Source organism: Pipistrellus hanaki (assembly GCF_964339955.1).
Source record: "Pipistrellus hanaki genome assembly, chromosome: 1".
In the NCBI taxonomy this organism is placed as follows: domain Eukaryota; kingdom Metazoa; phylum Chordata; class Mammalia; order Chiroptera; family Vespertilionidae; genus Pipistrellus; species Pipistrellus hanaki.
Genome location: NC_140503.1, coordinates 149,926,207 through 149,998,295, shown reverse-complemented (window position 1 = coordinate 149,998,295; position 72,089 = coordinate 149,926,207). Strand labels below are relative to the sequence as shown.

Here is a 72,089-nt window from a genome sequence, read left to right as displayed (position 1 = left end):
AAATTTCAAAATTTCTTTCATCAGCAAGATCCATTTGGTATTATATTGGTGTGATTTTTTCCCCCTCAAATTACATGTGGATCCCTATTTTATCTTCCTTAATTTATTATTGCCTTCTGTTCATATTAGCAATGCCTTGCTCCTCACTGTTTTACTGAAACTTGAAAAATCAGCAATGCTCTTTTGTTAGGCATTACATTCCAGTTGCAATCCAAGAAGCTAGCCCATTGTCGTTGTTCTTTTAATGCAACCTTCTCTTTTGAAGCATTATCTTCTGAGTCTCTATCTAAGTAGTAATCTGTGCATGCATATGGTAGGTCTCCTTAAATATGAACAAGGAACTTTCCAAAAAAGGAGAGTTACTGGGAAGCTATAACCTGAATAATGCCCAGGACCCGGAGAAGTTTAAGTTCAGACAAGCAAAGTGTAGAGCATTTGGTAGAATGCAGAAGGGTTATGTCTCAGTAATAGGAATAGTAACTTTAGAGTGAAAGTTGTTCTAATAAAAAATGGGGCTTCAAAAATCCTCCAAAAATATCCACAAGTAAATTACTGATCCACAAGTAAATTAGCTCCTTGCCAGATTAATCCTAAACACTCTTTGCAGAAAAATAATATCAAAGTACTAAATAATGTAATAATCTCAATGCTTAGTACCAAGACAAAAATTATTATGCATGTGAATAAGCAAGAAAATGTAATGTATGACATGGAAAAAATATCATCTCATAGAAATGAACCTATAAATGTCTAAGCTGATGAATCTGCCATTCAAGGACTTTTAAGAGAGATTAAAAATATAAACTTCAAGATTAAAAAAAATTAAAGAAATCATAATCAAATTAAACACAAAGATACTGCAAAAGAAATAACTAGTGACACTGAAGAGAAGGCAATAAAAATTATTCAAGTCACAAAGAAAAACAAAAAGATGATAAAAAATAATAATTCCAGTGATGTTTAGAGCAATATCTAATGTCTATCATATGCTAAACTGTAATCTCAGGTAGGAAAACAGAATAGAGAAGCAGAAAAGATTTAAATAAGTAATAGCTGAAAATTTTTAATTTTCATAAAGTATAAAATTAAGGTCCAAGAAGTTTAACAATTCTGAAGCAAGATGAGCATAAGACATCACTAAAGTTCACAAAAAGAATTACCCTATCTAATAAAAGAGTAATATGCAGATTGACCATCACTGCAATACACAAGATGGCTTCCTCCATGTGGTCAAAGAGGGCTGCCCCCATGTGGATACAAAATGGCCACTGCAAGATGGCCAGAAGGGAAGGGAAGTTGGGAGGGACCAGGCCTGCAAGGAAGGGCAATTGGGGATAATCAAGCCTGCAGGGGAAAGCAGTTAGGGGGGACCAGGCCTGCAGGGGATGGCAGTTAGGGGCAAACAGGCTGGCAGGGGAGCAGTTAGGCATCAATCAGGCTGGAAGGGGAGTGGTTGGGGGGTGATCAGGCTGGCAGGCAGAAGCAGTTAGGGGCAATCAGGAAGGCAGGCAGGCGAGCAGTTGGGAGCCAGCAGTCCTGGATTGTGAGAGGGATATCCGACTGCCTGTCAGTCAGACATTCCTCAAAAGGTACCAGATCAGAGAGGTGCAGGCTGGGCTGAGGGACACACCCCCCCCACCTAGTGCATGAATTTTGTGCACCAGGCCTCTAGTAGTTAAATAAAAAGAAGTAATATAATGTGATAGTGAGTGGAGTTTAAAAGGAGGAGTTAGTTAAGAAAATTAAGTACAGGGTGACTTTTTTTAAATGTAGTGGGATATACCCTGAGTACTCCCAGACTGTGAAAGGGTACAGGCTTGGCTGGAGCACCCCTCCCCTGTGCACAAATTTTGTGCACCAGTTTTCTAGTAAACAATATAAAAGAGAATCATCCTATCGATCAGAGGGAAAAGGGCATGTCTTATACATCAGTTCAAGAATAAACCATCAACTTCGGAACAGAAGCAATGCAACCCAAAGATAAGGGAATTGCATTCTTCACAGTGTCAAAATGAGATTTCCTATGCTGACTGCAAAGGAAACAGACTGCAAAGGAGCATTAGGGATTGGCACGAAGGAAATGTTATATATCTTGATTAGAATGGTGTTTATTTTATGTGAGTTTTACAGTTTGCTAATTTTTATTCCAAAAATTAGCAAACTGTATGTATAAAATGTTTTTCATTATGTATCAACACACACACATATATATAATAATTTTGAAATTATAAAGATAACCTGAAAACTATAATTTGATCAATTAAGAAATGCATTTCTATTCAATACAAAATGACATTCTAGGAAAGTATAAATATTAAGTTAAAGATATGAGCTTCTTCTCCCACTAATTATACTTATCTATCCTATTGCTAATCTACAACTAAAAAGGCATTTCAAAGTGTGAGACAACAACCCCTTATTGAGATCAAGGTGAATAGCTATTTGGGAATCACTGATTCAGGCAGAAGCCCAAATATTGTTCCACCTAGGAGACAAAGACAAGGGGAGGGGAACAAGTATTCAATAAAAGGAAGGCATTTGTATTGGGGCAGATGACATAGTGATGTTAATTCTAAATAATGTTTTTAATTCTCAGTCCAGTAGTCATTAGCCTAGGAGTCATAACTCCTTTCTTGTTATTTTTTTGCAAACAGTTCCTGGGTAAACAAGGTTGGGTAGGCTCAGGAAAAGGTTATTTTGCCATTTTAACATTCCAAAGACATTGAAAGCTTTTCCTCTGGCATAGTAGCTCCTGGTCTGTTTTAAAGCGGCTCCATCTATATTGGTGTTTACACTATGAATAGGCTTTTTAAAATCCCTAACATGCACTGTTCTGATTCTCTATGTGATTATCTACATTTCTAAATTCTATAAGAAAATATGTTCAGTAAAATGGGTAGTAACAAAAATTCAAACAATTCTTGAACTTTGTTAAATATACATTTGTTTTCACTATTACAATGGGTACTTAAATGTATATCTTCTCTGTGAAAATTAAATTTCTTTTCTTATCCATTGTTTAAATACCATTAATTTTTGTCAGATCGACAAAAATATATATGTATTTTTTGCTGTGCTGCAGAATTGGTTTATGTATGCCATGAGATTTAAAAAGTTGAAAATCGCTGGTCTAGGGCTTTCATGTACCACTTGAAATATAGTTGTCTGGAAACAAAATTAATGCATAAAGAAGAAACTCCATTTGGCATAAATATATGGAAAGAAATTTGTCAATTTTTCTACTTATTAAAGAGAGGGACTGATTGCTTATATCTAAGCAATGCATTTGTGGAGAAAAGCATATAAGTCTATAGAGTCAATTTTCCTAGCTAACGTATCTTCTGCTTCAACTCTGATAACTCAGTTTTAATATAGTAATAAAATATAAAACTTATAGGATTTTTAAAAGTCATATAATATTAATCACTAATAAATGTACAATTTGTTACGGCCAGATAATTATACAAGACTACATTTTGCCTGGTATGTTTAGCTTTTTTTATTTAGGTTATTATAGTAGATGGCAAAATTCCAATGAGAGATAATCTCTTGCCTAGATTTATGTGATAATCAAAATTATAGATGATTTACTACAGCCACCATGTCTTGATATCATGAAAACTGAAAATTAACATAGCTTTTAAAATTCCTCCAACATATTAAAGGCTATAAAATGCACACGTAATACCTGGCAAGAACTCTCTCCTCGTCCAAATTAGAATTGTATTCCTCTTCTTTTTCACTAGGCCCCAACTTTGTGATTAGCCCCCTTACTATAGTTTTATCAAGAAATCTGCTGAATCAATTTAGTTATATTCCCCACTCTTGGCATATTACTGATATGGATAACTGATCAAATTCCTCATCCACCACCTTCCATATCTTACCACCTAGATCTGCCTTCAGCAGGAATCCTGTTGAGTCAGTCTAGGAAGAATCCCCCTAGCCTTGATGTATCATCCTAGCAATTCCCCATTCTGTTCCTTGGCTATAAATCTCCACTTACCCTTGTTGTACCTAGAATTGAGCTCAATCTCTCTCCACTATTGCAAAACCCTATTGTACTAGTCCTTCTTGAATGAAGTCTTCTTTACTATAATATCTTTAACAAGAATAAAGAATGCTCACTACAGACTGATTCATTTGCCTCTCAGCACAACCATTATGGCTTGTTGCAGTTTAGGTTCTTACAAGGGTATTTCTTGGATCACATGATCTCACACATCTAGAGGAAATAATGAACAACATAAACAGACCCAGAGAAAGAGAAACCAGAGTTCAGACCCTCAAGCCTCAGAGGGAAGATGGGGGTAAGGGGAAGAGATCAACCAAAGGACTTGTGTGCTTACATATGGGCTTAGCCAGTGGCCATGGACAACGGGGGGTGGGGGGGCATATCTAGGGAGGGGTTTGGGATGGGAATGGGGGAATAAGGACAATTATGTGAGACCATAATCAATAAAAAAAATAAAAATAAAAAACAAAAGAAAAGAATACACAGAGGATAAAGGAGACATAGTGCCTAATCTCTACTTAAATCTTTCTAAAAGTTATGATGGGGAGTGAAATAATGTGCTAGATAGCAAGTTTTGTCCAGTAAGAATCATTTATATACAGCATATAGTTCAGTATTCAGCAAAAAGATAGTCATACCATAAATACTGCAAGGCCTAGATCTAGGTAAACTGGTAAATGGTAGAGGTAAGGTGTTGAGGAAATGAAAGCTATAGCTGGCTCTATAAATGGCCTGTGATTGTGTTTTGTTGTTTTTTCTATAATGCAGTGTTTTTCAAAGGGTAGTCTAAAGGGTGCTTCTCAAATTTTAATGGGCAAACAATACCTAAGACTATTGTTAAAGATTCAGGTTCTGGTTCAGTGCCCTAGGAAGAGGTTGGAGAGTCTGTATTTCTAACAAACTCCCAAATGATGCTAATTCTTCTAATCCTTGGACAAGACTTGGAGAAACACAGTTGCAAATCATCTAGGTTTTTTTCTCGAAAGGGTAACATGAGTCAAACAAACCATGCCAGATTCTCATTCAACAGATCCAAGGGGAGGCATAGCAACCGACATTTTAAAAATATATATATATTTCATTGATTTTTTTCAGAGAGGAAGGAAGAGGGATAGAGAGCTAGAAACATTGATGAGAAAGGAACATTGACCAGCTGCCTCCCCTGCACACCCCCTACTGTGGATATGCCTGCAACCAAGGTACATGCCCTTGACTGGAATCGAACCTGGGACCTTTCAGTCTGCAGGCTGACGCTTTATCCACTGAGCCAAACCGGTTTTGGCGGAACCAACATTTTTAATGTTCTCCTCCCGGTGATCCTCTATGATTCCTAACATTTGTAAAGTACTCACTTATTAAAAAAAAAAAAAAAAAAAAAAGTGCTGAAGAAGGTTTTGGGAATGGGTTTGCCACATATTAAAAAAATGTGTCTTCTGTACACATAGCTCCAGGCACTTTGCACTTCAACATTGTCTCTGCTGCTAACTTTCACAGGATTTCATCTGAATAAAAATGTTAAGCAATGATATTACAAAATGATTTGCTCAGGGCCTTCCACCCCTGTGGGGAAGGCCCTAAACTATTAAAAACAACTTATGTGGTAGAAATTGAGTGGAAATAAATTCCAAATCCTTAGGAAGCAAAAAGGTTAATTAGCAGGGTTAGTGTAGGATCCAGAACTGTGTCTCCTCTTTAATACTTTTGTTAATGATCTGGAAAGAAGGTGAAGTTTTAAAATTTGAAGAAAAACATACATTTTAATTTTCTTGAGATTAGGTTAATTGGTTGAATTCCAAGAGACCTAATAATACAAGGTAATTAAGAAACACAAAGGTTGGTAAAAACCCATTTAAAATATGTACAGACAAAGCACATTTGAAAAATAAATTCAAATTACTCATACACATTGATGAGTTCTGAACTAAATGTAATTTTCTCAGAATAAGATTTATGTATCTTTTGTGCAATTCAATGAAGACATTTGTTCACTACCTAGAGGCAATAAAAATGGAATGAGATATTAAACCATATTAAAAGAGGCTAGAAATAGGACATACATATTATAATGCCTCATTCTATGAATCAATAATATCTCTTTATCTTAACTATAGTACTATAGTAGTCATCTTAGTAATATCTTTAGGGGGCTATATGACAAAAAATAGAGAACCAGAAAGCAATGAAACCTATTATACTTAGAAGGCAAATGAGGAGCTCTTTATGATAAAATATTAAACAGTACATTTAATTGAGAAAGGGAAAATTAAAATGATATGTAACAGTATATAAAATAATGAATATTAATAGCAAAACCAATTGGGGCTCTAATTTACCAATATTTATAAAGACCATTTGCTAGTAATAAAAAGTATAATCTAATTATATTAAGAGGTAGACAAATATGACAGATAAATGGTATGCTGATTCTGAACAATGTCTTTCTATGAAAAATCCATTATAAAGGGTATTGTACTATCTGAGTAAATAAAATGACAAAATAAGATTAGCAGACATTGATTAAAATAATGGCATGTAGCTATATGTGGTGATAATGAGCAATATATTAAATAAAGTGAAGTAGAGATGTAATTTTTTTCCTTTATTTTCCTACTTTGCAGTGTAGTAAAGTAAAAGAAAATAAAGGGGGGAAAGGTTGTATTCAACCAATCAAGCAAGGTGGGTCTAATTAAGTCCATTTAATATTTCTAAAAAGCACAACTTTTAAAAATTCATTACCAATTCTTATTATAAAAAGTAGATTTAAAATTAAATACATATTATTTTAAAAGCCTAAATCAAGAGATCATAATCATTCTTTCATTTACTGTGTGCCAGGAATTATACTAGACACTAAAAATAAACTGATGAACAGAAAGAACATTGTCCTTGACTTCATCAGGCCAAACCCACAGGCGGTTATATTTCAGTGTGAGAAGTGGTACAACAGAGCAAGTTATATGAGCATCTGATGATATAGGACATATAAAAGAGACATGTCTAAATTTAGGGCATTGAATAAAGCTTGCTAGAATACCTGATTCCTAATATAGGGCTTAAAAGATATTAGTCAAATGAAGGGCAGCAGGGCTAATTTTCTTCAATAGAATCGATTATATTGTATAATCTAGCAAATGAAACTAGGTGTGTTTGCCCAAACTAAAAATGAGAAGGGAAAATCGGCTGGGGAGATAAAGCAAGCCCCGGCCATGCATCCCATGAGGGTTCGGGCTTTATTCTGAAATAAATGAGGACTCTGAAGCGGTTTTAAAGCATTAGAAACACACAATTAAAATTTCATTTTGGAAAGTACTCTGGAGGCATGGAGTGGGGAGAAAGGCTGAAGGCTGGGAGTTTCTATCCAGCAGGTAATTATGCTAGGGTATTGATATTGAGAATGAATTAAAAGCAAACAAATTAGAAAAATGCTTACTTGGTAGAATTGATAAGTTTCTAATCGATTGAGTGAGGGTTCATCAGAGAAGGAAAAGGACACATAACTCCCAGGTTCAAGCCTAGGTACCATATGCTCCAGTAGGAAAACCAGCATGTAGAATATAAGCAGCAGGGGGAGAAGAAGGTGCAGAGATTTATTGAGGGAGAGTCACCTATCAGTTTCCCAAGAAAGATTTCAGGAAGCACTTAACTAAGCAGTGCTAGACATCTGGGCAGGGAGTCCATCAGTAGGAATGTTTAGCTGTATTAAGAATGGATGGCAGCATAAAAACAAAACATGCCATTTTGGTATAAGGAAACATTTAAGAGAAAAGAAAGTGAGAAGGAGCAGATCCAAGAAAAATTTCCTGTACTTTCCCTGTTTGTCTGAACGCAGGACATATATGTTCAAAGGTGTCTCTCCTCCCATCTCTGCCAGAAAGTCCTTTAGACCCCTTTACCCTGCCCTTAGCCCCAGAGGAATTTACGTAACAAATGTTACTAACTAGCCTTGAGCCACCCTTAGTTTTCTCCCATGTATTTGCCCTCCATGTTTTGCCATCCTCGAAAACCTAAAATTGCCTTCCTTTGTGTTGCCATTTCCCCACAAAGTTATTGTTCTTTGCTGATACTGGTGTATAAATCTGAGTTCTAAGACACTGCTTCAAGTTAGTTTATTTTTCCCTCGTCATGATAGTAAAATTATCTTTGTTTTTCTCTAGTTGATAAGTCTTTTACTATAGGGGCCCCAGAGAAGAAATAAAAAGGGTAGAGAGAACATTATTTTTTCTTCCCCTACAATGTGAATCTGGGTAGACCATCTTTGGGGAAATGTCTGAAATGAGTAAAGTACCTAGAAGAGAGCTCTGGGAGTATGGGATGGAAAAGAGACTAAGAAAAAAATAGCCAGATACTTAGGAGTAAAATTAGCAAAGTGTGACGTTGACATTTTGTGTGTGTGGGGGGAGGGGGGGGGTAAGGGCGGAGGGAGTGTCCACATTACAGAGATAAATGAATGTCTACTAGAATGCCAGCTCCACTGGGCAGTTACCTGGTCTGTTTTATTCACCGCTACATCCACAATGCCTAGAACTGAGCCAAAGAGTACAAGCATTTATTGATGATTAAAGAATAAACACCTCATCATTATTTAATGGTCCTTAATTCATTTAGTGTCCACACTTTATTTTACCTTGAAATTTTATTACAACGATAGTGAAACTTCTACAAAGAAAATGATTTATGCATTTGTTTAGAATTTGAGAACACTTTCTTATTTCTAAATAGAAAAGCTATATTTCTCAAATTCTGATTATATTAAAAGAAACACTGGTTATATTAGAGAATCTTAAGATATTTTTATTTATGTCTGAGATTGTACAGTAATTAAGTATCGTCGATTTTATTTTTAAAACACCCGTATATTAAAATTGCCCTACTATGCCAGATTCTAAAAGTATTTTAGTTTAAAACTTGTCAAGATTCTGTTATAGTTGTACTATATAGTTTCACTATCATATAAATGAAGCACTAATATGGGACCCCACTAGTGTTATTTCTTTCTGAGGAAACTGCCTCTATTAGAAAAAGGATTCAATTGGGAAAAAACAAAATGCCCCTCAATAGATGACTGGATAAAGAAGATGCAGTATATCTATGGCTGTTTTGCTCAGTGGTAACAGCATCGACCCATGGACCGAAGGGTCGAGGATTTGATTCCCAGTCAGGGGCATGTACCTCGGTTGCAGATTCAACCCTGGCCCTGGTCCAGGCATATACAGGAGGCAACCAGTCAATGTGTCTCTTACATTGATGTTTCTCTCTCTCTCTCTCTCTCTCTTCCTCTCTCCTCCCTCTCTTCCAGTCTCTAAAGGTCAATGGGAAAAAAATATTCTCAGGTGAGGATTTTAAAAATGCAGTACATATATAGTATATATAAATGATACACTACTCAACCATAGAAAAAATGAAATACTTCCATTTGTGACAATATGGATGGGTCTTGAAAATATCATAGTAAGTGAAATAAGACAGAAAAGGTCAAGAACCATATAATTTCATTTATATGTGGGATATAAAACTGAAAGCAACAAATGAACAAATAAGAAAAACAAATGATAGGCACAGACAATAGTATAATGGTTACCAGAAGCAAGGGGAATGAAGAGATAACAAAAGGCCAAGGGATAAAATATATGGTGATGGAAGAAGATTTGACTTTGGATGGTAAATATACAATGCAATATACAGATGTTATACCATAGAATTGTACATTTGAAACTTATTAAATTTATTAACCAATGTCATCCCAATACATTTAATGTAAAAAAAAAAAAAGAAAAAAGAAAAGAAAAAGGATGCAAAAGAAAGTCAGATGAGTACACAAGTGAAAAGACACTTTGGCAAGAGGAGCATAACGTTTTTAAAGAAACTGACGGGAGCTCGTGTGGGTGGAGTACATGACCGGAGGTGAGCAGGCACTAGTAGAACACATTGGATTGGTTTAAACAAAATTTGCTCTGGACAAACCAACTTTGAGAGCTTATAAAACATCTAAAATACAACTATACTCAAGTTATGAAGTGGGCCTGGCCCAGTAGCTCTGTTGTTTAGAGCATGGTCCTGATAAGGCAAGGTTGTATATAGGTTTGTTCCCGGGTCAAGAAGCAACCAAATGAATGCATAAATATGTGGAACAGCAAACTGATATCTATCTCTCTCTCTCTCTCTCTCTCTCTCTCTCTCTCTCTCTCTCTCTCTCTCTCTCTCTCTCTGTCTTTCTCTTTCTCTTTCCTTTTTCTCAAATCAATAAATAAACATTTTAAAAACATATGAAGTGGAATAAGCTGAGTTCACTTATGGTATTACTAGCACAATGTCTAGATCTAGTAAAAATTAAATCATAGGGAGAATGACGATGTAATTTTTCTCTGATCTGCTCACATTTAATTTTACTATAGCTAAAGTCACTTTATAATATCCTATTTATCTCATCAGACATAGCTTTTGATGCCTGGAAATAAATAAATAGTATTGGATTTGGAGTGTGAATATGGAGGTTCAAGTCCTAGCATGTTCCTTATTAGTATATGTAGATGTAGTGGGTTGAATTGTGACACTTCCTCCAAAAGGACATGTCCACCCAGAACCTGCGACTGTAACCATCCATGCAACTAAATGCAAAACTGTAACATTTCTGAGAGTTTTTTTACTTATAAATTATTCCTATAATAATCACTTTGATCAACATCTGCTATTGATATTTTTTTCCAGTTTGCATTAAGACAAAACAAACTTCAATTGCTTTTGACTATCTCTGTGGCAGATTTAAAATCTATTATCTGTTTTATCATTAATAGGTGACTGACTATAGTTATAATCCTGCCTTTATGTGACTGGTTTCATATAAAAAGAAAATAAATTCTAAGTTATAAAAATTGTTCTTTTTCTGCCACTGATTTCTTTAATCCTATAAAATAAATATGAGCTATAGACTAGAGAAAACAAAATAAATCTCTTGTAATTTGGAATATTTTTGGAATTTGATTTTTCAAATACAGACCATACAGAAAAACATACTTTTGTAGACCCACTGTCATGTAAAGTAGAAAAATGAAATATATAGAGTTTTCAGATATTACTATTAACAATGTAACCAATATGCAAACATATTTCTTTCAAGTTTTTAAAAGCATGCTAGCAGTTGCTTTCCATGATAGTGAAGTCATCTTATTCAATACTACTACTCTCTGGACCCTGAGTCTTAAAAAGGTCAAGCCATGCTATGAGCCATGTTTAAAAATAAATCAAATCAGACTGATACTGTTAACTCTTAATCACTTTCCACTTGTGTAATAACTTGCAATCATAAGGCTCTTTTCTACAGAGCCTTTTACTGAATAATCTACCTCAATTATAGAAGTAGATGGCAATGCCCCTCTTATAGTTCCTAAGAATATTTATAATCTTCTCTATTGTGAAAGCAGTTAATGGCTTATATTCAGGAATATGGCATGAATGTTAATAGCAAGGGTCTGGGAGATAAGGGACTAATCCTAAATGAGTGGTTTTGTTGGAAAAATTATTTTAACTTGGTGTATTATGGCTATTTTATTTTTGTTACAAAATAATATACTGCTACAAATGTTTAGGAAAAGAGTGACCATATCATTGTATACTAGAGGCCCATTGCACTAAGATTTGTGCAATAGGCCTTCCTTTCCTTGGCTGCCAGCACCAGTTTTCAGCCAGCACCTGGGACTCAGGCCTTCACTCCGGCTGCCACCGTCTGTCTTTGCTCCGGCCAGAGCTATCAGTCTTCACTCCTGTAGCTCCCTTCTCCCCCTGTCCTCCCTCTCATGGCAGGTGTCCCGCCCCATCTGGCCATTCCTCGCCTGCATGCATGCTGCCCAGAACAGCTGGGGGGCAAGGCTACTTCCATCTTTGTCAGGTTAATTTGCATACTCACTCCTTATTGGCTGGTAGGTGTCATGAAGTGATGGTCATTTTTGCATATTTCTCTTTTATTAGTGTAGACCAGAGGCCTGACACAAAATTTGTGCAAAAATAGGCCTTCTTTTCCTCGGCTGCCAGCACCAGCTTCCTTCTGGCACATGAGACCCAGACTTCCTTCACAGTCCTGGCTTCGTCCAGAAGGTCATCCAGAAGGATGCCCAGTCTAATTAGAATATTACCCTTTTATTATTATAGATGAAGTAAGGACAAGTCACCCCTTTTTCATCATTATCAAATATTGCTAAATTTCTTCATATGACACAGAGTTTTATGAATATAAGTTTTATGAATATAAACTCTAGACTATTCAAATTGTAATTATATTTTAGGACTATTTTTATTTAAACATCATTACTAAGTCTTCTCTTCAATTACAAATCCTCAGTATTTGCTTATGTTTTTGTAAAAAGATTCTGGGTATATTTGAGAGAATATTATTCTGGTTATCAGATAACTGGGTTCAGATTTACTTGCTATTCAAGATGTGCGATATCTTTGGAAAATCCCTCCATCACTTTTCTTATCATTGTAAGACCATTTTGCCTCAGCCTCAAGTCTCTCTGGTCAAAAGCAGGCACTCTAATTGACTATGAGCATAGCCCTCTTCTCTTGGGGATGGCCTGTTCTCTCTTTGGGCTAGTATATCCAACAGCATTTGCAAAAACACATCTCATGAGGATAGCATTAATGTGCATTTTTCAGTACTAGGCTCAATTTTATCATCTCAAACTTTAAGACTCAGGTTATTAAGGAGCTCAGTGGTAGGATACACTTCACATAATTGAGTTCCAACTTCAACTCTCTACTTCCTTAGAGTTCTAAAGTCTGTATTTAATTTCTTATCATTACCTTTATCTCTCCTAATATTTCATGATAAATAGCTTTACTGACTGTGCTTCTAACTACTTCAGTTAAGTTTTTCTATTCTAAAATCTAAGCTTTATCTCTGTTTTTTTTTCCTTACTTTTCTTTCAATGTAGTAAAATGAATACAGAATTTTTGAGCTAAGGAAAATATTCTTATGTAAACCTATGTGTCCCAGAATTTCAAGTATAGAAAATAAAAAGTCTTTAAGACTTTAATGATAATACTATTATAAGATATGCTTCTATGCTTATGCTAGATCTGCTACTCCAACTTGAGTACTCAAATAACATCTATTTTTATGAACTGAGTCATTTTTCCTTTTAATTTGCTTGGTGGCAAACTGTCTTTCATCTCATATTATCTCAATAGAAGACATTGGCTAGGTGATCTGATGCTAACTATCAAGTAATAGAATCTCCCTGAACCTCAAATTGCTTAAAAGGCTGACATTCCTATCAAATTAATTATCATGTTTTCTTCCCTGTGAAAGTAATAGGAATGCAGAAAGAATGATGATGAGAAGGATGTAGATAACAAATTATCTGCGGTTAATATATCAATTTTTTAACTTAAAAAGTAACTCAGAACAGTTACATATAGTTATGCTACCATGAGTAAGAACAAACAATATCCCTAGAGATTAATTAATCTGTAAAATCAGCTTTATCAATTGTGTGTTCACTGTATGTCAAGTACTCAATCTATGCTAGATCCTGTCTGAACAAAAGCCCCAAAGCAGTTAATAAAAGACAGATTTGGAGCAACATGAAAAAATAGTCTCATAAATAGGTAAGTAAAATAAAAATCTAACACTAAAGATGGGAGACAACAAATACAAACTCTTGCTCTGAGAAAGTCATTTTTATCTGCCTGTATCATCTCATCAGCTACTCATATCAATCATTGTACAAAGTTCTTTATTTTAAAAGCATAAGTCACCCTGGCTGATTACTCAGTGGTTAGAGCATCAGGCCACTGACCAAAGGGTCAAGGGTTCAATTCCTGGTCAAGAGCATGTACTTCAGTTGCAGGCTTGATCTCCAGCCCCAGCCAGCTCTGGTCAGGGTTTGAACAGGAAGCAAGCAACTAATGTTTCTCTCTCTCTCACATCCCTTCTCCTTCCCTTCCATTCTCTCTCTCTCTCTCTCTCTCTCTCTCTCTCTCTCTCTCTCTCTCTCTCTCTCTCTCTCAAATAAAGAGCTAATATGCAAATGGTCATCATGCCCTCACACCATCATGCCATAATGGGTTCAGACACTCAACACTGGGGTGAGAGAAATGGGGACCATTCAGGCCAAATGAGCTTGTGAGAGAGGAATGGGGACAAGCCAGGCTGTGGCCCAGGAGAGGAAGAAGCCACCCTCCAGGTGGTCCTGGACATCAGCAGCTACATCTGCACCTGTGGCCTGAGAGAGGGACAAGCCACCCACCCCGCAGTCCTGAGTGCCAGGTCTGTGGCTGAGACCCGGAAGAGGGAAAAGCTGCCCACCTTGTGGTCCCAGGCACCTGCAGCCTCAGATGGACAAAGCTGCCCTCCCATGGTGCCCTCCAGCTGCAGACAGCCTGGGAAAAGGCAGCCCAGGTTCTGGGTACCTGCGACTGGCCAGAGGGAGGGAAGCCTGGATCCCGGGTGCAGGGTGAGGCAGAGGTGGTGAGGGGCAATCAGGCCAGCAGTTAGGGACAATAAGGCAGGCAGACAGAGGTGGTTAGTGGTGATCAGGAGGAAGGCAGAGATGGTTAGGGGCCATCAGGCAGGCAGGCAGGCAAGAGGGGATAGGGGTGATCAAGCAAGCAGGCAGGTGAGTGGTCAGGAGCCAACAGTCCTGGATTGCGAGAGGCAGTCAGACATCCCCTAAGTGGTCCTGGATTGGAAAGAGTGCATGCAGCTGGGCTAAGGGACCTCCCCTCCCAAGCACGAATTTCATGCTCCAGGCCTCTAGTATATTTATCTCAATGGCAAAAAATATCTTTGAGAGCATATTAAAAAAATAAAAAATAACATAACTCAAGTCATTTTCCTGAGAATGATAAGGCATAATAGAGTCTTCTCATGTTTCAGAATCTAGTGTGACTTTTTAAAAACCCTAAAATAAATGGAGTCATGCCCTCACACCATCATGCCCTCACACTAATAAGGGGTCTCTGAAAATAGCTACTTTAAGTATTAAAACTATTTTAATGAAAACTAGTAATGTCTCCTACATACATCTGCAGAAATAGAGATTTTATTGCACAACTATTAGACAAAGCACTCTTCATCTACTAAAAGATAAGCAAGAAAGTGGTCATTAGAGTAAATGGTGAAGTGACTTAGGTTTATATCAGTAATGCATGGAATTAACTATATTTAATGTTGTTGGAGAGGTATAAGCCATCTCCCTAATCATAATCATCTTGATTCAATTCCATCCTTCAGAAATTTTAATTTATCTAACTTATAAGAAAATGTGTTAAACAAAGGCACTTCACAATGTTAGTGCAATTTGCATCAAATGCACTAGAGAAAATTACCTAATACAATTTTCTAAGCCCATTTAGTATCATGATCTTGGCACTAAAAAGGAGAAAATTGCATTTTATGATTTGTAGGCTGTTGAAAACATCACACACCTGAATTCACACAATCTACATATTTTTATGCAGCTCTCTCAACAAAAACAAAACAAAAAAGAAATACGTCTTTAATAAGCCAGAACACAAGCTTGAATATTTTACTGCATTAAGCTAAAACAATAAGATAATGGCATCTAGTTCTATTTGAGAAACAAACTCTAAATATAAACTATAAAAAATGTATACACTATTATAATAATTTTTCACTCACTTTTGGGAATAAAATTACAAGTCTCTCCTTGTCTTTATACTTTTTTTTTGTAATATTGAAAGAATCAAAAGATTAAAACAGGGACTAAAAAGATATGTGTATTTATTTTATTAATGGTCATACTCTATTAAATCAAAAGTTATTGAGTAAAAGAACCAAAAAGAGAAGACTCATATATCAATAGAGTACATTAATTTCCCCTCTTAAAAATAAAATACTCATACTTTATTAGGAAGTCTATGCCTGTATAAAACTAAATTATATAAACTGGATAAAGTTATTCAATTGGAAAATTAATCCTGTAAAGGTCTCTTGATTTGTATTTCCCTAGCCGGGTATCAGAGAAACAAATGTAGTCAAAATAAAAGGAGCACTTGCTATTTGCTATTATGGTAAACAATACTAGTATTTTAGAATTTTCCAGATAAGATGAACAGAGTAGCTATCATTTCTGTCTTATCATCCTCATGATAGGGCACATAAAACGTCGTAAAGAGGATTACTCCTGAGATTGGTACTGGAGTCATGGCACTACAAATGAGACAGGGTCACATTTCAACACAGATAACTAAAAACTGACTCATCTAGCTGTAGGGAGTAGAATATGAAACATCACCTTAACCTCAGATCAGAAAGAGAAATAGATGGCAGCAAAGACACAGGGGCAGACACAGACATCTCAGACTAGAGAAGGGGTTGCAGGGCCAACCAAATAGATAAATATCATTCCTGAGGTTAACAACTAATATAGACAGCAAGCATTTTGCAGGACATCTTGGATCAAAGGAAGCAAATCAGTTTATAAAACCTGTGCTTAAAATGACCTTTGAACAACTGCATTATCATGGACTGAGAATGTCTTGCAACTAGAATAAGGATCCCAAGATAAGAGAGGACACCAAGGAAGAAATGCATAGAAACAAGAGCAGGGACAGACACAGGAGAGGAATCTAGATAAAAGAAGCAGCAGAATACTACTTCCTAAGCCAAACTAAACCTTCCTTGGAATTTCTTAGCCAGGAGTAAGTGTCACTTTACGTTAGAACCCCCGAGTGTGTCCTTTAGAGTGGCTGCATGTACAGGTATCCCCAGTTTTTGAAAGTTCGCATTGTACCACTTTGCTTTTGCAAAGGACCTATATTAGTACGTGTTTTTGGATAACCAAAAGAAATCTGAAGATGATTTTCTCTTTTATTTTTTAAAAAAGGGATGAAAAGCTAAAATAGCATCCAGTACTTGTTCTGGGGCAGCCTCTCACTGTAGAAATAGCACTCATACCTGAGCAGCAAGAGTGGCCCCATAGGCCCCACCTCCAGGAATAGCATCCCGTGTTCTAGGTTGTTATGCTTAGTGTAAAACTGGCCATCATTAAGCGTTTTGATCGTGGTGAATAAAATAAAGACGTTGTGCATACACTGAATTTGTGGTCCGGAAATGTAAAAGAAAAAAAAAGTTTTCCATTTAAATTAATAGTAATTGCTTCTTCACTTTATGCCATTTCGGCTTACCAAAGTTCATTGGAAGGCTGGATAGCAGGGGGAACCATGTCTGTGCCTGAGGTGGCCACATGATACATCCATGCAGGGTCATGTGCACTGTCATTCCCTGGTATGGCTTCTGGTGATCTCAATATACATTTATCATCTACATTGATAAAGTTGAGAATTAAGGCTATCTGGGAACTGCTAGTTAGCTGTTTGTGATCCATTTTCATGATCCATGTAAATCCTACCTGATAATTAGTCAAAATCCAAGAATATGGAAGGAAAAGGAATCACAAAACATACAGTATGCAGCCATGTAAGGTGGTTCTAATGATCCCCACCTACCTAGATTCACAACCTTGTACAGGCCGCTTCAGTAGGCAGTGGGCTCAACCTAGTGACTCACTTGTAATATAAAAGGTGATGGATATCACTTCTAAAAGTACTTTATAAAAGTCTGTGACTTCCATCGTTTTCATGCTGTCTCTGCCTCTTGTGGCTCCCTTCCTCTGAGGGGAGACAGCTGTCTCTATGTGAGAGCTCAGCCTGCAGCCAAGAGCCAGGGAGAAACTGGAGATTTGGGGGGGAAACACACACACACACAAAACAGTGGGAATTGTAGCCTGATAAACTATTTAAGATTGACGTAATTTTATTGAATTTTTAAATAAAATTATGAAATCCGTATTTTAAAATTTTGATATTCTCTTAACTCTTACCCATTCCCCTAATTCTTCTCACTCAGATCATCATCTTCTGTGAGTGGGTCTTGGACAGGGGTTTCTGATCTTTGTTCCTATCGGCTATGGGGCTCTTTAAAACTAATATTCCAGGCTACCTGATGTCATCTCTCTGGACTCACACTTCCTTTTTTTGTTTTGCTTTGTTTTTGGACAAAAGGAGATTTGGAGCTATGGCTCCAACAATACACACTTAGCCCTCAATCCAGTGTTAGCTTAAAGAGGAACAGACTTTCCATGGCTGCATGGTCTTTGAGGTCTTTTCTTAAATATCCCTTACATCTCCAAAGAACACCTCATTCTGTCCCTTTCTCAAAGGGCACAGGGTCTCACTAACAAACAAATTGTGTCCTTGCCTAAACACTTCTAGTACTCCAAGAAGGAATAGAAGGATTTTTTTTTTTTTTTTTTTTTTTTTTTGTCTGTAAACAAATGTTTACAATGTGGTTGATGAGGAAACTTAGACAGTATTGGACCCATTTTCTTAGTAGTATCTCAGGGAGAAATGTTTTCTTTCATAATTAGAAAATTCAGTAACTTTCTCAAAATCTTATAGAGTTTGAATTTTACTCCGACCCACCTTACTCCAAGACCAAACAATTGCCACTGTACCTTACTGCTTTGCAGAATAAATTACCACGGGGTCAGCTTTGGAATCTGCAGTTTGAGGAGGATTGTCAGATGTAAAGGCCTAGTCAATGGAAGCTGTTTAATTATTATTTCCCTAACATTCAGATTTATCTAGTGAGTAAGAAGGACTGAGAACTGTGGAGAACAAGTCACTTGGATCAACTGAGGGATATGGCAGAAGAAAGAGACTATTATAATAGAATAGTTTTGAAAATCCTTTGTATAAGATAGGCCCTTTTTATATTCGTATTAAATATTTGTTGCTGAGCAATGCAGTGCTGATTAAAATATTTTGCTCTTTTGTCAAAAAGGCAATAGAATCTGGAAGTGGCCTAAGATATACACAGGTAAGGAAATTCAGGCAGGAGCTGAAACGGAATCAGTCAAAAGTCCAAACTAGAAACAGACAATTAAGGTTACAGATGATAGGGGGAAGGGCGTGTAATAAGAATAGAGCCACGGTTGTTTAATAATTATTCACCTTCTAACTATAGATAAGAAGTTTTCTTACAGACCCTGGGAAATTTCTTACAGACCCTCAGCAGCAGCACTAAGGATGTCCAACTGACAGCGTAGGCCCACTCCCCGTGAGCAGCAGGTCTAAGCTGTCAGTTGGACATCCCCCAAGGGCTCCTGGACTGCGAGAGGGTGCAGGACAGGCTGAGAAACACCACCACCTCAAGTGCACGAATTTCATGCACCGGGCCTCCAGTAAGAGGATAAGATGCCTGAATAGGTCCATTACTTAGAAAAGAAATACATTTTGAGAACAGACCAAGGACGGGACATACTTTGATTTGGATTGCTGTGCTTGGGACCCTGATCCCCTCTGGGAGTTTGCCTTAGGAACACTGACCATCTCCAGTCCCAGGAACTGGCTGAGCTGTTCGTTATATCAGAGAAGACTAACTACCTTGTTATCGGATTTTGAGCTCCTGTAGGCTGGACTGCAGACCTGACACTCCCCCTTCCATGTTACACTTGTAACTTGCAGCTGTGTAGCTATCTTCTCCCTCATCTGTAATAATAAAAGCATAATAAGCAAATGGACTGAATGACCGAACAGCAGAATGGCTGTCTGATGACCTTCTGGACAACCATGCTAGGATACACATTGCCTCCAGGCCAGCCAAGGCAGGTGCAATGCAATTGGTTGGTGGGCCCAGCCATTGCCCCATGATCTCCCCACAAAGGAAGGCCCAGGCTACCTGGCCAGTGGTGCTGCAATAGGTGGGTGGGGCCCCATAATTGATCACCCCATAGAGGGAGGCCCAGGCCAGCCAAACAATCACTTCCCATGCCTGTCACCTGCAGAGGGAGGTGACAGGTGGTGGGTGTGAGGGGAGCAGCACTGCACAGATGGCAAGCAGTGGCAGTGGCGGGGGTGGGGATAGCTGCTAGCCGTCAGGGGAAGGAAAGCACCAATAGGCTCTGATTGCTGGCCAGAGCTAAGAACCCTCTCCGAGGGGTCCCAGATTGTGAGAGGGTGCAGGCTGAGGGACATCCCATCCGGTCTACACACTTTGTGCACTGGGCTTCTAGTCCTATATAATAAAAGAGTAATATGCAAATTGACCCTAATGGCAGAACAACTGGGAAGAACTGGTCACTATGATGCACACTGACCACCAGGGGCAGATGCTCAATTCAGAAGCTGCCCCCTGGTGGTCAGTGTGTTCCCACAGGAGGAGTGCCACTCAGCCAAAAGCCAGGCAAACAACTGTGAGCACAGCAGCAGTGGCAGCAGCCTCTCCTGCCTCCTCAGCAGCAATAAGGATGTCCGACTGGTGGCTTAGGCCCGCCCCATCCAAAGAGGGAATCAATCAGGTGATGACATGGGTAGATAAAGAAGCAGGATTGTAGCAAATATACACCCCTGGACTACAAGGCTTAAGGTGGGACAGCCCATTATTGGGCCCCCCTCCCCATGAGGGTAGTCTGAACCTGCTGGTAATAAATTTCCCCCACTTTTGCTTGAATCTTCTGGTCTGCGGAGATCATGCTTCGACATTGCAAGACATGACCTCAGGAAAAAAAACCCACTGCTTACCCTTCACTACTAAGGGACAAATAGCCACTCTGTGCTTCTAAACTATGAAACCCTGAAAAGTATATATAAGACATATGTAATATTCCAACCATCAATACATAATCTGATCCTAATCACGAGAAGACACAGGAAATGCCAAAATTGAGGGAAATTCCTTGATTTTTTAAAAAATAATATCACCACCATGAAAAACAAAGCCTATTCCAGATTAAAGAAGACTAAAAACACATGACAACCAAATTACTAATCAAGTAATAATCTGGTGACAGCACCACATATTTACTAGCAGAACACACCAAAAATACTTGCTCATCTACCAGCTTCAGTTGAAAGTTATAATTTATTAAGTTTTGTGTATGTACAGTAAGAAATAGATCTCACAAAATATTAGTGATAAGTTATGTCCTGCCCAGCAGGTGTAACTCAATAGTTGAGCACGAACCCACAAACCAAGAGGTCACCTGACAGATTTGAGTCAGGCTATATGCTCTGGTTGTGAGACTGGATTGAACTCTATCTCCCAAATATGCTACAAAGGACATTGTTGGGATAACTGATAAAAATTAGATATGGAATATTAATTAAAGTTATTTTATCAGTGTTAAATTTCTAAATTTGATAGCTGTACTGGGTTCTATACTTATTCTTTAAAAACTAGAGGCCCAGTGCATGAAATCCATGCACAGGAGGGGGAGGGTCCCTCAGCCCAAGCCTGGCCTGCACCCTCTCCAATCCAGGATCCCTTGATGGATGTCCCCTGCTAGCCTGATAACCCCTAACCACTCTGCCTGCCTGCCTGCCTGCCTGCCTGATTGACCCTAATCACCTCTGCCTCAGCCCCCCCACTGTGGCTTTGTCTAGAAGGACATCCAGAAGAACATCAGGGAGACATCTGGTCTATCTGGTCTAATTAGCATATTATCCTTTTATTAGTATAGATAGTATAGATGGACACTAAAATTTTAAGACCTGAGGGTCAACACGACATAATGCACCTATCCTCAAGTGGTTGAGAAAACTTTGTACTGTTGCAATTTTATTATAAGTGTAAAAATATTTCAAAATAAAACATTAAAGAATTCAATATAACACTTAAAGTTAAAGCTGAGGCCAAAATCACATTATCAACAACATAAAATGAAATGCTGTAATGGTAGAATATATTTAAAGTGCAGTTAAAAACATTTTAATTAATTTTTATAATTTTATTACTAAAAATATTAGTATTTATTAAAAGTTTGACAGCCTTAGTTAGTTTCGCTCAACAGATAGAGTGTTGGCTTATAGACTGAAGAATCTTGGGTTTGCTTTGATTCAAGGGCACATGCCCAGATTGCTGGTTTAATCCCCAGTAGGGGGTGTGCAGGAGGCAGTCAGTCAATAATTCCCTCACATCATTTGTGTTTCTAGCTCTCTCTCCATCTCCCTTCCTCTCTAAAATCAATAAAAATATATTTAAAATGTCCTTGTTTTTTTGTGTTTTTTTTTTAAGTTTGACATAATAATACAAGGACAATAATTTATTTTCTATTTTTCAAGTAATAGCTTCAATTTTTTTTTTCACATAGCTATTATTATATCTTGGTTGAATGTCTTATATTACAATAGTACTAGAGGCCCAGTGCATAAAATTCATGCTCTAGGAGGGGTGTCCTTCAGCCTAGCCTACCCCCTCTCCAATCTGGGACCCCTCAGGGGGATGTCCAACTGCACGGTTAGGCCTGATACCTGTGGGACTCTCCTGCCAGCCTAACTGATGCCTAACTGCTCCCCTACCAGCCTGATTGCCCCCAACTGCTCTCTCCTGCTGTCCCAGTCACCACCAACTGCCCTCCCCTTCTGGCCATCTTATGGCAGCCATCTTTGACCACATGGGGGTGGCCATCTTATGTGAGGGCATGAGGATCAATTTGCATATTACATCTTTATTACATAGGTTAAGAACAGTTTCAAAAATGTTTTAAATCATGACATAATTCCAAAATATGAAGGATATTCTAAATTATATCTTATATGTTTATCTCTATTTGAAAATGAATTTTTGGATATTTTATAATATAACTTCTATAATATGCTCTACAACTCAATATCAAAGTCAATATTAACCCGAATCGCACACATAAACATTAAACCAATAATTCCACCAGATGCCTGAAGTAAAATAAAACATGGGACAGCTTTAAATCAATATGGAGAAAATCTAAAGAAGTCACAGTGCTTCACGACAGAAACTGGGCTTTATTGTGTATTTTTAATATAATCATAACTGATTTAAAATTATAACTTAAAGAAAAAGATTTAAATACAAACAAAGCAAATTGTCTGCACTACTATTATGAGAAAAAGGCAATTTAAAATGTATTGGTGCTCAAAACTTAGATTAATATATACATATTTAATTTTTAAATACCCTTAATATACTCTGTGTCCATAAATATCTATCATTTTCTTCATCTACCAGTAGCATGGCTAAGTGGAAATTGTATGGCATCACAAGATAAGACAACTATGTTTTAGTTTTAACCCTAACAAATGAAAGGCAGCAGAGTATGCCACTCCCAAATATGCCAGCTTGGCATAAAGACTATTTTGAGCTAAAGTTACTTGGAAAATAAAATATGCAAGAAAGGCTTTCTGACCTCCTCTAATTTTCCTAAAAGCAAGGAATACAATTCCCATATGAAATGTGTCTTTCCTAAACTAGGAGAAAACATTCTCATCACCAGATTTGGAAAGTTTAGGCGAGGAGAAAGCTATACAAACTGTATTAAAATAACCCTTATCTTCCTTTAGTCTTTCCCATATATTTTAGTTACTTTTCCACAATTACTACTTTTTGTTCAACATAGTACATATACATTTAGATCTGTTTTTCTAGAACCTTATTTTTATCTGAAGATTCCCACACACATGCAAAAATATTAAATAAAATGTATTTGTTCTTTTTCTGTTAATTGTCTTATAGTAAGTTAATTATCAGGCCTTAGATGGAGACCCAAAGAAAATAAAGAAAAAGTTTTGCCTCCCCTACAAAAGTAAATTTTTTTTTGAGCTTGCAAAACATTTTAAATATCACTAGGCCTCATTTTTCTCATCCCTAAAAGAAATTAGAGGTAAACCAACATTTCTCAAATTATCACAAATTTAGTGGCTGAAACCAACACACTTTAACTTACCGTTCTGCGTGTCCAAAGTCCTACATGGGTCTCACTGGGCTAAAATAGAGGTGTTAGCATGAATGTTTCATTTCTGGATTTGCTAGGGGAAAATCTGTTTCTTTGTATTTCCAACTCCTAGAAACTGCCTACATCCTCTGGCTCATGGCCCCTTCCTTTACCTTCAGCGCCATCAATGTTAACTTTCTCTTCTCTATCTCTACGTCTCTATATATGAGCTAAGCTCAGAAATGCTTTGTGTATTTAAAAAGTCATGTGATAATTTTGGGTCCACCCAGATAATACAGAATAAACTCCCAGTCTCAAGGCCTTTATTCTTAATTATTTTGCCATGTAAGGTAGCATATTTATAATAGGGGTCAAGGCATGGACGTGTGTGAGGGGCTATTATTCTGCCTAAACCTGGTATTTTATGGGACTGCAGTTTAGGAACATGGTTATCAATTGCTGAAAACAAAGAATTTTGTGCTCAAATAAGCTTTTCAAATCCTTTATTAAAAGTGTCACTTTTGGTCCTAGCATGCTTGGCTCAGTAGACTGAAGGGTCCAGGGTTTGATTCCAATCAAGGGCACATGCACAGGTTTCGAACTTGATCCCCAGTAGGGGGCATTCAGGAGGCAGGCTGATCAATGATTGATGTTTCTATCTCTCCCCTCCCTTCCTGTCTAAAATAAATAAAAATATATTTTTTTAAAGAGTCACTTTTGGAGAGTCAAAATATACATTACTATTTTAAGAATTCTAAAAAGCCTGCAAAGTATTTAAAAAAATTTTGTTTAGTAATATTTTTATATATTTTTATAACAATTAATTTAGGAAGATATTCTCTTAACACTAGTTGTAAAGTGCCTAAATGGAATATCTTAATTATTTGTTTTAACAAAACCTGTATTGATTCAACCACAATCATGGATATTCAAAATCATGATCCAAAAGATGTTTTAAAAAACCTTTTTAAAAGGCATAATATGTATTAATATATGACTACAGATGTATGTCCATTTTGCAGGAATTCATTATAGTTACAGATTTTCAATAAGGCCATGGATACCTCACACTTTTTATTAAATTAGATTAACTCCCAAAGTTATTATGTCAAAGAAAAATAATTTATTTATTTATTTTTATTTTTTGTTAATCCTCACCCGGGGATATTTTTCCATTGAATTTTAGAGAGAGTGGGAAGGAGGGAAAGAAAGAAATAGAGAGAAACATTGATGTGAAAGAGACCCTTCAGTCCACAGGCTCTATCCACTAAGCCAAACCAGCTAGAGCAAAGAAAGGTAATTTAAAGCAAGAAAGGTGACTGTGTGGGGGAATAGACCCAATGTCCCTGGCAAGATACCTGCTTAGTTTCTATTCTCTTCACAAGCGCAAGTTTGCTTTGTGACACTGTCTGCCAAAATAGGAACCTGAAGACGAGAGACTAGCCTAAATTCTACTCCCCCGAAAGTCTTTCTCCAGCAAAATTCAGACTCTTCTGGGAATAGTCACATCCTCATCTGTGCACCCATATATCAGCCTCTGCTTTTCCAACACAGTAGAAAAACTGGCTTTTCAACTGCAATTTTCAACAAAGTTTCAAAAAAGAGTTTTTTTAATCAAAAAATCAAAAGAGTTTTTGATTAAAATAGTAATCAAAAACTTAAATAATGACAGCATCCCTTCTTTTTATCCTATATAATATGCAAATTGACTGAGAGGCTGAGAACAGCGAAACAACCATCTGGATGACCATCCAGATGACAATGCAGGACCATGCTCTGACACCCGCTGGTGCCAGGCCAGTCAAGGCAGGTGTGCTGTGATTGGTCAGGAGCCTGGCCATCGCTCCATGATCGCCCCGCAGACAGAGGCTCAGGCCACCCACCAGTGAGCTGCAGTGGGTAGGCAGGGACGCCCTCTGTGAGGGAAGCCTGGGTCCCGGGTCCGAGGGAAGCCAGTGCTGGCAGCCGGGGGAAGGAAGGCCCACTCCTGCATGAATTTCATGCATCGGGTCTCCAGTAGCAATATAAAACTGAGCTTACCTACATGAAGAACCTTTGTATTTAGGTACCAGGTTCATAGCTATTACATAGCCATAGCTAGCAACTGACGTTAAAAACCTGGAGAGAAACAAGTTATTAAAATTCAAGAACTGAGACATTTCCTATTCATTAAGCATCAAATGAACAGTATCTGTGTTATCAAAAAAGTAAAATACCATCTGCTTCAGCCAAGAAACCAGGATTCAGTGAGAAAGAGGAAGAATTTCTATAAGTAATCATTAAATTGCATCTGCCTTCTAAAATAATTATCTACTTCTGAAAAAAAAAAACTTTCATGTATTTTTAATAAAAGTTAAATGATAATAATAATCATTAGTTGTGGCTATTAAATGATATTTGAATGTGTCCAATATTGACTTCCAATTAATAGGACAATACATAGTAAGATACTGAGGATTTTCACATTACACACATAAATACACACATCAGCCGAAACCGGTTTGGTTCAGTGGATAGAGAGTCAGCCTGTGGACTCAAGGGTCCCAGGTTCAATTCTGGTCAAGGGCATGTACCTTGGTTGCGGGCACATCCCCAGTGGGGGTTATGTAGGAGGCAGCTGATCGATGTTTCTCTCTCATCCATGTTTCTAACTCTCTATCCCTCTCTCTTCCTCTCTGTAAAAGTCAATAAAATATATTTTTTTTAAAACACACACACAACATACACACATGGAAAATACAAAACATTGCCTATGTAAATTAAAACCTTACCCATTTTTACTAATGAGGGTATTCAGAAAAACAGAAGGAAGACATACCAACTAATACATTATTTTTTCTTTTAGGTCCTAATATATGGCTCTGTGAATTTCAAAGTAAATGTTATAATTGAGGTTTAAAAAAAAAAAAGGAGTTTAGTTCTAATACTTTAGAAAATATTTAGTCCTAGGGTTTGAAATATGTCTGAATAGGAGCTTGGGAATAAATAAATGTGTATCCTTCTCTTTTATTTGAAAGATGTTTGTGCTACTAAATTTATTACTTCATTTTATAAACACCACTTTTATTTAAACTCCATTTGAAAGTAATTACAAGTTTTAAAAGGGATTAAAATTGCATATTTATGGGAAAACTTAAAAATTATAACCTTTCATCTGGGTGGGAAGTTAGAACTTTACTGCTGCCACCTTTATAAAATAAACAAACTTTTAATTTACTTTAACTCATCCACTTACTTCTATAGATCACTCTATGGCTGTGCTTTCAAATGCATCACACTAAGGAGATCTATAGTCACTAAGCTCATGCTTTCGTTTTCTTTAATGGACCTTGATTTTCTCTCATTTACACAATTATGCAGACTAATTGGGGTAAACTGCCTAATTAAAAAACCAATTATATTTTATAATGACCAAATCTTTTGCTGAAACCATTACTCCCTATAAGTCTTTGTAAATTTACACATATGCTACTATAATAATTGAGTACTTTATATAAATATTTCATTTATCTATCATCAATTATAAATGTTTATTCAGTTAAATTAGGCTAATAGATATAGTAAAATAGAATTTGGATTGACTAAATATCTATGATCTTTATCGCTCCAAAAAATATATTAACTTTACAAATGTTATTTAGTACACTGGAGTGTAATCAAGTAACTTAGTAAATCAAAATAATAATGTTCCACATAAAAAATTATTATACCATAAAATAATGTAAAATTATGTAACTGTTCAACAGCAGTCAAATGAAGACACCCATTACCTATGTCTAGTATGCAATACAATCACAAAACAATGATTACCTAATATTATCATTTATAGATCATTAACATAATCAATGATTCACAAGGAGGTATAAAGATTATCTGATAAGCCATTGCTTAGACTAGATATTGTGCACCTCTCTCTGAATGAAAATTACAATATACTTCTTCCTATTTACTAGACAGTTTAAGAAGGAACAGTCACTGATCATTCACTACATGGATAATTAGAAGCCATGATAAAAAATAAAAATTCTCTCTTTATCTCTTTGTGCATGTCCCGCTGTATCTTTCTCCTCTCTCTCTCTCTCTCTCTCTCTCTCTCTCTCTCTCTCTCTCTCTCTCTCTCACACACACACACACACACACATACACACAAAGAGGCATTTAAATTCCTTAAGAAATTCTCTTTTAATTACTATTCAATAATAGGTGTTCCAGCTTCAGATAACTACAAAGCATCAAAGATCAGTCTCCTGCCTACATTGTAAAGATATGCTTTTCTTAGCATTTTTCTATGAGTAAATATCATTATTATTTTTCAAATCGAAAGAAATAGTTTTTGATTAAAAACTACCATATTTTTCCATGTATAGGATGTCCCCCCCTTTACCGCCCCCAAATTAAGAAATCAACATTTTAAACATTTTGCTGGTTTTCCTCGTAAGGCCTTTTTTGGCATCTTAAGGAGTTGTTCTCCCTGTTTTCTCCACTGTCTGATTAGACACTCAGTGTGGGGAAGTCCAATCGCCTCTCTGAAGCTCTATTTCCAGGCTCTTTTGCACAGCTGATTACATTCAGTTTGAATTTCGCAGAATAAGACGACCACTTCCCGGTATTTATTTTTTAACATCTCTATAGGCTCTGGTCCCTGTTGCACTCGCCGCCTCCACCTCCAATGACTGCATCAGCTGGCGTCAGTAACAATAAGGCTCATGATTGGAGGAAGCCTGCTTGACAAGGTATGAGCAGCTATCTCACAACTCTCTCCCCAGCTGACTTCTATGTATAAGATGCCCCTCAATTTTCATTCTAATGATTTTAGGGAAAAAATTGCATCTTATACTAGGAAAAATACAGTATTATTGATTGTCCTGGCCATTGTGCTAAGTGGTTAGCTCATCAGCCCTGCATGACAAAGTGTTTTGGGTTAGATTCCCAGTCAAGGACACATACCTAGGTTGTAGGTTTGATCCTTGGCCCCAGATCTGGATGCTTATGGGAGGCAACCAATCGATGTATCTCTCTCACATTTATCTCTCTCACACACACACACACTTTCTCTTTTCACACTCCCACCACCCTCTTACCCCCCTCCTTCCCTTCCACTTTCTTTGAAAAGCCATAAAAAATATCCTCTGTGGGAATTAACAACAACAAAAAACTATTAATGATCAAAACTTAAGCTTTCTCATTCTTCATTTTATTTGTTTACTTTGGGTGTGATCGTAATGGGTTTAATTCTTCACTTTATGCTCTAGAATTGTGTTATCCAACAGAGTAGACAACACCCATATGTAGCTATTTCAATTAATTAAAATGGAATAAAATTAGAAATTCATCCCCTTGGTTGCACTAACCACACTTTAATTGTTCAACTGAGATAACAGGCAACATTTCCATTATCTCAAAGGGTTCCTTTAATAGTGATGCTCTAGAAGCACCTCAAAGAATGAAAAGATCATGAAGTTGGGTACTCCTCACTTTTAACTAATATAGCCAATATTCAGACCCAGGCCTATCTCCAGAGTCTCTGCTTTTCCCACAGCACCAGGCATTCGGCAACCAATATTTACCAATATTAACCAAAGATACTCTGCTCAATAATATAGTTTCAGTACAATTTATAAATATATAGTAACTAGAGAACTGGTACATGAATTCGTGCACAAATGGGGTTCGGTCGCCCTGGCCCCACCAGGCTTGTCATCAGCGCCAGGCTAGTCAGGAGGAGGAGACAGTGAGGCGCTGGCCAGCCAGCCTGTACCGATGGGGGACTGTTCAGGGCCAGGCCAAATGGTGTGGGAAGGTGGGGGTGCTGATTGAGGGCCAGCAGCCTGGGGGAGGGTGGTTGGCTGGCTGGCCCTGCCCTGATCAGGGTGGTGGGGCCTATATGGGGCAGGGCTGACTGGGGGGAGGGGCTGCAAGAAATTGGGTGGCCAAGCCCCCTATTGGGGTGAGCAGGGGAAGGGGGAGGGGGGGATCATGGGTGGGGCCTTCCAGGGGGAGGGGCTAGGGGCCAATTGGAGTGGGGCAGGCCCATCAGGGGTGGGGCTGGTTAAGGGGAAGGGACATGGGGTGGTTGGCATCATTTTCACCAATTCAATTGAGAAATTTTAAAAGTTTGATGACATCTACTGTAGGCAAGGGTTTGATGGAAGGAGTTCATACCATTATTAAGAATATAAATTGAGGCATCATTTCTGAAAAATAATTTGGCAATATTTTTGAAAATTGAAATGGATGTCTCTTTTAACACAGAAAATCCACAATTTGGATCTTACCTTACAAATATAACTATCAAAGATTTTCAAGATATTATTAAAAATATTTCTTTTGCAAAAGAGTAATAGCAAAAATACCAGGTGTCTAACCATAAGAGCAAAAATAAAAGCTATCACATAATACCCATCCTTTTCAACACATACCCACTCTTCTTAGCATTTAATTTGTATAATTTTACCCAAATCACACAAAGCATTGGGATAGGATGCCCATTTAAAGATGAAAAACAAACACAAGGAGCTCTTGCCCAAAGTTCCACACTAGGAAGTGGTAGGAGTGGAATGTAAGCCCTTGGAGTATGATTACAGAGGGCCTCCTCTTAAGGAATACCATACAGATAAGAAAAGGAAGTAGTTATGTATGTGCTAATATGAAAAAAATCTCCATGAGAAAAAAGAAGGTGGAAAATTAATGACAGGTATGCTCTCATGTGTTGTGTATGTGTGTAATTATATATGGATTTTATTTTTTAAAAGAATCACAAAATTAATTTAATAATTACCTAGTTAACTCTTAATTATGTATGCATACTGGTTGGCTTTCTTAAAAATATCAATAGCCATTATGTGGGCAATAAAATTATGACTTCTTTCATTAACATCTTTGTATTCCTATATGTTAAAAATGTATAAATACTATTTTAAAGTAATGAAAGTGACACTAATAACCCCCTATCAGCAATTTTAATCTAAAATTATTAAATGTTTTCATTCATATGTTACCTAAATTATCCATGCATTAAGTATGTATTAAGCACTTAAACATATAAACAATTTCTAAGTCAGAACTGGCAAACTTGTCCTAAAAATTCTAGATAGAAAATACGTTAGGCTTTGTGGATCATAATGTCTTGGTCACAACTATTCAGCTCTTCCTTTGTACTGTAAACATACAACAGACAATGTATATAAAAATTACTATAGTTGTATTAAAATAAAACTTTATTTACAAAAACAAAAATCAAATCAGATCTGGCCCATGGAATATAGTTTGCTTATATGTGTCCTTAGCCTATAAACATCATAGTAATTTATAGTTAAAATAAATACATGTCCATATAATTCATCTATATCTATTGTATGTGTACACATACAGTGAAAGAATCAATTAAGAGGATATTTCTGACTCAAATATAAGAAAAGTAGATGTAATATCATGAAATGATGTAAAAATTAATACTAATAATGATTATATTCTTAACTGATACCAAACAAGTTATTAAAAGAAAAATTTATAGTAGAAAATATGAGACAGCTTTATTCTCAGGTTTTGCATAAAGACAGCAGGGGATCAACTGAAAAGCAAATTAACAGTTCTCTTGATTTATATTAGAATGTATAAAAAAAAATAAGCCATTACTATTTTGGGATAAGTAAAAGACATCACATATCAAAACTAGGAGGTGACATTTCTCACTATAAAATTATATTTAGTCTGTATTTGGAATACTTATTTTAGCTGCATACTTTAATACCAGAAACATAGATAATACCCCTACAAGCTGGCCATAGGCAGCATTAAAAATAGTTCAAAGATAGAAGAAACTGGTTTTAGTTGATGAAATGATAAATATGAAACTAAGAAATAATAGTATAACAATAAAGAAACTTAAAACTAAAGAGAGAAGATCCATTTATCAGAATATTTAAAAATAATTTAAATCAAATTGTAACATGTATATCTTACAAATCAATTTTCACTAACAAACCCTGGAATGTGGAATCAAATCAGAAAAAAAAAAAAAACTTGAATACATAACAGAAGGGTTATAACTGTGACAGAAAAGGGTGAATATTTGCTGTTCCATTTTCTCTGAGATTAATTACTTTACATAATAATGAAGACGAAGTGATATATAATATTATCCCCATGTGAGATAGCACGTACGTTGACTTGCTAGATTTTTGAAACAAAAAGACAAGAAGTTTTAGCAGCCTGGAAAATGTTTTAGTTATAAATAAATGGTACACTTTTTGGATAACCCGATTCTTCCACAGATCATCACACTTGAAGATGAAAAATGATGTGAAATAAGAGATAAGGGGATAGGATTCTGAACAATGTACCTTTTCTTTCTTTCAAGCACATGCTGTACCTAGTCTGCCATGGTTCACTGCAACCAAATTGGTTTTCTCTTCTTGTATCAATATCCATATCGTGGTTCTCTCAGAGGCAGAAACTAACCTCTCATTAATCCTGTGAATGTCATCAGTCAGCATGTTGGTAGCTGATCCGTTTTGCTTTCTCATAGGATATACATGAAGGTTTCCAGAATACTATTTGTTATAAGTAATAAGAACTGCTTTAAAATATGCTTTTAGGTGTAAGATACATATTTTTTATTAACACTTGAAGCATATTATTTCTTTGATAAAAAAAATTTTTAGAAAAATACCTGAGTGTTTTTAAATTATTTTTTGTGGTTAAATAAAATGTTTAAACTCAAAATATGATGTTTGGTTGAGTTGTACACTTGAATCCTGTATGGTTATGTAAGCCAATGTCATTCCAATAAATTCAATTAACATGCATTAAAATATATTCTAATAAGTAAGTTACACTAAATAAAACTTCAGAAGAAATAGTAATTGGAAAGAGCACTGGAAAACAAATTATTGTAATAAGTATGATCAATCCTTAAATAATAACATAGAAATGAATAAAATTTTCAAATTATCATATTGGGATTTGAGAACCTAAATTAATATCAGCAATTCTTCTGATTTATTAACTAAGAGAATATCTTTATCCATATTTAAAATATAATAAAAACAAAATATTAGAATATTTATTTAGAAGATTTACTTGATTAAAGCTAATAATTTAGTAAGATAATGAAAATATAATAACATCTTTTTTTTGTACACAGGTATTTTCATGATGTTTCAACCCATCAAACTCAAGTAATTAATTCATACATATAAAGTTAACTTTTATTATGGACAGAATTTGGAATTTTAAATCAAACCTTTCTGGTTTTTTATGTTAAATGTATACATTAATTGAACAAAGTTAAGAATTTACTTCAATACAACAAATGTTCATCAAATACTCCCTAAGTGCCAGACACAGCTAGCTACTGGGATATAAACACATGTAAAATAAAGACCTTCTTCAAAGGGCTTACAGTCAAAATAAAGGGTGGGCAAAATAGGTTATGGTTGTGAGTATGGAAATCACAGTTTATTCTTGTGTTATTATTTATTAATTATTGTATTATTTTCCATATGAACAACTGTAAACCTACTTTGGCCCCAACCCATACTGTAAAAATTTAAATGCTATAAGAGAACAGCATACAAATAGTTATAATATAAAGCAGGGGGAAAAAATGGCAAATGTTTTGAAATGTTCAAGTATAGATGACCCTAATGAGATAAATGCTATTTAACTCTAGAGGCCTGGTGCATGAAGCTCATGCATGGGGGGGGGAGGGGGGTATCCCTCACACCAGCCTTCACCCTCTCCAATCTGGGACCCTCAAGGAATGTATGACTGCCCGTTTAGGCCCAATCTTGGTAGGATCGGGCCTAAACGGGCAGTCGGACATCCCTCTCACAATCCAGGACTGCTGGCTTTCAACTATTCACCTGCCTGCCTTTCTGATTGCCCCTAACTTAAGGTGACCAGATCTTCCCGCTTTTGGCAGGACAGACCCGATTTTTAACAATATTTCCCACATCCCTCGATGTTTTTAAAAAGTCTCAATTTTTGGCCGGGAACGGTTTGGCTCAATGGATAGAGCGTCGGCTTGGGGACTGAAGGGTCCCGGGTTCGATTCCGGTCAAGGGCATGTACCTTGGTTGCGGGCATATCCCCAGTAGGGGGTGTGCAAGAGGCAGCTGATTGATGACTCTCTCTCATCGATGTTTCTCTCTATCTCTCTCCCTTCCTCTCTGTATAAAATCAATAAAAAATATATTTAAAAAAAAAAAAAAAAGTCCCAATTTTTGGAAAGAATCTTTCCAATCTTTCCAATCTTTCCAAAAGATTATATAAAAATCTAAGAACCTGCCAACTAGCAGTCCATACAGTAGTTATGATGTGTGTTGACCACCAGGGGTCAGGGGCTCAACACAGGAGCTGCTGAGCGACAGCAACTTTGCAGAGTCTCACACTCCAGGATCCCTTGAGGGATGTCGGACTGCTGGTTTTGGCCCAATCCCCGCGGGCCAGGCCGAGGGACCTCACTAGTGCATGCATTCATGCACTGGGCCACTAGTTGTTAAATAAGAATAGTGATTCATCCCAATAGGGACTCTAAGCAACTATCAGTCATGACTATTGTTATAATTCTGTCATTAGATGGAATGAAAATATGATTTTATATGGGGCTGTCTATAACCTATCAAACTAACCGTATATTCAAAGTAAGCTAACTCTTGATCATGTAATGACAAATATTTCTTCTGTTATATATAACTAGAGGCCCAGTGCACAAAATTCATGTACTTAGTGGAGGTCCCTCAGCCCGGCCTGCACCCTCTCCCAGTCCAGGACCCCTCAAGGGATGTCCTCCTGCTAGCTTCAGCCCAATCCTCCCCTCCTATCATGCTGAAGCCAGCAGTCAGACATCCCTCTCACAGTCTAGTGCTCTCCCAGTCTGAGGCCCCTCACTCCTTACCGCCTACCTGCAGCGGAGGTGGGAGAGGCTCCCATCACCACTGCTGCACTTGCTAGCTATGAGCCCAGCTTCTGGCTGAGCAGCGCACCCCTGTGAGAGTGCACTGACCACCAGAGGGAAGCTCCTGCATTGAGCATCTGTCCCCCTGTTGGTCAGTGCATGTCATAGCAATTGGTCATTCTGTCATTTGGTCAATTTGCATACTAGGGTTTTATTATATAGGATACTTAGAAGAAACTGGCTTCCAGAAATGCATAACAAAACTTCAAATATATATCAGGAGTGACTTTGGAATTCCGTAAAATTATTTGACCACAAGAAGAAAAACAGAGCAAAATTATAAAAAATAACTTTTGCCAAATTTTAATTTAGATTTTGGTTTATAGAGTCAAAGAAAAAAAATTAGAAAAAAATTAAAGGCAATTTTTTTTTTTTTTTAGTAATATGACCAAAGAAAATCTGAAAATAAAGATCAAATAATTAATTTGGAGAAAAAAAATTATGTTTTTAGATGATAAAAATTTATGACCATTCAATTCTTAGGAGGTTTACTAAGTTACATTGATCAAAGCAGGGCCTTAGTTTTTCTACAATCTGGAAAAATAGAAAACCAGCTACCAGCTATGTGCTTTACTCTAATTTGTAAAAAGTACTGAAGAGAAGAGATGTTTCTTAGCTATCAAAGACTTGATAAGAGTTCTTACTTAAGAACATTTGAGTGACTTTAATATCAAAACTTGAATATGACCACAATCTTCTACCCTCAAATATATAAAATATAGAACAGCTGCCATGTTATTAAAGTGTGAGCATAGTATTCATAAATCTCTATATAAGATGTCCTAGTTATAGGTATTACATAAAGCACTCTTGTGCAAAAAATAAATTGGTTTTCAAGATGATATTTTTGCCTCAAAGCGGGCATTAATACACATAAGGGACAAAATAACAAAATTGGCACATAAGTAGAAAAGAAAAGGAAAAATGGGGGGAGGGGGGAGCAACAGTGTGTAAAGACAGTCATATCATGCTTTTATTTTTTATTTTCCCAGAAAGTCATGCTTCATGGTCACTTATATGAATGAAAGTTAAAATGGTATGTATCAAACTCATATTATCTATAAATATACTACAAGATTATAAAAACTATGGGGTAAGGTATAAAAGTTAATCTAATATTCTTCTCTCTCTCTCCCCCCATTCTTTCCTCCCACATTCCTTTATCTTCACATTTGGAATAAGAGAAGGCTTTAATCATATTCTATTTCTTTTGAGCACATCAAACCTCCTTGGCACATTCCTTCTCAAAAAGAAACTTGAGTAGAAGAGTAAATTTTAGTATATTTTGAAATAAAAATAAAAAATAAGTTAGTGACACAAAATAGGTTCCAGAAATAAATTATAGTAAATATAAAAATCATACAACATGAAAAATGTGAGGAAATGGCTGTTTAATAATGTTCTTGGTATACTTGCCTTTCTATATCAAAGAAAAATATTTTTACCTCAAGCTACACATACAAAAATGATCTCCCTATTAATCAAATGTATAACAATATGTTGATTTTTTTAAAAATTAGGAATATATTTTTATACATTTAGAATGAAATGTATTAAAGAAAGGAAATTCAAGAACTATGAATTAATAAATATCTAGATTTAATTATATAAAATTTAAATATTTTCAATGAAAAACATGCCATAGACAAATAAGAAAGATAAGAATTTATCAAAATGTTGTTCACAGAAAAGAGTCTGATCTACTCCGGTTCTTTCCAAAGGCAGATGTTCATGTGTAGTTGACTCATTTTTTCACCCCAACCCCTTTCAACGAGGCTTTGCATGTCAAGAGAGACAAATTTAATAATACTTGAGACTGAAACATTTTAATAGCCAGGTCTGGCTACCAAGTAAGTTATATGTCTGGTTTATCTTATATTCTAATTGCATATAAATATCATATTCAATGTGCCTTTCTGCTCTCCATTTCAAAGGTAAGATAATCTCTGTAGTACTAGTATGCTTTAAAAAATATCCCAAATGGCAAATATCCTCTCTTTTTTCCTTTATCTTCTTCCCTTTTCCCCTGGATGACTGATGTGATTTCTCCTTTATTTATAACACTGCAAGATGCAGTTGTCTTAGAGCTTGTATACTGCACATTAAAGTTCAACAAGGTGTCAAGCCTTGGGTTCTTGTGAAGTGGAAGATGGCTTCCATCCGGACATTGGTCCTGATTTCACATATTAGTGCCTCATTAGTTTAGGAAGAAATGCGGTTCGAGTTTCGTTAAGCAGGCTCACCCTCTCTGAACACACATTGCTACCCCCATCCCACCTCACGCATAGGTCTGCAACACCTGGATGTCCATCCTTCTGCTCCATTGGTGTAACAGGGTAACAAGAGTCTGGCAGCCAGATGTCCCCCCAACCCCCAAGAGGAAGCCTAAAACTATTCCCCTTCCTTGAATATTGACCTTCTCCGGGTTTAATCCAAGTTCTTTAGCTATTACAAAGCAAAGGCTTTGTTGATTTCTAATGCATCCACATCCTCCAGTGACCATCCTGCTTTTGCAAGGGCGATTTGCTGGAATTAGTCCTGTTCCCCATAATGTAAAGCTCCACCCTTCCCTGTGGCCCATAAACTCTCTGTGTTAATGGTGCAAGCCCATGGCTGTCAACTCCTGACTTCTTCAAAAGAACCACTGCCACAGCACCATCGTTTATCCCTGAAGCCAGGGGGACTATTCCTGCTCCATCTGTAAGGAAGGAAGGCAGGGCTTCTCTGTTGCTCCCAGGGTGAGGAAACTTATCTCTTCTAACTTCGGTAAGACCTTTCAAGAAGATATAAACACTGGAGCAATCTCTTCCTCACTCTATGCACTCTCTGTCCTGTTCTGGGATAAACTGCAAACTTGTCTGATCTTCTCTATGTGCCTGCCATTTGGGAGTTCATTTTCAACTGTAATGCCCACATGACAGATGTGAAATGCACCCGGAGCACCTGGCAGAGAATACTGTCAGTTACAGTTACTGGTATGTCCCCCACCCTGACTTCTGTCCTCCAGTGAACCAGATGAGGAGCGGTGCTCATACTTCCCATGCCTTCTACACCCTCACTGCTGGAGTCTCCTATCTTGATTGACTGGGCTGCAAGGGCCTGACCCACAAACTGTTTGGCAGCTCCATGCTGGAGCACAGTAGGGGATACCTGCACCCACACTGGCTTGTCCCACAGGATTCTGCCCACAACCTGGGGCCAAAACGTGCCCAAATTTGACCTTTGACCTTCATTCGGGAGCCACAGTAGCCTGCTTCAGGGCTTCTTTGATGACAGTTGGGCCCAGGTCATGAGCAGTAATGGTGGACAAGACAGCCCTGAAGGAACCTATGATGGCACCACCCAAACCGTGGCCACATGACTGCATCCTGCCACATGATGCTTCACGCAGAGCTGTGGACCCAGTGCTGCCTCAAGAGAGGTAAAACCTTTCCCCGCTACTGAGAGACCCCCTTCCTCTTCTTAAGAAAAGATGAACAAAATAGAATTTTAGAATATATTGCTACTCTCCAGAAAATAAACCAAAAGCAGTCCCTTTGCCCTAAGACACTAAATAATTGACTAGTAGAAATTAACCCATTGAAGGGCTCAATCTTCACAGCTATTCTCAACTCTATGATATACACATTTGCAATTTACTTAATGGAACACTTATATCTATTTGTTGCCTTTCTTTCTTGATACACAGAGTCATAAATAATTCAGTTCCAATCTGTAATATTTTCTATTCTTTATATTTTACTACTGATAGAGCCATAAGGAAGTGAATTTCTATCTCAGATACACATTTAAAAATAATATGCATTTGATATACACACTACATTATATTTAAATATCTCCATGAAACATTTTAAGAGGTATATGTTGGAGACCTAAAGAGCTTATTCTATGCTAGTTTCTCAAAGTTACAAGGAGACTAATATATGGATCTGGAACTAAAACCCAGTTCATTATTCCAAGATCAGCAATTTTCGTATTGAATTAAACAATTAAACATGTTGCTTATTGTTAACAATTAAATTAATATTTAAGAAATGAGCTATGATTTGGAAGTACTGTATAAGGTATTGCTTTTTCATGGTAAATTACTGATGGTAATTGAAAATTTAAACAAAATTAAACAATAATGTGTAAATATAATAGAATCATTATGATGGCTACACTGTAATCAGATATTATATTTATAAACTTAGGTGGCTTCAATACCTATTAGATAATGCATATATTTAATCCAAGGAAATCAGCTTTTAAAATTTGACACATTTTATTTAAAAAAGAAAGAAAACTGAATCCTATGTTGAAAGGAAAAAAAAAATAAGGTAAAAGGAAGAAATGCCAGTACTGATTCCTCAATATCAACTCAAAACACTCCAGAAAGAATAATTTGAAAAACTAGTTCAATGCCATGGCAATTTCATTGCTGTGAGTTTTATATGTGTCATAAAACTTCCTGCTATGGAATTTTTAGATCTAATTTTCATTCCTAGATAAGAAATGTAAGATGTATTTCTTTCCAGCATCAGCTCAGCTCTATCCTCCTTCTTTGGAATGATTTGAAATGGTCTAGGACCTTCCATAATACAGGATGTTGATGAGCCTATTTTTAAATGTTTGCTCTTGAGGCTTAGTACTCTTAGTTTGTGATTTCAGTGTGTGGCCTTTGCACCATGGTATGGGTTCTTAAGGGAAGCAAAGTTTTTCAGATGGACACTGTTCTCTAAATAAACACTGTTAAATATACTTATTTTAAAGTAAGGGGTTTTGGGTTTATTTTTATTTTTATTTTAACCCTAAACTGATACTGTTATTGAGCATAAACATAACCAGTGAACACTTAGAAGCCAACTCCCTGGAGGCTGAACATTTTCTGCAAATCCCATAAGCAAAAATTTTTATCAGGGTGCTTCATTTTGGCAAAGATAAAGTATACAAATATTTTATTGGTAAAAGTAAAAAACAAAAATCATAAATACAAAGCTCAAGTTCAGACAGACTTAGGTTATTTTCTCTTAAGATGTACTTAAACAAAAGGACTGATTAAATACATTTTAATCATCCAATGAAAGCTGTGACCATTTAATTTTAAAAGTCTTTATATTATTTTGTCTTTCACCTTTAAAAATATGTGTTTCTAAGTACCTACATTTTTTCAGATGTTTCAATCTTTTCTGTTATGCCTATAATTCTAGAAGTATAGTTTACAAAGATAGATCTAAAAGAAATAAGAAATCATTGTGTGACTTTTAAAGTTATATTTCAAAAGTGCTGGTATTTATGGGCTAAAATTAATTTCAAAATGATACAGAACTGCAGTTATCTCCCTTCTACTTGATAAAAAAAATAACGAAGAAGTACTTACAGCATAAACAAGTTTAAGGACACATTTCTGGTTTTGCTGGCAACAGAAAAAAAAAACCTCACACACATGTTCACTGAATAATTTCAATAAGATATTTAAGGTATTGATTCACTCATTTTCTAAAATATTATATATATATCAGCTACTGCAATAGTAGTGGCAGTAGAAGAAGCAGCAATGGTAAGATCAAATGCTTCAGCAGCTGCAGAATTTTGTACCTCAGAACATTTTACCATAGCATGTTCTCTCCTTTTCCCTCCCTCCTTTCTTCTCTCCCTCCTTTCTTCAAGATTATATAAGGTAGTGGAATCAGAAGTGCTTTTCCTGGTGCTATATTGGAAATATGAGCAATTTGCAAGTGCAATGATAAAGAACTTGTTCCTTGACTCTTGGATTCACTACCTAAAGCAAGAATTCTAGAAGACATTTCAAAGAAGAAGACAAAATTGGTAGAAAGAGCTGTCACTGTGCTATGAATCTCCCACCCCATCCATTGTGGGGGAAGAGGTAGAGTACATCCTTTCAACAAGTCTAGAAAGGGTATATTTAAAAAAGGCTTTTGAAATGTATTTCCTGGACTAATTAGACTTCTGCCTAGGATATTTGGATCAGACTATACCATCAGACTTTGAAGGGGCTAAACATGCCTGAGTTTTCCCTCATAAGTCAGGTTTGTGTTATAAGAGAGGGAAAATCATATTGAAGTTATGTTGCATCCTTTCTAACAGAACCACCTAGAATGGCAAGAGAACATCAGCAGAAGGGTCTACAGGTCACCCAGTGGCTGCAAAAGGAGGGTAAGTGGACCACTCAGAATTTAAAGGTATCTGCCTGGATCAAGAAAATAAAGAGAGGTGGGTCCAGGAGAGAACTTGTAGATCTCACAAAGTGTTCATAAGATTCACCTTTATACACCTGTTATCCCAGAGGGCTTTGTCAACATATTATCCAGTTTAGGTAAGAACTATGAAGCCAATTTCTGTGAAGTCCAAAACCACAGCTAGAAAGTGGGGGCAAACCAAAGGGAGGGGGGGAAGCTCAAATAAAAGAAAAAGATATGTCAACCACACTATGTCCTCTTTCACACTGCAGGTGCAAGCTGAGGAAAGGAAGGAAAAACAATTGCAACCCAGTGAATTTTGTAGTTTGGGGATTAAAAATGGATCTGGGATATTTAAATTTCTTACTGGAGACTTCTTTCAGGTTAAAGTGACTATAGTATAGCATGTGTCTATTTTCTAAGTGGAGAGAAAAGTCATGAGGTGAGAGCCTCCTTGAGTTTTTAAACCAAAAGCAAAGATATGTTGCAGCTGATTAAACTTTAAAGGGATTGTAAATATAAAATTCACACATGTGTTTATTGAGCACGTTAGGCTCATGGATATTTTGGTTTACCTACTATCCAGTTAAAAATAGGCATTATCCCTTCATGTCTTAGATAGAAAATTCTGGGCTATTGTCTGAGAGGTCTTCTGAGACATGAGGTCATCCCTAGATCAATTGATCTGGCCAAGGATTATAGTACTCAGAACAGACATGGATTATTTTCCCAATCATTTAGGAAGATGGACTACTTTCATAAGAAACATGGAAAAAGTGAAACACCAAATAAAATTTCAAATGTCCTCTAGAAAAAATAGCATCATAATATCCTGAGTGTATTGGTGATGAGATGCTCAAGAGTTTACAGTTAGCAAGTGAAAAAAAGATATTATGCTCTGCTTCTATGGTCTTTCTTCTACAAGGCAACTGCCTACTGAAATAATTTATAAAATAGTACATTTAATAGAGTTACTTATGTTGTCCATGTTTTCCTATATTAAATTTAACATTTTCTTTATTACCAAGGGGTCTCTAAAAATATAAAGGATCAGAAATATAATTCAGATTATATCATGTTAGAATTTATATTTGAGCTAATCTTATGTGCACCTTGAATTCATTTCATAGCCAAATGTTTGTTCTCCATCCCTAAGTGGGATTATTTAAAGATCATAAATAATTTATTCCCATCTTGATTTATCATCACTGAAAAATGTACATGTAAAACATTTATATGTTTTGTTGATATAATCACCCAGAACATTTCCTACAGTTTAAAAAATAATAATTTCCTGATTAGGTTGAGGTTAAAATGTTAGCAAGCTAAGAGGTCCTAATTTTTCTTCTCCAATTTTTCCATAGAAAGGTATTTAAAAACTGAGAAATAAATCAAAGCCACTAATGCAGTGAAAATCAGGATAAATTGTCAAGTATCTGCCTGACTCCAGAGGGAATTTCTAATAAGTAAAGGTTAGATGGAATCATTAAGCAGAATCATTTAGGGTAAGGTAATAAATTATGTCCATCAAACCTTAATGCATATTCTTACCTCAAAGACATGGTACCATCACAGAATAAAGCAAGAGTCATGGTTTTAATGAGTAAGGACAGTTTTCTATGCAACTCAAAGCCATCCTCTGTTGCCCTCACTTACTACAACTGCAAATCCAATAAGTAGCAGATCCCATGACAAAATTGGGTGAGAAAAAACAAATTATATTGCAGAAAAGAAGTCAGAAGCAAAGTGAGATGAATGAAAGAATAACCTGGAAAGAGTAACACTCTCTGCTCTATAGTTTTCATGATTGCTTCATATTATACCCAAATTAATTCCCATCTGCAAATGACACAGCTGACCAGACAGTGAAAGCAGAAGTCCCCGTCCAGCATAGCTGACTAGATTGATGACTAAGCAGAAAAGAACTTTTTAATTTTAGATGTGGCAGTAAAATTTCAAATCAACTGGTAGTAGTGAGGTAGAGCAATAAGGATCAATATATTTGATCATTGGTTTGATGCTTCTCATTAAATGGTGAACACAAAAACAATAACATGCCAATCAAGGTATAAAACAAAGAGGAAAAAATGAACTTGGTTGCAGGAATAAAAAAAAATTATTCTTAAATAATATGAACTATAATATGTAAAAGTAAATTTTAGAAATATATCAGTGAAATTTCTAAATATATCTAAATGATATATTTAGAAATATATCAGTGATATATTTAGAAATATATCAGTGAAATGATCTTAGTATATTCCTAAGATCATACTATCTAGAAAGTTATATTAATACATTTTAAAGTTTGAATTAAATAAAATATTTCCCAGAGAAAATGATCAATTGTTAAAATTTTTAAAAATCATAAAAGAATATTTTTTAAATTGTCATAGAATTTCTGCCAGCTCTTAGCTCAGGAGAATTTTAATCATGTATGTTTTTAATCTTTCAAATTACAGATAAAGTACAAACTCAGTAAACTTATTCATCCAGTGTTACCTATCACATGCTAACAAGCTGTCATGCACTAAGAATAAAGTGATGGCCCCTGTTCTCATAGAGCTTAAACTCTAGTGTAGAGAAACCATGTATCCAGAACACAGAATAATATAGAAAACTTCAAATGTTTTTACTTCTATAGCCATGATATAGAAACCTGATGGTACTAACACACATATACACACTCAAAAAAAAAAAAAAGAACAAAATCCTAAATTAAGAAAGAAAATGATAGTAAACAATACCTAGTCTTTAATAACAAAATGGGCAAGTTTGACTTAGCCCAACAATAAAGTTTTGATATAATATTAGAAAACATATTAAACAATTAGATTAAAACTGGTAAACCATGTGATTAGTCAAATATAGCAAAATGTACCTTTATCCAAACTAAATACCCAATAGCAATGAGTAGAATAGAGGAGAATTTTCTAAAATCATCTGGAATTTTCAAAAATAAGGGTATAAGAGGTAAAGTAAAAACTGAGTATTTAAAAAATTAGATTAAGTAGATCTAACACAGAGTAGAATGAAATTGACATTTTAAACAGTGAGAAAAGTATTAGTCAATAATTGGTTGTTAGTTACCTATTATCAAAAAGAAAGTTAAATGTTCATCTCACAATAAGAAACAAAAAAAATTTCAGGTGGACTATACTTAAATGCTTAAAAACTGAATAATATTATAATAGAAAAACATAATAGAATATTTATTAAATTTCAGGTTATGAATTTCATGTTTTTCATATAAGAACAAAAGTGCAGGAATCACTCCCAAAGAGTAAGAGTTAATATCTGAAATTATGTACAAAATACACTACAAATAATAAATTATCAAATATTTGCAAAATATATGACAAAAAAAAGTGGTATAACATGCTTAATATATCTGAAAGTCTTTAAAATCAAGAAAAGAATAACCATAAAATACCAACTGAAAACACCTTCACATATAAAAATAAAGTAAGTTAATAAATATTTAAGAATATTATCAAAATTACTTATCAAATCTGATAGACTATAATCAGAAATATTTTGCTTATCAAAATAAACAAAAACAGGAAGGAAAACAGAATTTTCAACAACACAAAAGATTTTGTTAAATGGGACAATTCTGACCAGAGTGTAATTAGTATATCATTCTAGAAAATACTTTGGCAATATATGTAAACTACTTTATAAGTACTCATACTGTTGGCATGATAATTCCCAAATTAAGCTGTACTAAGGAATGAAATAGTTCTGAATCTTTGGTGTCCTCTCTCTTCAGCCAGGTGAGGGGAAAGAATGATGAGCATTTGTGGTGAAGTTTTTACGGTCTTGGTCTGACAATGGTATTCCATTACCTCCTATCACCATGCATTGGCTAGAAGTCAGTAATGTGGCCACATCTAACCTCAAGGAAGGTTGGGAAATTGGCCCATGCTGTGCCCAGGTGAAGGGAACAAAAAACTAACAGGTTTTAATTAACTCAGATGAAAATCCGCCATACCATATTTTCCAATTGTAACTAGTCAAGAATAGAAGCAAATAGATAGGAAAACAAAAATAATGGGGAGAATAAAGAAAACTTTGAATGAACAATGATCAATTGTTTTGTGATACTACCGTGTTCCCCCGAAAATAAGACCTAGTGCATGGAAAGATAAGACATCCCCTGAAAATAAGACCTAGCGCAACTTTGGGAGAAAAAAATTAATATAAGACACTTATTTTCGGGGAAACAGGGTAACAGTATCCTTGTTTTTCATGCCATTGATAGTTTTGAAGAATACTGGTTATGAATTTTCTAGAATGTCCTGGAGTATATGATTGTATGACATAATCATGATTGGACTAAAGTAATGGATTTGGGGGGGAGAATACAAAAAAGGTGAAATTGCCCTTCTAGTCACATAATCTCAGAAAGTATATGATGTTAACAGAACTCACCATTAAAGATACTAACCTTGATCTATTGGCTACGGTAGATTGGGAAGGATTGTATTTCCCCTCTCAGAGGGAAAGTACTGACATAAATTATTTAAAATTTTTATCTAAGGAAGATATGTCTCTTCTTTCTCATTTACTCAATCATTAATTTGTGTCAATCTGTATTTTGACTTTGTACTTTGAGCTGTAATCCAATACTACATTACTTATTTTAAGCTCAAATTGTTTCAGCTTTGGCCATTGAGGTACCCCTCCCCATCCCCCCCAGCATTTTTCCTTTTCAGTATGTATTTTCCTTGCCCCATTATTAAAATCAATCACTTTTCCAAGGAGCTCTGGTTTGTTTTATTGAAAATTGGTGTTTAGAAACCAAGATCTGGATGCTGGTCTTTTACCGCTGAGTGCATTTACTGCTACCATTAATGGATGCTTGTTGGTGGTACTTAGGATGACATAAATGCAACATCAAAAATTGTAAATTAGGCTGAAATGGCTGTGTTGTGTATTTATTGATATGTATACATCAAAAAAGTTTTTGGTTCAATTCCCAATCATGGCACATACCTAGGTTGTGGGTTCAAACTACAGTTGGGGCATGTATGGGAGGCAACAGGTGGATGTTTGTCTCTCTCTCTCTTCTTCTCTCTGAAAATCAATAAGAAACATAGCCTTGAATGAGCATAAAATAAAAAAGAATTAAGTCTTTACTTGATAATATATGGGTAGTAAAATAGTCTCATTTATTATTCTTTCTTATTCTTTATTTTAATTTTTTTATTTATTTTTAAAATATATTTTTATTGATTTTTTACAGAGAGGAAGGGAGAGGGATAGAGAGCTAGAAACATAGATGAGAGAGTAACATCTACCAGCTGCCTCCTGCCACTCCCTACTGGGGATGTGCCCACAGCCAATGTATATGCCCTTGACCGGAATCAAACCTGGGACCCTTTAGTCTGCAGACCGATGCTCTATCCATTGAGCCAAACTGATTTCGGCTCTTGTTCTTTATTTTAATCACAATATCTTTCAAATCACCAACCTTACCATGGTATACCATATTCTAGAAAAATATACTAATATATTTTTATTGACATCTCAAATGCCTCTGGCTACATATGAAGGAAATCTTGGAATAACTCTGTACTATTTGGCTGCTTTCAATAGTAAGATAAAATCAACCCATGTTATTGCAGTTTTAACAGAAGATGATATAAAATGAGAGCTTTCAGTGGGAAGGCAAGGGAGGGTAGAGTCGGGGAAGAGATCAACCAATGAACTCATATGTGTACATGCATGGACTTAGGCAATAGGGTGGTGAAGGCCTGGGGCAGGGGCCAGGGGAGGAGTGGGAAAGTCCCATGAGGAAAAAGGGGGCATGTATAATACTTTCAACAATAAAGAGTTTAGCCGAAACCAGTTTGGCTCAATGGATAGAGTGTCGGCTTGGGGACTGAAAGGTCCGGTTTCAATTCCGGTCAAGAGCATGTACCTTGGTTGTGGGCACATCCCCAGTAGGGGGTGTGCAAGAGGCAGCTGATCGATGACTCTCTCTCATCCATGTTTCTAACTCTCTATCTCTCCCCCTTCCTCTCTGTACAAAATCAATAAAATATATTTTAAAAAAAACAATAGTTTAAAAATTAATTAATATGTTAAATCAACAAAGAAAATAATATCAATTAGCAAGGAAAGGAATGGGACCAATACTTTGCTTTTCATTTTCTCTTCTTAGTAAAGCTCTGGATTTTGTAGCCTTATATTCACAGGCAAAGTAGTAATAGAACACAACTCTCCATAACAAATTTTGAGTGATAACACGATTTTCCGCCTATTTAGCAGCAGAAGGCTTTAGAGTCATACTTTTAAATCTTCTTTCCATTATTTGTAACAAACTCTTGGAGACTAGAAAATCATTTTTATTTTATTATTGCTTTTGTCTTTTCTCTGTCTGGCATTATTGATTTGTTTCTACTCCATTTATTTCTGAGCACAAACTGCATGAGAACTTAATTCATTCTTTGTCAAAAACACTGCCAGTGGTAATATAAGTATGGTTTGAGGAATAGCATTTGCTCATTTAGGCTCCACTATGTGTTACCACTAAATTTTATTTATTTTTTTTTAAAAGAAAAAGACAGGTTTCCTTTAGGGAATTATTTCTTTGCAAAAGCTTGACCACCTTATGTCAATTCACATGTGCCCTCTGAAGACTTATTAACTTCTAAAATGAGTGAGAGGTCAGAGTGGTTTTGTTTGCAGGAAAAGAAGGGACATGCCACTCTAGATGTATGAAGCTCCACAGCATTATAAAAGCAATCAATCCTATCAAACTTCCTCAGATTACAAAAAAGGTAAGTACTATCTTATTTCAATCCATTGGCTTATAAGGCTTATTAGACAAATTATTTCGTGTTCACGTTGCAACAGAAAGTGAAGGAAGTTAGAGTGCTGTATCCAAGCGCAGATTTTGAGATGGAAATTCAGGGTGCTTAAATGCTGGAGGAGACCATCTGCTCTGGGCCCTGAGGTTCCCGGCACATTCTTGCTAAGGAGGCAAAACATGCCAGGACTGATGATTCTTTACCAGGCCCATGCACAGGTGTGTTTTTCTTCAGTGAGCAACCTTGAGAGATGAAATAACACATCTTCATCACAGAACAAACAGCCTTCCTTCCACTCCCGATAAACAAGCAGTGAATCTCTCAAGCTCCGGTTCTCTCTGCTCTCTCCTGCCACGTAGCCGACTGCATGCGTGAGCACCCCGCACTGGCCCTGCATGTAAAATAGAGGATGCCCTGTTAAATGTTAATTTTGGCTAAACTCCAAATGGGCTATTTTCATGTGTGCCTCAAATACTACATGAAACATACATACAATAAAAAAAAAAACATGTAACTAAATTCACGTTGAACTAATATCCAGTATTTTTGTATTTGCTAATGTGGCAAGCCTCCTTCTATGGTACATGCGAGCATGGAAACCAGCAGAAACGGACAGGAAGCTCTGGCTGTTGCTTTTGCTTCTGCTGGGAGTAATAAAGTCCTCTGTCACTGACCCAGGAGTCTCATGACTGTTCCTGGCATCCATGATGCAGAAACAAGCTGAACTGTCGCCCAGCAAGTGTGGGAGAATCCGCCGTGGGGCGCGGTTCCTCACACGCGGAGGGCAGCTCGGCTTGGCCCTGCCCTCTGTAGCAGCTCATAGACAAGCAGAGGAGAGGCAGCAGGGCTTCTAAACTGGCAGACTGAGCAAGTGGAACGCTTTTTGAAGAATAACAAGAAAAGAAAATTGCACATTCAGAAAAAAATAAGGTTATAGCAAATTTTAAAAAGGTTGAGAAACAATTCTCTCTGCGTCCCTTAAAGGTCTTACAAGCAGAGACACCGATTGCTTTTGTTGAACTTTTTTCAAGGATGTGTATAAAGTGAACAGCCTCGAAAGACATGGTATATCCTTCCAGAGCAAAAGACGCGCTGTTTACTTTCCTGTGTCATAAAGATAACGTCTCCTTACGCAAATTTCAGGCAGGCTTACTGCACCTTATAAAATATTCAAGTTCCCGATGCTGGATATTCCTCTCCCGTAATGCACCACATGGTGTGTTCAGACATCACCTGGCCTTCTTCATTCCACCTACACGAATAGGGTTCTGGGGACATGATGCAAATGCTTATGCTCTTGTTACTGCGATGGCTGCAAGTAATAAGAGATCCATGTCTCAGGTCCAGGTGCCACCTGTCTTCTGCCAGCATCCATGAACTGGGGCTGGCTAACTTTGTAGCTTGCCAGGAGAATAAAATAACAAATTCTTTGCAGTTCTTAAGATTATAGAGGGTTTCAAACTTCTGAAGAATTCGTACATGGGGTGCAGTATCTTGAGGATAAATGTGGTCTACACGTCTCTGTGCTATCTCTACCATCCTATCTAGTAAAGAGGGAATATGCTAATTTACTGTCACATCCTCACAAAGATGGTGGTGCCCACATCTAATAAGGAGGGAATATGCTAATTAACTACCAAATCCTCAAAGATGACACCCATAGCCACAAGATGGCGGCACCCAGTCCTCTTAGCCCACCAGGCACCCAGGGCCAGCCCGAGGTGCAGGCAAGCCTTGGATGTCAGCTGCCCAGCTGCCCAAGGCCACCTGAGGCTCAGGTAATCAGAGCTGGCCGAGGCTTGAGCTACCAGCAGTGGCAGCAGCAGAGGTGTGATGGGGCATCATCTTCCCTTGATCACCAGACTTTGAGAGGGGGCAGGTCGGGCTGAAAGACCCCCATCCAGTGCATGAGTTTTCAATGCACCAGGCCTCTACTTATATATAAATGGCAAAGATGTGTGCAAGAAGGAATCTCTGGCTATGGATTTCTGCCCCCTTCCATCTGGTTGGAACAAAAATGACTACCTATGCCCATGACCCTCTGTGAATTTATGGAGGCTTGCCTCCCAATAGCCTGAAACATTAACCTTTAAGCTATTTTCAGACATTTTCTAGATACCCCTTTCCTAATTATATCCTATAGATATTACTGATTTGAGGTGAAATGATGATTTTATAATACTTGGAAAGTGACTTATAATTAAATTTTTAAAGTTTGATGGCAACATATCCATAACTGATGAGAACAATTCATCTTTACTCATGGGAGCTGAGGTTAATCCTCTGAAAAAAGAGTGGTTATTCCCAAAATGAAAATTTATTTGAAATCTCATAAATGTTATTCTCCATTTTATAATATACTTATTTTGGACTTAATATTAAAATAATTTTAATTACTACCAAGAAAAGTATTATAAACTTACTTTTTGCAAAAATAGTTGAGTAAAATTGACAGTTAAACCATAATCAGCCATAAATATAGGACCAATATAGCCCTAATATAAATTAGTTGCAGTTTCCAACAACATGTAACATGCTTTTATGCTTTATTTTTTTATCTTTATTGTTGAAAGTATTAAATATGCTCCCTCTCCCCCATTGACCTCTTCTAGCTCTCCCCACCCTAGGCCTTCACCACTCTAATATCTATGGGTTATGCATATTTGTATGCAAGTTCTTTGGTCGATCTCTCCCCATCCTCCTTATACTTTCTTCATCTATCTGAAATACACTCTCCCTCTTTATCAGTATCACAAACTCCTATTTATTTTTCAAGGCTCAGAAATGATCACCTCCATTGTGGGATTTGCCTCAACTCTCCTGATCTCACCTAAATAGAATTTTAATCTAAGACATTGGGTTCCTTCTCCACCTCTTTCTCTTACTCTTTCTCTTCTCATTTTTCCACTTCCCTTCCTCTTCTTCCTTTTCCCTTTTTAATTTTATTTTACCTCATGGATTTAAAGTCATCAGACTTATAATGTTTAAAAAACATAGGGATCTGCTAAATTGAAGAGCCCATACTTGGGGAATTTAAGAACATGTAAAGGCATCCACTACTCAGTCAAAACATAAAATGTTTGGCTCAGTGGATAGAGCATCAGCCTGTGGACTGAAGGGTCCCAGGTTCAATTCCAATCAAGGGCATGTACCTTGGCTGCAGGTACATCCCCAGTAGGGGGTGTGCAAGAGGCAGCTGATCAATGTTTCTATCTCATTGATGTTTCTAACTCTCCATCCCTCTCTCTTCCACTTTGTAAAAAATCAATAAAAATTTAAAAAATAATAATAACCTTTAAAAAATAAAAGGAATGCATTGAATATTCTTAAGGCTCAAGTTTTGTCTCCTTGAAATACATTGCATGACCTTGTTCAATATGAAATTCTAAAAGTATAGAAAATATTTATTTTAGTAAGGCATCTAGTATACCAACATGTTTTTATTCCTAGAAAAATACAACCTTCCAAAACTTAATCAGTAAGAATCTAAATATCTCAATAGGCCAATAACTATGGAAGAAATTGAAGCAGTCATCAAAAAGCTTCCAACTAACAAAAGCCCAGGGCCAGATGGGCTTTACAGGGGAGTTTTACCAAACATTCAAGGAAGAACTAAAACCTATCCTCCTCAGACTATTCCAGAAAATTCAAGAGGAAGGAACACTTCCAAGCTCATTCTATGAAGCAAGCATCATCCTAATACCAAAACCAGATAAAGACAACTCAATGAAAGAGAATTACAGGCCAATATCCCTCATAAACATAGATGTCAAAATCCTCAACAAAATTATAGCAAATTGGATCCAGCAATACCTCAGAAAGATCATACACCATGACTAAGTAGGATTTATCTCAAGGATGCAAGGATGGTATAATATCCGCAAATCAATAAACATGATACATCACATTAAAATTGAAAAATATTAACCACATAGTCATTTCAATTAATGAAGAAAAAGCATTTGAAAAAATCCAACACCCTTTCTTGATAAAAACCCTCAGCAAAATGAGAATAGAGGGATCATATCTCAACATGATAAAAGCTTTATATTATAAAAGTAAAGGCAACATCATACTAAATGGGCAAAAACTAAAACCATTTCACCTAAGAACAGGAACAAGACAGGGATGCCCACTCTGATTGACACAGTACTGGAAGTGCTAGCCATAGCAATTAGATAAGAAGAAACAAAATGTATCCAAATGGGAAAATAAGACAAAAGACTGTAATTATTCACAGATGACATGATACTGTACATAGAAAACCCTAAAGACTCCATAAAAAAATTATTAGACTTAATAAATGAATTCGGCAATGTAACAGGATACAAAATTAATGCCAAAAAATCTATGGCATTTTTTATACACCAATAGTGAACTTACAGAAAGAGAAATTTTTAAAAAATCCATTTACCATCACACCAAAAAAATTAAGATACCTAGAAATATACTTAACTAAGGAGGGAAAAGACCTGTATGCAGAAAAAAAGAGAGATAGAGGAAGACATAAACAGATAGAAGAACATACCATGCTCATGGATCAGTAGAATCAGCATAATTAAAATGTCCAAACTTCCCAAAGCAATCTATAGATTTAATGCACTTCCCATTAAAATACCAACAGCAGCCCTGACCGGTTTGGCTCAGTGGATAGAGTGTCGGCCTGCGGACTCAAGGGTCCCAGGTTTGATTCCATTCAACGGCATGTACCTTGGTTGCAGGCACATCCCCAGTGGGGGGTGTGCAAGAGGCAGCTGATCAATGTTTCTAACTAGCTATCCTTCTCCCTTCCTCTTTGTAAAAAAAATCAATAAAAATATTTTAAAAAAATAAAATACCAACAGCATACTTCACAGACCTAGAACAAACTCTCCAAAAATTCATCTGGAATAAAAAAAAGGCCCTGAATAGCTGCAGCAATCCTGAGATAGAAGAACAAAATAGGAGGGATCTCAATACCAGATATCAAGGTGTATTATAAAGCCACTATACTCAAAATAGTCTGGTACTGGCACAAGAACAGACATATAAACCAATGGAATAGAATGGAGAACCCAGAAATTGACCCAAACTACCATGTTTTTTAAATTAAGTTGGAAAGTAATTTTTCTTTGCTAACCCATTTACTTAAACCATAATATTTAACCTGCTTAGGCTAAATGAGAAATATTTTGATGTGAGGAGAGTTGTGCATTTCTGAAACTTTTTTTTAATTTAATAAATCTTTATTGTTCAGATTATAACAATTATTGCTCTCTTTTTTCCCCCATAGCTCCCTTCCACCAGGTTTCTATCCCACCCTCTGCCCTTACCTCACCCACTGTCCTCATTCATAGGTGTACACTTTTTGTTCAGTCTCTTCCAGCATCCCCCACTTCCATTTTCCCCAGAGAATTATCAGAAAACTCCCTTTCTATGCCCCTGATTCTATTATATTCACCAGTTATTACTGTTCATCAGATTTTTTATTCCTTTGATTTTTAGATTCACTTGGTGATAGATAATGGATTTGTTGTTCATAATTTTTATCTCTTTCTTCTTCTTCCTCTTCTTAAAGAATACCTTTCACCATTTCATATAATATTGGTTTGGTGGTGATGAACTCCTTTAGCTTTTTCTTATCTGTGAAGCTCTTTATCTGACCTTCAATTCTGAATGATAACTTTGCTGGGTAGAGTAATCTTGATTGTAGGTTCTTGCTATACATCACTTTGAATATTTCTTGCCACTCCTGTCTGGCCAGCATAGTTTCTGTTGAGAAATCAGCTGATAATCATATGGGTGCGCCCTTGTAGGTAACTAACTTTTGCATTACTATATTTGACCAATTCTTAGAAGCTTTTCATATTTTAATATTTCTGAAATATAGATTTGTCTTCCAATCACTGAAGGACAAATATATGTCAGAATTTAGTTATTACTTTGGTGCTTACTTGACATACTTTAACTTGGCTGTTGTGTTATATATAATGACCACAGTTAAACTAGTAGTTTAGGGTTTGTTCTTGGAACATAAAATAATGATGCATTTTATAATACTCTTATTCATGGCCAAATTGCCTCTAGATTAATTTTTTATTAAAAAATAGAAACTACATTGCTTCATGATGACCAGGAGTCCTAATTACTTATCATTTCTTAAAAGAAAAGTTCCATATGAACCTTTTAAGCAAAGTCTTTGGGAGTATTTTGTCACTGACTAGAGACTGATATTATTAAATATCTCAATGTTATATGATTTTGATCTCCCACATTTATGCATCAATTTTAAATCAGTATGTTAACCAAGAGGGGACAAAAGTAAGTTCATAGTTGTTTGTGTAGAAAATAATGTAATAATAAATAAATAAGAATACAAGAATAAGCCTGTGTTTTACATACTCACAACTGTAAATCTAATTTTGTCCCACCCTGTATGTATAGCACAGAGTACAAAAGGACTAAAAATGAATTTAGAGTAAAAAGTTGATAGTAGTAATTATAATAATAATCTACATGTATAGAAGGCTAAGTGGCCGACCGTCCATCCATCTGACCGACTAACCAGCCGGTACATATGACGCGCACTGGCAATTTAAAAATAAATGTTGACTCGCACATGCAGGATATATATAAAGCTCTTGCTGGCACCAATCCAGACAGAGTAAGAATAGTCCTACCTGAACCCATTTTCAGTCATGGTCAGTTATAGGTTGCTTTCTTTCTCTCGAATTTGAAGAGCATGTGACATTAAAGTTGTAAATATTTCATTACAAAGAAAATTAGTCAAGCAGTCTGAAAGTGCTTTTACTCTTAATGTTGTATAAAGGTAGATATTATAATAAGTTTAATCAATTTATCAGTCATTGATTTATCAATGTTGTTTTTATATCACATTTATATCATGTTTTTATTATTTATTAATCAATTTATATATTATTTTAATATGCATTTTAATAATTTTTCTTTCATCTCTGACTCTTCTATTATAGAGAAAGGGCGAATAGCAGCATTAAAATTCTTCTTCTAACAACTTTCCTTTTAATGTGCATGAATTTATGCACTGGACCACTACTAGTAATAATAACAAGAAGTAGCCTTGAAAAGTCATCAATAGCATGTGCTAGTGAAATAGCCAAATAATTATTTTAAAATATGGATTTTATAAGAAAGCAAACTATTTTATGAAGGTAGCATTAGTAATAAATAATTCTGAGCAAATGACACATACAGGGAATGATTCACCAATAATGAAAAAAGGGGGATTTACTTGCTTATTCATTTACTGTTTTTACTGCTTAAGCATATTCATATTACTGGTAAATGATGACATAAAAAAAAATTTGATTGTGGGGGAAAAGAAACCTATATGCTAAAGAAAGTTTGACAGAGAAGTGTGAAGTCCTTGAGAAGCAAAACAAGATAAAGATAGTAAAAAAAGAGTGGCTTTGTTCCAAAAGTTAGTTGTGAATCTGTACTCACACTTTAAGAATGTCAATGATAGGGAAAAAATCCAAGAGTGATTTGAGCTGATGAAGTGAATTTATGAGCACATTAATTTGCACCAAGGAGGTATTCCAGAAACATTGGTTGAATGAAAGTCTGAAAAACTGGAAGGGTTATAAGGAACAGTAATCTTGAAAACAGTAAAGATACATTTGGATAAAAAATAATTTCATCTGTAAGATCTGAGAATAGGGGCAATATATTGAAATGAGACAGAAGACAGGAATAATGAGATAAAAGGAATTAGGATTGCCAAATTAACAAGATTTTAAATTATAATCACATCTTACTTTTATGCACTTTATCAGGATATGAATTTGAAATTCAGATTGAATGTAAATAAAACATATTTGTCCTTCAGTAAAATAAAATATTAGTTTTCTCTGTAATACTAATTATCAAAAGCTGAAATATCAAAATATTTAAGTACATTGTAAAAATATTACAGTTATGAGACAATGAGTTATTAGAGGAGGCTTTAATCAACTCAAACATGGCTAATCATTTTTGTATTACTAATCCTAAAAATTCTTATAATATATAATAAAAGATATAATAAAATTTATTTTAAAAAACTCATTATTTCCAGAAACAATAGATTACATTATGAGTATAAAAATCAAATATGAATCATTTAGAAAATTGACTATATCAAAATAATAAATGCAGAATGTTTATGGTTTTGTGATTAGGCATCATGCAAAGATTTCTATGGACTACATTTTTAATTTATTTTTAAAATGTGAAAAACTACTCTGAAAATGACAGTAAGGTATATACACATATATATATATATATGTATCTATTGTTCCAAAAACAAAAATTACTTTCTGTTTTTAATTGATTTTCTATTCCAGTGGAAAAGATATCTTATTAAATCTGACCAATCAAAAGCAGAGAAAAGTATTACAGAGTCATTATTTTAATATGATTATTTCCTTGACAGAGAGGCAAGATATTACTCAATATCAAATTCAGAACAAAGAAATAGATTTAGAAATATTCAAGTGTCATAACTTGTTTAAATTTCCATCAACATAGTGAGAAATATTCCACAGATATTCAGACTCATTTACCAAGTGACCTGAACAATGCTTCTGAGATATTATAGCAATCCTAGTGTTAAATTTAGCTTTTCAACATTAAAAAGTAACTGTTTATGCAACTAAAAAGTTAGATTCTCTAACTTTTACAGCTCTTAAATGATAAATATTTTAAATATACCTATGTTTTTAGATAATCTGAGGTTACCTGAAAGTAAAAGACTACTCTGTATATTTATATTTGAGACATGATTTTAAATTCTAAAAACTATTTCCCCCTAATTACTAAAAAAACACAAATAAACCCTAAAGCAAAAAGTTTCTGTGCAAAGTTATTGCACAATAAAGGCTCTCATAGCCACCTTATGAAAGGAACAAAGGCCAAAAATGTCACCTGGTCTGGAAGAATGTTTTTACTAGATTGTGCTAGCTTGGTTGAGTTGTCAGAATAAGATAAATGGAGCTGAGCTGTACCATTAACCTGTGACATTTCTGACAGTGCAAAGCTAGGTGCTATGAGAAAAGTAGACTATTTTTTGTCTTTGCTATTCCTCAATTTATAATAGAAATAAGAAAGATCAATGAAATGTTTTAATGACAGAAACAGATCAGAGGAAGCCTACATTGAATAATAAATGCTTTCCATTATATGTAAAAGCACAACCCAAATCAGAATATGTTAGTAAATATATCACATAATTTTTGTCTATATTTAAAGGAGATGAACATTGTATCTACCGTGTTTCCCCAAAAATAAGACATCCTCCAAAAATAAGACCTATTTACAGGTTTCCTTCTGAGTGAAATATAAGGCATCCCCCCCGAAAATAAGGCCCCCCTAGGCTAAACATGAGAGATTTGGTCCACTGATTCTGAAAGAAATGGAGTCACAAGAAATTTACCAGGAAATTCAGAAATTGGATTGTTATGATGATGTTCCAGAAGATGATGACATGATTGTCATTGAATAAATGAGTAAATTTCCTTTATTTTCATTTAACAAAAAATGTGTACTGTATTCTTCTTCATGGAAAAATAAGACATCCCCTGAAAATAAGACCTAGCATGTCTTTAGGAGCAAAAATTAATATAAGACACTGTCTTATTTTTGGGAAAACAGGGTAGTAATGTAAGAACAACAAAACCTACCTTTCCTTATTGACACCTTGACTTGTACTCCTACCAAAAATTTTACTAAAACTAAGTATATTTATGACAATAAACCCTAGTTCATTATTAAAAATCACTATTAAGCTGAAAATATAGAAGCAATAATAGCACTTTTTTGTTTTTAGATTTACTAAAATTTAACATGCTTATAGGTTTTTAGTTTTTGTTTATTTCTGAGTTTCCCAATGGCATGGGAAAAGTAAAATATATGATGGCTATATTTTGGAAATTTGCCCTAACAAGATAATGACTAAATAAAAGTTAATGTTCATATAAAAAAAATCTAATAAAGTTATGAATTAATACTGATATTTACTCATAATTTGTGGATGAAATCTAATTACCTTATAGGACTCTTTACCTTACTCAATAAAATGACCCTCTATGATCTTGAGTTCTTGCTTTAAACGCAATGCATAACAAAAAAATTCATTTTTCAAGGGCAACAATGCTATATATTCATTGATTCATAAGAACCAATCTTTCACAAAGTCATATCATCTACACTAATAAAAAAGAATCATGCAAATTGACCTACCTCTGCTATGCCCAAAAGCCACGCCCACAAGCCAATCAGGAGTGAGTATTCAAATTAGCCTAACCAAGATGGCTGCAGTCATGGAGAGCAGGAGGGAGGCTTGGGTTTCTCCAGTGATGGAGGAAGCCAAGATTCCTAGCCAACACTGGCCTTCACTCAAGGCTACAAATTTTCAATTATAGAAGATAAATAAATCCAAGATACCAAGGCCTCTGCTTGGATCTCCAGGGGCCATGGCCAGCCTGCAAATCACAGGCCCCTCACCCAGGCTGCCCCATGCTCCAAGGTAACCCCCACCTTGATCCAGGACACCCTTTAGGGCAAAAAAGCCAGCTCCCATCCATGCACCAGGCTTCTATCCTATCTAATAAAAGAGTAATATGCAAATTGAACATCACTCCAATACACATGATGGCTGCCCCCATGTGGTCAAAGATGGCTGCCCCCATGTGGTCAAACATGGCTGCCCCCATGTGGACACAAGAGGGCTGCCATAAGATTGCCAGCTGGGGAAGGTAGTTGGGAGGGACCAGGACTGCAAGGGAGGGAAGTTGTGGGTGATCAGGCAAGCAAGGGAGGGCAGTTGGGAGGCACCAGGTCTGCAAGGGAGGGCAGTTGGGGGTGATCAAGCCTGAAAGGGAGGGCAGCTGAGAGGGACCAGGCTTACAAGAGAGGTAGTTGGGATCAATCAAGTCTGCAGGGGAGGGCAGTTAGGGGTGAACAGGCCAGCAGAGGAGGGAAGTTGGGGGAAACCAGGTCTGCAGGAAAGGGCAGTTTGGGGGGACCCAGGCCTGAAGGGGAGAGCAGTTGGGAGAACCAGGCCTGCAGGGGAGGGCAGTTAGGGGTGACCAGGTCTACAGGGGAGGACAGTAGGAGCAATCAGGCTGGCAGGGGAACAGTTAGGCATCAATTAGGTTGGCAGGTCAGTGGTTAGTGGGTGATCAGGCTAGCAGGTAGAAGCAGTTAGGGGCAATCAGGAAGGCAGGCAGACAAGTAGTTGGGAACCAGTAGTCCTGGATTGTGAGATCACAGGTAGGATTGGACCTAAACGGGCAGTTGGACATCCCTTGAGGGTCCAGATTAGAGAGGATGCAGGCTGAGTTGAAGGACACCCTCCCCCCCATGCACGAATTTTGTGCACCAGGCCTCTAGTAAGTAATATGAGCCAACAATAAATGCAAACTTTGCTAAAAATGCAGGGAACTACAGAGTATTTATTCAATGTTCTAGGAAGGAATGTGGAAATAGGCTAAATGCTTATAGCAGTAACATAGAGCTAAATGCTGGAGTGATCAGAAGAGATACACAATTTTTAAATCATGTGGTATATATCTCAATTTTTTAAGTAAAGAGAGGAATTTTTTTAGCAAGTACATATTTTAATGTACACTTACTATTACGAAGTAATGTCAATAACTTCTCAATTATCAGAACCAGATACTATATTTTTAACTGTAACTGAAATTTCATTTAGAATCTGAAGTAGCAAATTCACTTTCTTGTCTTCCTATTTTATGAATTATTCAATTATCTCACTTTTTTATTTTAAGGTTTGAGTTACTATCACTTTCCTAGATTTACCTGGTCACCAGAGTGAGAACTTTAATTGAAATACCAATGTATGATTTTTAAGGACTTATAGGGAAAGAAAGCAGAATGATTTTTAAATAGAAAATATATAATAGAAAGTTAAATAGCTATTTTGGAGTTTAAGCAGTCTTTATATTTAATACTGATGATTAGACTTAAAATCATAATGATGTTTGTTTCTTAAAACTTTCTCATTTTTTTCTTTCTTTCCCACTCCTCAATTTTACTGAGGTATTATTGAAAAATAAAATTTGTGCATATGTAAAGTGTATAATGTGATGCTTTAATAAACATTTTCAATATGAAACAATTGCTACAATGTGTTAATCCATCATCTCACATTTTAACTTAATGTGTGTATATATTTGTGTGTATTACATATTTTTAGCCATTTTTTTCATTGACAGATATTTAGGTTATTTTGTTCCCATATTTTAAATATTTTAAATGATGGTGCAATGAACATAGGTGTGCAGATATCTTTTCAAGATGCTAATTTCTTTTCCTTTGGATAAACACCCAGATGTGGAATTGCTGGATCAACTGGTAGGTCTATCCTATATAATAAAAGCTTAATATGCTAAGTATCTAATCATCCGGTTGGTTATTCAACCAATCAAAGTGTAATATGCTAAGGCTGCTCAACCACTTGCTATAATGTGCACTGACCACCAAGGAGCAGATAGTCGACTGGTCAACCAGTCACTATGATGTGCACTGACCACCATAGGCAGACTCTCTGACTGGTAGGTTAGCTTGCTGCTGGGGTCCAGCTGATCAGGACTGGGCAAGACAGGCTGAACACACCCTGGAGCCCTTCCACAGTCGCTTCCCAGCTGGCCAACCTTCCACGGCTCTCCCTGGCCCTGATCATGCACCAGTGGGGTTCCTCTGCCTGACCTGTGCCCTCTCACAATCCAGGATCCCTTGGTGGATATCAGAGAGCCTGGTGTCTATGATGCACACTGACCACCAGGAGGCAGATGCTCAATGCAGAACCTGCCTCGGGGTGGTCAGTGCATTCCCACAGGGGGAACTACTCAGCCAGAAGCCAGGCTCATGGCAGGTGAGCACAGTGGTGGTGGCTGGAGCCTCTCCCACTTCCATGGCAGACAGACATCCTCTGAGGGCCCCCGGACTGGGAGAGGGCACAGGCCAAGCTAAGGGACCCGCAAGTGCATGAATTTTGTGCACCAGGCCTCTAGTTGTTACATATGGCTATACCATTTTACATCCCACCAAGAGTGTACAAGCCACCCATTTTCTCCACACCCTTGCCAGCACTAGTTATCTTGCCTTTTAATAAAAGCCATTCTAAATGTGTCAGATGATATCTCGTTATGGTTTTTATTTACACTTCCTTGGTGATTAGTGCTGTTGAACAGCTTTTTATATATCTGTTTGCCATTTGTTATGTCTTCTTTGGAAAAATGTCTAATAGATTATTTTGCCCATTTTTAAATTGGATTTGGTTTTTGTTATTGAATCGTAGCAGTTTCTTATATACTAGTATTTTGGCTATAACCCTTTATCAGATATATGACTTGTAAATGTCTTTTCTTTTTATTGATTGTTTCCTTTGCTATGTAGAAGCTTGATGATAAAATTCCATTGCACCTTTTTTAATGAAAACTCTTTTAGTTGACCTCTATAAGCATCCATATCTAGTTATGATTAAAGTTGTAACAGATTAATGTGTCTTTTCCAAATGAGACTTTGTGTAAGGAGTGCCTGATATTGTAAGAGAATCTAAGATGACTCCCTTTATTCCAAAGATAAGTAAAATTCGTTTTATTTTCAGCTGTATCTACTTTTATAACAATATTTGTAGGCTGAAAAATGGGCCACCAAAATTGGGAATCACTACAGAAGGAGAGATATTGAATTTACCTCAAACACTGTGGAGGACTATCCTTAAAAAGTGTTTTTCCAATCTTTCCAATGTCAAGAGTTTTAAAATCTGAAAATCTCAGCTTGAACTGACATACCAAAGTTCACATCCTGGTACCCTGCAATTTAAGAGAATGAAATTCAAGAGGTAGTGATTTTTATTTGATGTGACCTTTGAGCTTTGGATTTTCAAAAGTCTTTGAAATAAAAACAGAATTTTAGTAAAATCGTTCAATTTAATATGGTATGCATATCCATTATTTAAGAAAAGTACTTGATTCACGTATTTCCTTTGACAATAAAATGAGAAAATACTTTTAAAGCATCTAGAACACATAAGGTATAAAAATATATTAGTTCCTTTCCTTTCTAAAAAAATAAAACACAAATAGTCACAAGAACTCAGAAAGAAAACAATAAACATTCTCTCTGCCTGAATCCCTGCTTTGTAAAAAAAAATATAATATACGAGGTATAGATTTACTGATTTCAGAGAGTAATGGAGAAAGAAAGATAGAAACATCAATGATGAGAGAGAATCATTGATCAGCTGCCTCCTGCATGCTACAACATGGGCATGTGCCCTGACTGGGAATTGAACTGTGACCTTCTGGTTCATAGGTCAATGCTCAACCACTAAGCCACACCGGCTGGGCCTGGCATCACTGCTTTTGATAAAAGAATTACCTTTCATTGGTTTCCAGCCAGCAAATAAGCACCTTAAAATGAACAAATAAACATTCTACAAATGGATTATTTTCTCTGGCAAACTGTCTGGACATTGTGCCTGAGAAATGTGTATTATCTGATCCCAACTTGTTGATATGTCCCTACCTTTTAATATGAAATTGAAAGAATCAGAAAGAAAAGCAAATATTTCCTGGCTCTCCAACCACTTGTGAAACCTCCTGGACTAATAAATGTGACACTCAGGAGTTTGGGAACCCTGAACATACTGTGATTTATCTTTCCCTTAAGCAGATCTCACATGGGAGGAGTGTAATGATGTTCCATACTCTCGCAGTCGAGGAGCCATCAAAGGGATTTACCAGATCATAATTAACGGATCAATAATATATTTTTTAGTATTCCAGTTCTCTAAAGTCTCTTTATTTTGAACCTTTGGTCAAGATATGTCAATTTACTTTGCTTTTCCCCTCTCCGGCGCTGTTTTAGACACGTTTTAGCTTTTTGTCAGTAACAGCATTAGATTCTGAATGAACCGCTGTCACCTTTTGTTCCTCACAATGTCATGGTCAAAATTGGATCAAATGTATGAGCAAAACGCATACCTCAGCAGGGTCGGGAAAGTTGCGGGAAACTGCACTGTGCTTTTTCTCATGTCCTGACAGTAGAATTATGTGATTTCTCTGACAACCTTAAAAACTAGCCTTCGTTAAATGCCCTGTTTCCCCAAAAATAAGACTGTCTTATATTAATTTTTGCTCCCAAAGACACGCTAGGTCTTATTTTCAGGGGATGTCCTATTTTTCCATGAAGAAGAATACAGTACACATTTATTGTTAAATGAAAATAAAGAAAATTTATTCCTGTATACGGTACAATAGTATGGTAGTTGTCAACACAAACCAGACAAACTGTGAATCCTACAGTATCAAGAATTTACTCATTGATTCAATGACAATCATGTCATTATCTTCTGGAACATCATCATAACAATCCAATTCCTGAATTTCCTGGTGAATTTCTTGTGACTCCATTTCTTTCAGAATCAGTGGACCAAATCTCCCATGTTTAGCAATAGCACTGTCTTTAAATGAGTACTTCTTGTCAAGGTAGCCTGCGTGCAGTGCATTTGCAATGCAACTGTAGGTGATTTTTCTCCCATGAATTCTTCACCCAAGTCACAACTTCTTGCAGTTTAGGTTTCACAAAGTTTCTGAGACAGAGCCTAGGGGGGGGGCCTTATTTTTGGGGGATGCCTTATATTTCTCTCAGAAGGAAACCTGTAAGCAGGTCTTATTTTTGTAAGATGTTTTATTTTGGGGGAAACACGGTATTATTTAGCGTGTAATGGGGATTATAAATAGTCATGTCTTTAAGCAAGCTAAAGGGATATGAAAGACAGATGAAGTGCTAACTGTGGTCTATTGTTTTACGTAGCCATGGCTCAAAGAAAGAGCTTCTGCTATTTGGCAGCTGTCACTGGAGTGAGCTGGAATCATCCTGCCTGAAAAACAGAGACCAGCAGCACAACAATGTGAGTCAGCTCGACAGTCTTCTCCACATGAAGGACTTGAAACTTGGATTTCAAAGGTAGAATTCCTAAAATAATACTTTCAAAAAGCCTTTTTACTCTGCGATTGATTCCCAACTATCCAAGGGCCAAATACTCTAGCATTTTTAAACTTCACGAGTTGCACTTGAGCCTCTGCTGTGCGGCATGTGAATGTGGCTAGCTTAGTGTTATGACATAATTAATAGGTATTGTCAGAGACTCTCATTTCTGACCATGGGGGGTTGGCAACCTTTAGTGGCTTCCATCCCAGGCTTTGAGAAATAGGCCAGATGGTCTGTCCTACCCACACATTGTAATGTGGAAGCCAACCTTTTTTAGACACTTTCAAAGCCTTTTTGGCCAACTTCATAACTCCTGCAGAAGCTGAATTAGTTACAGTTTTGCTTAATTTGCTATATGTACACAGATTGTTTCAGGGCCCCCTCTAAAACTGCAGTGAGGTAAAAATGATGACTACCAACGGTTAAATTCTTTTCTCCTAATGAGACTTAGTGAGGAGGCAGCACAAGATACTGGAAAACAGTGTTGCCACTAGACATACATGCCATCCCAGCCCTGCCGCAAACAGATGCTGAAGCGCAGGGATGTAGGCTTCAGTGGTGGCATCTCTGTATTGAGGCATTGGGCTGAATGACCTGATCCCCTCTCACTGGAAAAGTCCATGTTCTGTGGGGCTTTCCATATGTCATCAATCACAAACTTTATGCTACTTCAAGTAGACCCCTGCTTGGCTTTCTCAAATTAAAATGTGTGGTTTTGAAGATTTGTGAGAGTCCTTGAAGTTCTATGACAAGAAGCAATTTTAATTTTGCTGAGGAACAAATTTTATTTGCACACACTGCAAGGCTATACTTAGGAAGGAGTGAGATTTATTATAACAAAATCTAGCCCTCCACCTATCATTTGTATCTCAATGAAGTCTCATATTATCTTCTTATCATTCTCAATAAGGATCTAAGGGGATAATTTAATTGTTTTTCTTTTGGTATATCTTATTTCATTTTATGAAGAAAAATTATAATACTGTATATATTATTAATTTGAAAAACTAATCTTTTATATAAAACTTGAATTATACATCAAAATAACTTAGCATAGATCTATAATAAAAACTATTCTCTAATTTGTGAGAAAAATTAAAATATGATTAAACTATAAGTAAAATCAAACATGTCTTTTTCTGAATAGAGTTCATTTTGGTCATCAACCTTCTTTGTTTCTGATCACTGAATGCTCTACTCAGGATTTTAAAAAATAACAGGATAAATACAGGAAGTTGATAGTATATATTCTTACATGAAAAAAAAAGTAGTTTCATTCTTAAGCTATTTATATTGGAATGTATGATATTTTGTAAAATAAAACATATGTTTTTAAATCTTTTAAATTTATTTTTCATCCAACATGTATAGAATAATTTCCCTACCTCATTTGCAGCTCTGTACATTGGGGAGATAATTAGAAATAAAATTAAATCTATGCCTCAAAGAGTAGTAGAAGACCTATGGATAGGTAATATATATGCAAAATATAATAGTAGAAATTATTATATCATTAAAACTAAATGAATGATATAGACAATAAATGAAGTTTCATAAGAGCATGAGCACATTAAAAGCCAAGAAAATGATCAAGAATGAGGTCAGCCATACTAAGTAGATTATTCAACAACTCATCTTGCTACCCTAAATCAAAACCCAAGATCGACTAAATGATCAGCACTTCCTATGATTGGTGCTATGGGAGGATTTTTTGTCTACATTTAATACAACAACATACACATTTAGTAAGAGACCAAATTTTTTCACACTAAGAGTTAAATTTAAATATGTAAACTGGTGGCCTTATTAATATGCTAACTTAAATTCACAATGTTTTATCATATTCACTCCTAAATGCAGGTTTTGAGTGAGGTATTAGGGTACCACACAGAAGCACAAAATGAGAAAGAAAAAAAAAGTTTGTTTGAAGATCTAATGTTACTTAACATAGCCAAATGCAAGTTTTGATTTCAAGTAATATAATGTCTGAATAGTATTGGGGGGGAAAAGAGTTGCTGATATGAAAAAAACAAACAACTTTTAATCGACACTTTTCTCATCTGCTGCTATCAAAAGTGAAAGGTAAAAACAAAAAAGAAAAAAACACTATGAGTTTTTTTTCTTTTGTATTTTGTGGGGGTTTTTTTTTTTATGAATTAGAGTGAGATTAGAAGAAAATAATAAATGTGTCTCTAGAACCAGAAATGATTTAAAAAAAACAATTGGATACATTTTACCTAATAAAAATGGAAAATTTTTCTCTGAGTAAACTATAAAAACCCACAAACTAAAAAACTATCCCTAAGCTATGTAACTGATAAATTCTTATGGTATTGATCATTTAAATCTTGCAGCAATTAAGGAGTAGAACAACTCTTTTCTGAGAATGGTGTTCACTGTCCCCAAGCTGATCCTAAGAAAAGAATTCACATGTGAATAATTCATGTGGAAGGTGCTGGAAGCAATGGCAGGAGAGGGGATGAGACAAGGAAGTGAAGAGGAGCATTATCATACTACCACTGTGGGTCACAATAGCTAATCCTACAGGAAACTCAGGGAAATGGCATATAACAATTCTCCGAGTTATAAACTCGCAGGTGAGGGTGGTGAGTTATTTACCACCAGTTCCTGCCAGCCACTGGTGCAAAGCTGTCCTGGGAGTGCTAACTCTCTGACACCTGTGGTCTACTATGTTGGAGGTCAGCATGGCCTCTGTGGCTTTGGAGAACACCCTCAAAGAAACAGATGCAAAAGCTGGTAGTTGGCTGGCACTCATTGGAATAGTCTCCAGAGAAATGGCAGAGTTTCTATAGCCTCTGTGACAAGGAAAAAATAATAGGAATTCTACTGGTAAAATGTACTGGTAGCTTACATTAAAAATACACAAATGTTTGGTAGTTAGATTTTGGTAGAAATGTGGTCAAAAAAGCTTCTTCTCTAGAGATGCGACTTTCACAAAATGACAAAATTCTACAGAAGGGACATATCATACATGATTCTTTTCTTTCCAAGATAGATAATCCCATGATGCTGGATTGTTCTAATGTTCAGATTTTATCACATTTCATAGACATCTTTTTCAACAATTAGAATGCCGATATTTTGCAATGATGAGCAACAAAAGATTTCTACTATAACACGCTTTGCTTGTTGTGTCAATACTAAATACAAAATATGCCTGCCATATTTAAATTTGGTATTTTGTTTTCAAGGAAAATGTATAAGTTTCACCCATTGTCTTCAAATATATGAATAATTAATAACTTTACAAAACTAGTGCCAGTAATTAGGTTGAACTCAAAACTACTGAGAAAAGCAAGATCAGGCAGAATCATCCGTGCTTGTGCCAGCATGCAGGAAATACTTTGGTATATGTCTGTAAGAAATAGCATGGCCAGGTATACTGCAGGGAAACAGTGCATAGGTGGAAAGATAAGTCCCTGGAAATAGACCCCGAACCACCATTCATGGTGGGGTGAGTTGTAGGGTAACTGTACCAGCTGTTACAATGAAAGGAAGTCTAATCTTTTTATGGACTACAAAATAGGAAAGGGTACCTTAGGAGCAATTGTATTTCCTGGAAAAAGAGAGATGTCAAAGAGGCTGGCTACCAAGCTTGACTAAAAATATGGGACCCTTTGTATTGCAAGGAGCACTTGGCCAGTAGACTGTGTAGAAAATTGCTTTTTCTAATAAATTAAATTTTCTTAAACACACACACACACACACACACACACACACACACACACACACATCAGATCAGATATTATTGAGTACACATACCTATGTATAAATATCTGTACCAGATTTAAGCTCTAAAACAGCAGAGACTAATGTGGCCAATGGAGGGACAAAGGAAATACATGTTGGGGCAAGAGTAGGTTTATGCATGCGTACATGAAACATAGTTTATTCTTGTACTATTCATTAATTATTGTATTATCATCCATACTAGTGGCCCGGTGAACGAAATTCATACACTGATGTGTGTGTGTGTGTGTGGGGGGGGGGGGGGGGGGGTTTATCCCTCAGCCCAGCCTGCACCCTCTTCAATCTGGGACCACACAGATTGAAGGCACAATCCCACAGCTCCTAACCGCTCGCCTGCCTGCCTAATCAACCCCAACTGTCCCCCTTCTAACCTGATCACCCTAATTGCCCACTCCTGCCGGCCTGCTCGCCCTCAACTGCAGTCCCCTGCCAGCCTGATCACCCCTAACCTCCTCTGCTTCTGTCCCACCACCATGGCTTTGTTCAGAAGAACATCCAGAAGGTCTCCTGGTCTAATTAGCATATTACCCTTTTATTAGTATAGATGAAAAACTGTAAACCCATTTTTGCCCCACCCTATATACACAAACATCCACAAAGCCTATATAATAAAAACTTAATATGCTAAGTGTCTGATTGAACAATCAAAACATCATATGCTAATGACTAAAGGCCCAGTGCATGAAAATTCATGCACTCAGGAGGAGGGGGAAGCAAGGTCCTTTAGCCCAGCCTGCACCCTCTCACAATTCGGGATTCCTCAGGTAAGGTCCCTAGGCCTTATCTGAGATAGGGCCTATTGGGTTTTCCTTTCCCCAGTTGCAGGCAGCTGGCCTCACCCTCGCCGTTGCCACTGCTTGCCTTCTATGCAATGCTGCCCCCTTCTCCCCTGCCACCAGTGGCTTCTCTTTGCAGGTGACAGGCATGGGGTTTAATGGCTTGGCTGGCCTGGGCCTCCCTCTGCAAGGCAATCGCTGACCAACTGAATACCTGCCACAGACTCACTGCCGGTGGTCTGGGCCTTTCTATTTCTTTGCTGGAGGGAGGGGAGGGTACTAGCCCTGCGAGGGGCCATCTGCCTACATGATCGCCCCTAACCACTCTGCCTGCCTGTCTGATCACCCCTAACTGCTTGCTGGGAGATGGGACCAGCCCTGCAAGGGGCCATCTGCCTACCTGATTGCCCCTAACCACTTGCTTGGGGGCAGGGCCAGCCCAGCAAGGAGCCATTTGCCTACCTGATCACCCCTAACTGCTGGCCTGCCTGCCTGATCACCCCATCTGCTTTCTTAGGAGTGGGGCCAGCCTAGTGAGGGGCCATGGTAGTTCAGGTCTCTGGTCGTTCAGGTTGTTATGCTTATGGTGGCTGGCCCTTTATTATATACTAGAGGCCTGGTGCACAAATTCATGCACAGATGGGGTCCCTTGGGGTGGCCTGTGGGGATCGGGCCCCAGATCACACCCCCAGGCTTGCAGCTCCAGTTTGCGCCTCACAATCCGCCTGGCACCCACTGTGAGCTGGTGCTGTCCCCTCACCTGCTCCACCATCCCACCTACAGAGTAATCAATGGGGTAATCAGCCCCCACTCACACCCACCTTGGCCTGGTGCTGCCTGCCCATGTGCTCCTCCATCCCGCCACAGTCCCACTCTCATCGGGGCCAACAGCTGATGCCCGCTGCCACCGCTGCATTGCCGATGCCCACCATGTTCCACACCACCCCCTGGTGGTCAGCACATGTCAGCTATTAGTCAAACTCCTGGTCAAACAATTTGCATATTAGGCTTTTATTATATAGGACTAGAGGCCTGATACACAAAATTCATGCAAGAGTAGGCCTTCCTTTCCCCAGCTGCCAGGACCAGCTTCACTCTGGCACCTGGGACCCAGGCTTCCCTTGCAGCCCTGGCTTTTGTCTGGAAGGTCATCTGGCCTAATTAGCACATTCCATCTTTATTATTATAGAGGATATGCTAAGCCTGCTCAACATCTCACTATGATGATGTGATGCACTGACCACCAGGGAGCAGACAGTTAACTAGTTGACCAGTCGCTATGCTGTGCACTGACCACCAGGGGATAGACACTCCGACCAATAGGTTAGCTTGCTGTTGGGTCTGGCCAATCGGAACTAAGTGACACAGACTGGACGTGCCCTGGAGCCCTCCCGTGGTCCTTTCCTGGCTTGCCAACCTCCTGCTTTCCTTCTTGGCTACAAAAATGCACTGATGGGGTCTCTTGGCCTGGCTTGGGCCCTCTTGCAATCTGTGGCCCCTCAGGGGATGTCGGTGAGCTGGTATTGGCACAATCCCACAGGCCAGGCCGAGGGACCCCACTGGTGCATGAATTTGTGCACTGGGTTTCTACTAAACATATAACACTGCAAGAATAACACTTTAAAAACATAAACTCTAGAGTTCCTTTCCTGATTATCATCCTCAATCCATGTGCTCCTCAAAGACTCATTTGATTTGACATTTTGTGTTCCTTAAGGAATAACCAAGAAAAAAACAATGAATTAATAAATACTGAAAGAAATTATCTGTTTTTATTTCTGCAGTAAATATTGGAAGATATAACCCACATAAAGAAAAGCTCTTTGAAGTCCTCAATGGCTTTTAAGAGAGTGAAGTGGGTCTGTGATCAAAATATTTGAGAATCTCAGCTAGGAGGCAGGTTGTTTCCATATCTCTACATAAGTGGAACTGAAGAAGGCCTGTTAGAGAACTCCCTTCAAACACTATAAATTTATTTACTGTTTATATGTGTATAACAAACAACCAAATAATTTCAGTACACATGTGACATTTTAATTGATATTTGGATTGAACATATTTAGGCTTAGGACTAACTATTGCAAATCATTTAAAGACAGGGTTACAGCTTAATTCAAGGGTCTATGACTTCATTTACAAAAGTAGACTGCTCAGTAAGAAAAGATCTCTACTGAAAGGGAGAACGACCTGCTACATAAAAGAAGGAAAGTTGTCTGTTATAGGATGATTCTCCCAGGGCAGTGATTCCTTACATCCTCTCAGGCTTTATGACAGCTCATGAAACTTGCACAAAAGTGTGGAGTGAATGACCTTTTTATTTTTGAAGCAGTTATTTCAGAGAAAGCTTTATCTGCACAATAAGGAGAGAAAAAGAGTAAAGTGCTTGGCCTTCTGCAAATACCTTATGGGCTTTAATGCCAGTTTAGTAATATAATAATGACTATTGTTGGCTTCTGAACAGTATTTCTAGAGTATTGGACATGACTCCCTTTTGTTACATAATAAATGGTAAGTAGGGGAGGGAGTAGAGGTGCCAAAGCTTAGCTGACCTAGTGAACACACACTTGAAAAACTTGGAAAAGTAAACTATTGCACATGAGGGCATGTTCTGTCAAGTTGAGACAGAAGACATCTATCACATCCCAGCAATAATTCATCATAATTTGGTTCCTTTCAGCCTTTGACCAGCGATTTGGACACGGTCCTCCGAGGGGAGCCGAACATTTGTAGATGAGGCTTCATGTTGATGGATCTGTTAAATTAAGTTTTACCTTGTAGCTACTGAGCAATTGAGCTGCCGAGATTCCCAACCACATCCTAACAAGAGCGTTTGCGTACTTCATTACATTACAACTACCCGAATTAGAGCACTCCAAAACCCTATCAGAATTAAAGAGGGATGTGACACATGGTATTCATGACTTTTTGAACACCTCCCCGCATGGATGAAAAAAGGGTGTCTTTTATTCATACTTCTTTTATGAAGTACACCTACTCTATAGTGGCAACATTCCAGGATCTGGGAATATTTCTCTAACTGTTCAATCCACAGACAGGACAAGTAAGATCTGATTAAAATATGTATTGAGCACTTACTCTTTCAGGCAGGGTGCCAAGTGTTTGACATGCATTTTTTTCTTGTGATCCCCCAAAATAATCTTATAAGGAGTTAATATTATCATCCCAGTATTATAGGTTAGAAAATTGAGGTTCAAAGAGGTTAAGGAATTTCCCTAAATCACAAAGGTAGTAAAGGATGAAGGTAAATTGTTAATGTTTTTAGTTACAGTTGAAGATGCCATGGATTAGGCAATGTATGAATTTATTAACTATATTTTGACTACTGAGATTTGTTTGGATTAGAGGTTCACATTCCTGGTAAGAATCATGAAGCACACTTGGCCAAGCTACTTAAAGTAAAACCATACACATTTGGATGGAAAGATTATTCTATGAAACTGATATTCACAAAATATTTCTATGAAGGTGAAAATGACTTAAATGACAAATTATTGTTAAATTGATGAAAGAAGTCCTAGATAAAATCTTATAGCTAGCACAAATACAGCAAGGACCTCATGGTTAATACTGATTTATTCTTCATAGTTGTGAAAAACAATCCTATATAATAAAAGCCTAGTATGCAAATTGTGCCCTCTTTTGACCAGGAGTTCAATTGGGAGACTGAGTTTGACCACTTGCTATGATATGCACTGACCGCCAAGGGGCAGCATAGAACATAGCAGGTGTTGGCGATGCAGCACTGGTCCATGAGGATCATGTCCCTCACCCACGTGGTGTTGTTACTGGGCATCCTATACACTCATGCTGCACCCAGGCCCACTGC

At 36.7% G+C, this 72,089-nt stretch overlaps 1 pseudogene across 1 annotated transcript; it reads right to left on the bottom strand.

Moving 5' to 3' along the window:
* Nucleotides 1-36,920: 36,920 nt before the first annotated feature.
* On the bottom strand, nucleotides 36,921-49,217 carry LOC311612570 (acetyl-CoA acetyltransferase, cytosolic-like; annotated as a pseudogene). The gene is made up of 2 exons: nucleotides 48,912-49,217; nucleotides 36,921-37,496 (listed from the first exon to the last, which is right to left on the bottom strand). The product of its transcript is annotated as an acetyl-CoA acetyltransferase, cytosolic-like (transcript).
* Nucleotides 49,218-72,089: the final 22,872 nt, after the last annotated feature.